Source organism: Cyrtonyx montezumae, unplaced genomic scaffold, assembly GCF_038088225.1.
Source record: "Cyrtonyx montezumae isolate F1298 unplaced genomic scaffold, pur_monq_1.0 scaffold_19, whole genome shotgun sequence".
In the NCBI taxonomy this organism is placed as follows: domain Eukaryota; kingdom Metazoa; phylum Chordata; class Aves; order Galliformes; family Odontophoridae; genus Cyrtonyx; species Cyrtonyx montezumae.
Genome location: NW_027071925.1, coordinates 3,356,691 through 3,426,678, shown reverse-complemented (window position 1 = coordinate 3,426,678; position 69,988 = coordinate 3,356,691). Strand labels below are relative to the sequence as shown.

General features: G+C 52.3%; 1 protein-coding gene across 1 annotated transcript; it reads left to right on the top strand.

Annotated features, from left to right (window-relative positions):
• The first annotated feature begins 11,045 nt into the window (after positions 1–11,045).
• On the top strand, positions 11,046–50,631 carry MGAT5B (alpha-1,6-mannosylglycoprotein 6-beta-N-acetylglucosaminyltransferase B). Its single transcript, XM_065735160.1, has 17 exons — positions 11,046–11,181; positions 14,798–14,910; positions 23,978–24,122; positions 31,947–32,059; positions 32,136–32,209; positions 32,986–33,153; positions 33,592–33,756; positions 34,086–34,255; positions 40,787–40,918; positions 41,495–41,628; positions 41,761–41,891; positions 43,027–43,182; positions 43,748–43,894; positions 45,107–45,223; positions 49,024–49,098; positions 49,212–49,486; positions 50,339–50,631. The coding sequence occupies exons 1-17, from the start codon at positions 11,114–11,116 to the stop codon at positions 50,535–50,537; spliced, it is 2,382 nt and encodes a 793-aa protein (XP_065591232.1). The 5' UTR covers positions 11,046–11,113; the 3' UTR covers positions 50,538–50,631.
• Positions 50,632–69,988: the final 19,357 nt, after the last annotated feature.

The following is a 69,988-nucleotide window of genomic DNA, read 5'->3' as shown; positions in this document are numbered from 1 at the left end:
GGAGGACAGCTGTGAAGGCTCAGCATTTTCCCTTGCTGCTAATTCCTCCATAACTGTAATCTAAAATCTGCAGGCTACATTTATAAATTAACTTCATTCCCACTCTGCATATTCCTATGAAATACTTGTACAGAATATAAATGACCGCTGCTCTGATGTGTTCCTGCACCCAGCAGAAGCAGCCCATGCATCAGGTGGTGCGAGGTGCTTTTTCCCCATGTACTGCTGGCCCAGCTTGTGCTGTAGTTGGGCTTCAAGGAGAGTACACAACGTGAGACTTGAAACGTTGCAGTGCCCGCATTCACATGCTGCCCTTACCTCAACGCGGAGCGAGCTCGAGCTGCAATCACGGCAGAGCTCAGTGACATTTTATGAACGATTAGCCTGATTGTAAGAGCCTAATTCTGCAAATTCTCAGATGTGTCAGAGAGACACAAAGCACTGCCCTTCCCCAGTCGGTGGCAGAGGACAGGGCTGGGCTCCCTGCGGGTGCTCAGCGGTCGGCGTCCGGCCGCGCCGCTGTGATTTGATACACACACAAAAAAATGACTGCAGGGGAAGGAAAGGGCATTGTGCACACTGAGCTTCATTTCATGCAGAAAGCAATTGGATTCGAAAGTTTGCTCGGCAGTAAAAATACTTCTTGTGTTCTGCAGTAAACAAACAGAGCACAGGGGATGTGGAAGGGACGGGGGCCTGAAGCCTGCAGCCCTGGGAGTGCCGTGCTCAGAGCGTGCTTTGTGGGTCACAAAATGAGGTGAGAAAGATGCACATCGTGCTGTCATTGATGGAGGTGCTCGCTGGGCTTCAGGGGAAAGGGGCCAGCAACTGAAGGGAGCAGCAGATGCTCACGGGGACCTCCTTACCCTGCAGGCTTAGGCTGTGCTGGAGCACCCTGCTATGTTCTGAGCAGCTGGAAGTGCAGTTTGATGGTCAATATTCTAATGACAGGCTGTGTTTAGGAAGAACGATGGTGTTCTTGGGTCATCGACGAACTCTCAAATGAAGTTGTTTCATCTCTAGTGGAATTAAAGACTTAAAATATCAATAGTACTTAGATGTAGAGAGTGCTCGGTGCTCCCTACTGCAAAGCATTGCTGTGAAATAGTTGATTTTCTGCTGCCAGTAAACCCCTTCCTGGAAAACTGCAACCAAGTGATGTGCCCACAGTGATGGCATCCCGTGGGGAGATGCAGTTGGAGTCATCGCTCCCAGCTTGGCCACTGTGCACATCTCCAGTGCTGCCATCCCACCCACCCATCCGTATCCCTCTCTGGGATGTCAGTGTACCCTGGGAAGTGCCCTTTTGTGCTCCTTGCTGCCAGCAGCTGCCTTTCAATTCCACGCAGCACAGGTCAGCTCTTTGCCAAGCAGCCTACCTTGTAACTCAGGGTTACCAGCCAGCAGATTCTTGAAATGCATTAAAAATAAAGAAAAAGTTTGGGCTGGGAGCTGACATCATTTCATTATTGGTTGTTTCTTTTTTTTTTTTTTTCCTTCTCTGTAGCAACTGCCGAGCTGAGGGCTCGGCTGCCAGGCTCTGAGCAGTGAGGTGGGGTGGGAGCATGCCACTGCCCTGCCGTGCCCTGCCAGGCCTGGTTGGTATCTGCATTTGCTGCAAGGATATTGCACCACCAGGCATGTCTGGCTGCTGACCGGTGTTTGCCCCCCCCCCACCCCCCTTATCTAGCAGCAAGACAATTCCAGCCTCTGTAATTAATGGGTCTCTCCCTCCAGGGCCGTGGGTGAAGCATCAGCACAGGAAATTGGCTGGGCTAAGCAGGGGCTGTGCTGCATCCTGGCTCTGAGGCGGCACTCAGCCAGCTGAGATGAATTGCTGCTCAGATGCTGAACCATTGATCATCCTCAAGTCTGCAGGCAGACACAGGAGCAGCCCCCAGCACTGTCCTCCCTTGGCTTGGGGCCTTGTTTGTTGCAAATGCCCCACGTGCAGGTGGAGAGGGGAGAACAGGTCCTGCTTCTGCATCCCAGAGGGCAGCTGTGTGACAGTGCTGGGAGCAGGCAGTGCCTGGCACTGTGATGCCGTGTGCTGCTGCTGTTGATTAAGAGGAAAGCTAATTTATTCAGCTTGTAGTGAAGCATGAGATTAAATATGCAGCGTGCTGTTGATTGTTTTAGAGGTGGTGCTTGGAGCTGCTAAGAAAAGCCCTTCCTCTGGAGGATCGTGATGGTGTGGGTCTGTGAAGTGGGCTCAGGAATGTCACCCTGCAGCATCACTCAGTGCAACAGCGTCACCTCATGCCATGGGTGGGGCAGAGGAGGTGCAGTCCAGCTCAGCTCTGAGCTCTGTGCCTCCACCCCGACTCCTTGGCTGGTCTTGGAAGAATGACTTCAAGCAGATCTCAGCTTCCCCAGCTGTGACTTGTGGGCAAGATAACCACTGCATGTGGTTATTTTTGAATCACAGAATCACCAAGATTGGAAAAGAGCTCTCGGATCATCCAGTCCAACTGTCCACCTGTCACCAGTATTTCCCACTAAACCACAACCCTCAGTGCAACATCTGGATTCCCTGGATTTTAAGGTGGCCACCCCAGAGCCCAGAAGAGATGCTGGCCTTTCAGACAGACCCAGCTTTCTAAAGCTCATGGGCACTAGAATAATCCATGACCTTACTGTGGTATTTTTGGGTCCCCCTGCTGCTCCCCACAGTTCCTTCTGCCCTGGGTACCTCGCTTTTAAGGTGCTTACATTTGCCCCTGTTGTCACATAAATGCATTTCAGACATGGCTGGATGGCAGCATCAGTCTAAAGAGAGGGAGTGGGCAAATCTGCTCAAGCCTCCTGCAGGGGAAAGGTGCTGAGTGCATTCAGGCTGGGGGGGCTGTGGAGGGGTGGATTTATTATCTGTGCACACATTTTGCAGAAGCAGCTTTCGCCGGCGTCGTGGTTCATCTTGTTAATAAATCTCTTGTAACACCTCCCCGCAGCGCCCCTCCAGAAATCAGCTAACGAGGAGAAAGTCAAGATCAAAGATGAGCATCCTCATCTATTATCAGCACATGCCATCGGACTCTCCATCTGCTGCTACCAGAGCTGACAGCGCGGAGCTGGCACAGATGCTCGGCCGCCGCTGTGCCTTCACCACCGCTCGTTTTGGGTTGGAGTCAGCTCGGATCAGTGGCACTGTGCTCCTGGAAGAGCCACGTGGAGCAGCGTCAGGCACAGGCTGCCCACAGAGGTGGTGCTGGAGGCACTGTCTGCAGAGGTGTGGTGGTCATGGAGGGGACGTGGGCAGTGCTGGCAGCAGGTGGGTGCTTGGACTGAGCGACTTCAGAGCTCTGTTTCCGACCCTAGCAATTCTATGAAAAGAGGAAAAGTAACAGCAGGTAAAGAGGGGTTTAATTTAGCAGCTCATTTTGCTCAAGTAATTATTTCTTTAAAAGCCCTGGATTTGTTAAAAGTATCACAATTACTTTTTTTTTTTTTTAATTATGTCTACAGAATGAAGCTCTGGTTTAATTAGTAAACATTTGGCACGCCTTTAAATAGGTTTTTAATTACATTAAAGGGGCACCGTCAAGGTGCCTTTCATCATTTTTAATAGATTTGTCGTTTTATCCCCCATCCTTGCATTTGGGTGCAACACATTGGGCTCCAGACAAAACATTAAAAATGACTTTAAAGAAGGAACTGCTTCCTTAGAAATTGTTTAAAGAGACATGGTTTTTTTTTCCTGCCTGGAGGAGCCCCACGTGCAGCTTTGTGGCTGGGACAGGAGGAAGCTGAGGCCTCCCAGTGTGTGGGCAGCATCCTTGCAGCCCTTAACCAAAGGCACTTTCTGAACGTTTTGCTCTGTGTCCTGCGGAAGCTCAGGGAGCACCTGCCAGCCCCGTGGGGCTCAGTGTCCTCATGCAGAGGTGGCAATCCCAGCAGTGGGCATCGTGTCCCGGCTGCAGAGAGGTGCCTCGTCCCTCAGCGCTGCTCGTCACCCTTCATGCTTGGTGGCAGCTCTCAGCAGGAGAACTCATGCCCAGGGAGGTCATGCCCTGTGCTGAAACAACAGCTTTCCCCCCATAAATCACCCCATGCTGTTTGCAGCCCCTCTCTGCTGGAGCAGATGCTGCTCCTACAGCCTTACGGCTCGCAGCTGTCACAGATAGCAGCTCTCCTAATAAATCACCAGCACTGTGCTAACCGATAGTGATGCAAGCTCCCCGAGGAAGCCCAGTGCTGACTCCCCAGACTGATGCTTGCCTCTGCATCCCCAAGCTGCATGATGCTGCTTCATCTTTTAGGTCTAAGCCTGACAAATACCAGTCCACGAGGGGTTATTGCTCACTCCCTGCCTGGAGCTAGTGGGCTCACCGTGCCTGTGTGGTTGGTGAGTGATAAACGAGGCTCTGAGCAGCACACCAGAGCGTGGCTCAGCCCGTGTGTCTCCATGTCCCCGCTGTGCCTCGCTGGAGCTCGAGTTTCAGGCCTCCGTGCTCGGCAAGGCTCTGTAATTAAAACATACGCAATCACTGGAGGCACAGGCAGCCTGGCCTGGGTGAGCCTTTCCTGGCACGCCTCCAAAGGTAAAGAAATAAAAAAGCAAATTGGAGATGGGCGGTGGGGATGCAATGCTGGTGGTCCTCCCGGGGTGTGGGGTGACCCCATGGGGTGCAGGGCATGGGGATGCTGGAACTACGAGGCTCTGCAGAGCCCAGTGTCCTTGCTTGTGCATCCACTCTGCTGGCCAGCAGTGCGTGTCCTCCTCCAGCACAGCCTGAGCACCTCCCCAAGTATTCTCTTCACTCCCCTTATTCCTTGACAGCCTCAGTGATCCCCTGGGAGGAGCACCCCATGTGAGGTGATGGAGGAACAGTGTCCATCTCCATCCCTGGAGCAGGGAGCTGTACTGCTCTTCTTCCCCCTTCTTGCAGAGGGAGCCGTGCTGCTTCCTTCCAGCTCCAGTTTCCAGGGATACAGTGATGGAGACTGCAGCAGGTGAAGGTGCTGCCTCTGCCACCCCAAAATCGGAGTGTGTGGTGCTGGGAAGTTGCATGGTGCAGAGGGAATCCTGTCCACTTGCTGTGCTTGGCATCACTGTGCTGGGCAGAGGGGATGGTGCCGCAGGACCTATGCCATACCTGGCTCCCTGCGTGGGGCTGTGCAGCCTGGTTTTGAAGGATCAGGTGCCCCAGGGACGTGGCTGTCCCACTGCTGCTCTGTGCTGCAGGGAGCTGGGGTCCCCAGGGTGCAGCCTGCACCCTTTGTGTCCCCGCTCTTAGTGCTGGAGATCTTTCTGGAAAGGACTCGTGAGCAAACAGGATCACGGCTTGGCAAGGCTTCCATAAAGTATGAATGCATAATAACATTTGCATAAATTATTCAAGATAATCAGCACGGGGGACATTTCCTCTGCAATTTCACGTGGGCTCCTGCAGCTCGGTTGTCCCCGTGCTGGGCGTGAGCAGCTCCCTGCATTTAGAACAGGAAAATCCTGGGCGTGCTGCATCTCCTGCTCCTCCTCAGCCTGCAAACTGCTCTCCCACCCGCCTTGCTGCTCCTTCCCCAAGCTCCCAGCGCTATTAGCACCTCTAATTAGAGCTGCTTATTGATGTACTGCTGTTTGCCTAAGTGTGGCTGATGAAGGCAAAAAAAAGCGCTGAGCTGAAACAACCTGGGGATTGCTAGGAGAGGGGACTGGTGGCACTATATTCTAGGACAGGACGGGGGTCCCCTCTCTTCCTTCTACAACACCTGGCAGCCTGACAAGAGCCCCTACAGTCCTGCAGAAATCAGGCCTGAGCATGCCAGTTCCCCCAAGGTCCCCCTGCAGTGCACAGTATGGGCCCTGGGACATTTTCCCCAGGCCAGCTGCCCGTTTCTTGGGCATCTTTGGGAGTATTCATTGCAGCACACTCTCTGGTCCAGCACAACAGCAACCAGTTATCTGGGAGGAGGTCCTAACGCCATACTTCTTCTTCCAGGTGCCAGTGACTGCTGCTTTTGTGTAGGTCCTCGCTTATTTGTGTCCAGAGGGTGCTGATGGGTTGATGATTGGATTAGATGAGCTCGGAGATCTTTTCTGACCTTAATGATTCTATGAACTACACCTCAGTGCAGCACGGGAGCGAGAGCTGAGCACTGGGGTGTAGGGTTGGCACTGATCCCAACTGTGTCACTCTTGGGATGGGACCTTGGGGTGCTCTGCCTCTGCAAAGCCACCGAAGGTGACAGAAATGGTGACATTTACACGGTGTGCTGAAGGGTGGGGATGGACGCTGAGCCATGAGGACATGTGTTGAGGCACTGCATCCCACCAGCAGCACTGACACATGGGGATGTCTCTCCTGATCTCACCTTGCTTTGGCTCCTGAGGCTTTCCCCAGCCCATGCATGGTGATGGTGGCCATGGGGAGGTGGCACTGCTGGGCTTGGAGGGGATGGGGAGCCCAGAAAGTGCTGTTGGGAGCGTGATGGAGCTCCATGGAGCACAGCACCCCCAGCATTTCTGTCTGCCTGGGACAAGGCAGAGAGTGACATGCTTCAGGAGAAGCATTTTCCCTCCCCCCTCACCATCAGGTTTTATTAATTCCTCGCGCAGTGAAGTCTCTATTAATAATGGCTATAGGATCTGGCTGGTAAGCTGGGTAATGAGATTCTCTACCTGCTGTTCCTGAGCTGCTGTGATTACGTTCGGAGGGCCAAATTCTATGTGGATTAATTAAAATGAAAACAAAAGTGAAAAAAAACAGAGGAGTTTGCTTGAATTATTTACTAGTATCGAGGAGACAGAGCGCTGATTGCAGGAGTCTTCATTGCAGGTGTTGGGGGGTGAATGGAGGGCTGGCTGCTGCTCCTGCTGCGGATCCATCAGTCCTTGTGGAGCTGCTGCCCCTTCTCTCAATTTTTAACCCAGTGACCTGGAGCCTGGAAGCACTCAGAACGAGGAGCAAAGGGGCACAAAGCATCACACAGACACGGTACGCCACGGCCGAGCACAGTGTGCACAGCAATGGGGCAGCTCTTAAAGCTCAGGTGGGCAGCTGCAAGGCAAAGCCACTTGGAGCTCCCCATCCCACACTGCCTGGTGCATTTTTCTGTCTCTCTGAGTTTTCTATTCATCTGAATATTACTTTATTGTTATTTTTTCCCCCTGGGTCTCTACTAATAGAAATGGCTTTGTTGTTAAACTCAATTTCACTCTTGACTGGATTGAAATATGCTTATTTCCTTTCTAAAATCATCATCATAAAAATCTGGAATGATCTCCACTTTTTGGACGTGAAGAGTGAACGTTTTTCTTCATTCAGGTTTCAGTGTCTCAGGGTTTGTAGGTTTGTTTTTCTCACTGCCCAATTCCAACCTTGTGCCTGGGGCTTCACCGTTGCTGCTCCACAATCCACACTGGTCAGTGGGTGATTTGCTGGGTGATTCTGAATGCCCTGTGCCAGGAGTGGGGTTCCCCATTGCTCTGAATGGCCATTTCTCTGCCAGCCCCTGAGAGGGAGCTCTGCACAGCTCATGGGGTGCAGGAGGGCTCAGGGCAGGGGGAAATGCAGTAGGAGTGCGAGGTGTGCTGCAGTGAGGCCACCCAGGGGCCCCAGCGTGGGTTGGGCTCAGTCTCTTCTGCCAAAAACGGGAGAGCAGAGAGCCCTGCTTGGGGTCTGGTCCTGCTGGGGCTTCATTAGGAGAGGGAAATCATGGAATGGGATGGTTTCTGAGATGGGGAATGGAGATCTGTGGCTCCCATCTGCAGGGTAAACCACTTGGGGTTCCGCTGTGCACCTCCCTCTCTAAATTTAATTGCTGCTTTTGTTTCCTCTTGGGCATCCTGCTTTGCAGCAGAGCAGTCAGGAAATGACTGCTGGTGGGGGTCTTCCTCTCACCTTTTTTTATTTTTCCCTTTGGTCAAGCTGGAGTCAATGCTGTTGGTAATTAACACCATAAGAGAAATGAGCTAATTCCCTTCTCCAAGAGGAATAAGAGAAATTCAGCTTCCCTTCTCTCAAAACACGTAATTCTGTGGGGAGCCAGGGAGCAATCCTTCCCTCTGCTTTTCTAAGCTCTGGGTGCATTAGCAGCTAATGGATGGGGAGGACTGTGCTGAAGAGCTGTCAATGGTGGGAATGTTCCAGGTTCCCCGTGCAGGGTCATACTGAATTTACCTCATACTGATGGGAGCTGTGGGGTGCAGTGCTTTGTTCTCACCGGGCTGTGGGTCCCCAGATGGGTGCTGGGATGGATGTCCCATTGGCATAGTCCCTCCCTGACTCTCGTTCACCTTTCAGTAGCTTTGGGACCTGAGCATGCAGTGGGGCTCCAGGCTTTCCAGGAGCTGGGTTTTCCCCATCCTCAGACTTCAAGCATAGAGCAGTAATTGTGGCTGAGCTGTTAGAGACCAATAAGGAGAGCCTTGTCCTCAGCCACATTGCTTGAGGGGGATGGAGAAGCCACTGAGATAAGTGATCTTATCACCCACAGCATTTGGGCACCGCAGCTCCTGCAATCACATTATATTCCCTATCTCGAGGGTGAAACTGTGCACAGGGAGAACTTGAGACAAGTGTCTTGTCACTGCTCATTACAGCTCGGTGGCTCGCTGCAATCCTCTGCTGCGACCATTCCTTCTCCGTGAAGACCCAACGGGTTGAGGAGAAGAAACGTGGGCAGGGGCAGAGCCCTAGGGCTTGGCAGAGCTGAATCATTGAAGCACGGGATGGTTGGAGGTGGAAGGGACCCCAAAGGCTGTTTGGTGTCACCCCTGCACTGAGCAGGGACACCCACAGCTCCATCAGTGCTCACAGCCCATGCACTGACCATGGCTGTCTGCAGGGATGGGGCACCACCACCTCTCTGGGCAACCAGTTGGAGGGGTGCTGGGTGGGAGCAGAAAGTCCATGGCTGCTGAGCCGGTCCTCTCCTTTCCCTGCTGCTGCCAAACTCGTATAATTCAAAATAATAACAAACCTACACGTGTATGCGTACATAGAACTTCAGCATATTGATTTTTCGGGGCCATTGCTCCTCAGCCTCCACAGAAGATGATTCACTGCATTATTACCATTCTCGGGTTTTAGATTTATCACTCCAAGCAGACAGTGGGCTGTCATTAATTAAGCTTTTGTTTCAGGCAGCAGCAGAGGGAAGGGATCTGCTGCTGCTGCGCTCCCCTCAGGCAAAGGGTGCCACGTTCCCATCATGGGGATGCATCCTGCACTAGCAGCCATTTAACACACTGGCTGGAGCCAGAATAAAAGCTTGGTACACAAGGCTTGCAGGACCAGAGTTCTGCGTTTCATCCAGCTTTGCTTGCAGCCAACCCCCTGCTCTGCACCTTTGGGGTGGGATGCTGCTTTCCTTGCAGCCACTCCTGGCACTCAGGAGGCATTGATGTGGCTGCTCCATTGACCACTTCATGTTGTGCGTCTATGGGCATTAGGAAGGCTTCCAGCAGCAGCACACTGAGCAGGGCTCTGAGCTGAGGGCCCCTCTGGAGCGGTGCTGTCGTGCTGACTGGGGAAAGTGTGGGTTTTGCAGGTGTTTTCACAGCCTGGATTAGAAGCAAAAGCCTCCTTCAGGGGGATAGAGGGAGTGGAAAAGGAGATGGGGCAGCAGGACCCCGTGATGCCCTCATTACTCTGCTCCTTCCCTCCTTTCCCTAAGGCCAGGTTTGGAAAACCAGATGCTTTGCCAGGAGAAAGCAATAAGCACCCAACCACACCTCACTTATATGGATTTGTGCACCCAACAGGAGCTGCAGTGTCTGCTCCCACCGGATGCCCGTGGGAATGGCTTTGGGGTGTCCTTGTTGGGGTGTTGCAGAGCTGCCTTCACTTGGGCAGAGCTGGCTGCTGCCCTGATCCGCTCTGTCTGCAAATATGCATCTGTCCACCTGCCTCACCCTGCTCAGCACTCGTGTGGCTCTTTCCCTGTCCACATAAAAGCGTGGATGAACACAAAAATCCTTTTGCATTCACAAAACTCCATCAGGAAGCCTTGGGTGGATGTTGGTTTTGTTGTTATTTTTTTCTTCTCCTCATTTCTCCTCGGCAGAAAAGTGCTGTTTCATGGAGAATTTCCAGCTGTCTTCTGTCTGCGAGCTCGCCGTGCCGGCTGCTGTTGCAGCATTCACTACCTGGAGCACTGCTGACTTAAATCAACCCCGATGTAGGTCATCAGGTAGGAGTCAGTGCCCGGGGTCCGTGCTGCTGGGGGCTGGAGGAAGGCACCCATGGGCTCTGCGTGCATCCCTTAATCCCAAAGTGCTGGAACGGTTTTTGTGCTTGTCACCTTTGTCCCCTCCCCTCAGCATGAGCTGGGAGGACCTCTGCTGAGCTCAGCAGCTGCTTCTCCTGCCTCAGCTCCCATGGCCCTCCTCTGTCTGCGCAGGATGCTGCCCTGTCTCGACCTGGGTGAGGAGATTGGGAGCAGCATTGTGGGATACCATCGTGAGACCCCAGAAAGAAAACAGCTCGATGGGGCAGCACAGCCCCAGGGTGATGCTGTCAGAGCGTGACTCCAGACAGCCCTCTTCCCTAGGAATGGGGCTCACCTGGTTCCTTGTAATCCCGAAACCAGAGAGCACCCAGCTCCAGCCTGGCTGCGGGGAGACCCTGCTACCTGCACCGCCGTGCTCCCCACCCCTGGGGCTGCCATCTTTCACCTGGAGTGATGCGCATCCCCCTCCCCCATAAATCCGAGCATCCGCAGCCCGCGACCAACCCCTCCGGTGGCCACAGGGCCACCGAAATTCGGGCTAAGGTATCAATAAATAAATAAATACACAAATAAACACAATCCCCCCCACACATACACACATAACAGCCCCTTCCGCCCGAGCAGCCGCTAGATGGCACGCCGTGCCCGCGCACCTTGCGCGGCTCGGGGCGGAGCGGTGCGGGGCGGAGCGCGGAGCTGCCCGCGGGGCTGCGCGGAGCGGAGCGGCCCCGGGATGGGCAGCGGGTAGGGCGGGCACCTGGGAGGGCGGGGGGGAAGGGATGGGGGGGGAGCGGCGGAGGAGGATGCTCCGCGCCCCGCACCGCACCATGCGGCCCCGCTGAGCCCCGCTCGCTGCCGCGGCGCAGGGTGGGGGGGGGCGGTGGGGGTGGGGGGGTTGCGGGGGCCGCCCCCATCCCCGCTGGCCCCGCAACTTTGAACGATGATCACAGTCAACGCGGATGGCAAGATAATGGTCAGGAGATGTCTCGTCACCTTGAGACCCTTTAGGTAAAGTTGAGGTTTTATTCTCCTCTCTGGTTCTGTCCGCGCCTTGCTCGCCCCTCCGGGATGGAGAGCGGATGTGTTTGGGTTTTAATTTATTTATTTATAGCGATTATTATTTTGATTATTAATTTCTTTTTGTCTTGCGTGGGGATTGGCCTCAGGTGGAGGCATCAAGCTCCCGAGCAAGTTTGCCGGCAGGTCATTGCTGGCTGCCCGTCACGGCGATCCCTTCTGGGGGTCCTTAGCAGCGCTGCGTGGGGCTCTGCACACACCTTCCTCGGCGGTGTCGGTGCTGGGGACGTGGGATCCCACACCTGAGCTGTGGGCAGTGCTGGGGCTGATGTCTGTGCCGGAGCGGCTCGGTCCTCGTATTGCTTTTTAATGTATTTATTTATTAAGATGTATTTAGATTATTATTATTTTTTAATTTGATGCCTCTCCGTGCGCCCGCTCTCCCCCTTCATCCTTTGCTCTCCATCCCTATCGCACCGGAGATTCGCTTTGTTGCTCCCAGACCTGAGCCACATGAGAGGCGCCGGTAATTGCTCGGTCTTTCCCTAAGGGAAAAGGATCAAAAAACCCTCGGGAGGGGAAGGGGTGCGTGTGTCGGGGGGGGGGGAGGGGAGCCCGGGGTCGGCCGAGGGATCTGACCGCTGCCTTTTTTGCTCGGCCCCCGCAGCACGTTGTGGGCACGGGGCTGTGCTTGTGCCGTTTGCTCGCGTTGGTCTTTGGAGATGTGTGGCTCTGCTCCGCCGGCACAGAGCCCTTCCCGGGGCTGGATCCCACGGCAGCAGCGTGGGGAGCCCGGGGCTATGGGACACGGCCAAGGTCACGGCGGGGGCGTGGGGGTCCCCGTGGGTCTGAGCTCAGGGTCAGAGAGGGAAAGGGGCAGAGCTTCGAGGCTGTGATTGTGCAAACGTGGGAAGGGGACCGGCAGCGGGAGGTGGGGAGGACACGTGCAGCCCTTTTGCAGCGGCTGTTTGCTTTCCCAGGTGAGACTGAAGTCCCCAGGTGGAGGGGACTTGGCTGAGCATCCCTCTTCCCGTGCTCAGCGCCGTGGGCATGGCTCCTGGGGCAGGGATCCTGGTGCGCAGAGCACAGCACCTGTGTGGTCCCATCTGTGCAGCCCTGGGCTGTCTTCTGCTCTCCAACCAGTGCAGACCAGTAAGACGTGCTTCCACGGGGGCAACTGGGACAGTTCCCGTCATTCGGGTGCTTGTTTCTGGCTGCTCAGCTGTGATCTGTAGCGCGATCCCTGCTCGGCGTGGACTCCTGGCAGCGGTGCCATCAGCAAGCAGCAAACGGGAAACCTGACCCCTTGCACCAAAACACGGCGTTAATCACACTTCAGACCCGCTTAACAAAGCGATGCGAAAAGCCCCGGGCTGTGGAAGTGCCTGCAGCAAGTGAAAAAGGGCAGAGAGCAAGTGAAGGTGTGAGCGGGTGGTGGGGCTGCCCGGGGATGGCTCTTGCTTTGGTCTCAGCAGCGCCGGGTGTTTGCTTCGGGGATTTGGGCACGGATTTCCCATGGGGTGTGCAGAGGGAGCTGGCAACAGAACCCACACGGTCAGAGCACCGTGGTGATGAACTGGAGGTGATGCTGGTGACAGGCAAAGGCAGCGTGTGGGGGAGAGGCTATTTAATAGTCCATGGAGCACTGTGGCATTCAGCAAATGAGACTTAATTTGGGGAATGGAAGTCCCAGCCCATCCGATGGGCAATCTGGTAGATCTGAGCCCCTGTTATTCCTCCTTCATGGCATTCATTCTCTGGACAAAGGAATTTCTACCCATTAAGGTAGAAGGCTGGGCTGCCTGGTGTACTGCTGGTCTGGGTCTGCTTCTGTCCTAGGGATGTTAATTCAGTCAGGATTTGACCCCTTTTCTTGGACCTTCCCTGCTCTCTCTGTAATCCAGTCAAAATCAAGCAAATTTTGTCTCCTAATGAGATGCTGGAGCGCAGATCTCCCAGTCTTTATCTTCCTCTCTTTCTTTCTTCCCAGAGTTTAAGCACCACTCCTTGCCAGGTCATAATTATGAGGATTAAAATGCACAAGCAAGGTCTTGCGTAATGGTGAAGACACAATGGGAGGAGATCATCTGTGAGGATTTAAGCAGCCAACCCTTGGATGATGAATGCTTCCTTGCATGTCCTGGGGAAGGGGCAGTGGGTGGGCTGTGTCCAGGGGGAACCCTCCCTCATGGCCAGGCTTTGCCCCCCTCCATTGTCTCTTTCAGACCCAGTGGGCTTGGACATTGGATAAGATAATGGGAATGGGATGTGCTCAGGGTCCCCAAATTTCCCCTGCCTTAAGTACACTGTGGGATTCCCATATCTTTTGGGGTTGCTCAGCCACATCCCTGACCAAGCTGAGCCAGAAACTCCTTGGAAAAACGCATGTGCAAGGTCTGAATTGGAGGGGTTGGGGCCCACGGTCATCCACACGAGCTCAGCAGCATTTGCCATGGATGAGCTGTTAGGGATGCAGGTCTGGATGAGCCAAGCAATTGGTTAAACTGCTTCCCATCCCCTGGGGCAGGCTCATTCAGGAAGATGAGATTCCTGGAGTTCAGGCAGGATTTCAGGCAGTTCTACCTCAGCTGGAGGGATCAGCTCTCCCTGTGCCTGGCTGCAGGTCTCTGAAGGGGATTGGGAGTGTTGCTGGGGGCACTCAGTATCAAAGGCTGCAGGACCACAGCCTCTGCTCCCCATGGCCACAGAGCAGGGACTGGAGATGGCACACACTGCATGGGGCAGCAGCTGCTCCCCCAGGGCCAGCAGGTGTGTGCTGTAAGTCAGGGAGCTGCGTTACCTCCAAAGACAGATGCAGTGCTGGGTGGCAGTGTGTGTGCCACTCCTGTGCCCTGCAGACGATGTTGTTACCTTGAAGCCAAAGGTGCTGGATCCTGTTCTTGGTGGGCTGCTTCTCTTCGGGCCAGAGGTGCTGAGAGGCAGAAATGCCAGAAGCATCTAGATGGGGCCATCAGCTCCCCGTGGCCGTGGGATGTGGTTGGTTGAAGATGAACCCTTTCAACAAAAACTGATTTTATCTCTTAGAGAAGAGGTTGTACTGCAGCCATGGCTGTTCAGAGGGCTCTCTGATGGGGGGCTTTCCACTCCCATGGTAAGGGACCACCTGGGTCAGGCTCTGGGCTCTTTCCCCTTCTGGCCCTGAACACAGCATGTGGTCATCCTTGCACACTTGTCCCCAGAGGGACAAATTCATGCAGGTCCCCAGAGCTGGATGTAATGGAAACACTGGCAGCCTGGTTATGGGGAGACCAAAAGGATATATATATATTTGTTATTGTTGTTTTTATTTTATATTTTTTTAGCTTCTGAGGAGTGGGAAGGTATGAGGTTTTTGTTTTCCCCAGGTTTTCTCAAAAGGAAAATGAGTATTGTTTGCTGAGTGGTTCCTGCAGCCTGCTCTGGCTGAGCTTTCCCACCCAGACCCTGCGAGCAGTGATTTCAGAAGGTGTTTTGGAGTGAAACCCACCATTTAGCTTCCACGGGTTGGGCAGGAGCATCTCAGGGCTCCTCCCATTCAATAAGGCCATGGCTGGAAGCAAGAGACAGCTCTGCACCCCTCTTTATGGCTTTGCTTTCCTCCCTGCAGGATATTCGTGCTGGGCATTGGATTTTTCACCCTGTGCTTCTTAATGACGTCGCTGGGAGGGCAGTTCTCTGCCAAGCGCCTGGGGGACTCGCCCTTCACCATCCGAACTGAAGGTAAGCATGTCTCCATGGCCTCACAGCCTGCCTGTGGTCCAGCTGAGCTGGGAATGCAGAACATCCCACCCCGAGGGATGTGTCGCTGCATGGCACAGACCGTGCTGTCAGCAGCAGCCAAGGCTTCCAGAAACCTGCAGAAATCCCTGGGTCCACCCCAAAGGACTCTATGAAGCTGGGGCAAAGCAACAGCAAAAGGCCAATGTCACCTTTCTGGATGCTGGAGTGGGAATACTTTTCCCCATCCTTCTATCTATTTGTCTATTTAACCCAAATCTCAGTCTGCTGCCTCCTGCCTTTGGTGTCTGCATTCACCAGCACAGTCCTGGGGCTGGATCTCATTTTTTCTCCCAATTTCTTGAGCCCCTCTGGTTTGTAGCACTGACTAAGGCAAGCACTGCTTTGTTAGTAGGCTCAGAAATTCAGACTAAATCCATTTTTTTAGTCCATCAGATGGATTTTCAGAACAAGTTATTGCTTCCAGATGAATTGCTGCAGGTTTGGCTGCTGCTGTGTCTTTTGCTTGGGAAGATTTGATCTGCTCATTGTCTAACACAGCATCTGGGACAGGAGGGCTCGTGGGGGGTGAGAAACCACAAAAGCAAAGTGGGACCCAGACCTCAGGGCTTGTACAGGACTGACTTTGGGTGGGAGCTGTCTGATGTCCCTGCCAAGCGTTGTCTGAGAGGTGTAGCTCCTGGGGATGGGGAGGAAAACAGAAACTGGGAGGGATGGTGCACACTGTCCAACCTCACCAGTGCTGCTGGGAAAAATGGGGTTTGAAGCCCGGTGAGGTGGGAAGGGTCCACGCAGAGCACATCTGGGTGCCTGGGTTGGAGTTCCAACTGTGCTCTGCTCGGGGCAGACCCCGATCTGCCGTCCCCGTGAAGGGACACTGAGCTGTGCCAGGGGAGCACTGAGTTCCCATTGTATGGGGTGAGGGGAACACGGATGGGTTCGCTTCTTCTTAGGGCTGTGACATCTCAGTAGATCAATTTGAATAACAAATGGGCATTTAATGAACACGTGTTATGGATCCCAAGGAAACCCAAGAAATATCACTGGTTGTTATCGTTGCTGTTAAGTGCACGGTGCTGGTCTGAAGATGAGCTCAAAGGAGCACGTTAATTTGGCTGGACTGATTAGCTGCTGATATCAGTAATTGTGGGGAGAAGGCCAGCATTTACATGGAGCCGGATGGGCTCAGGGCTGCTGGGTGCACGCTCAGATCTGTGTGTCATGGGACAGGCTCTGAGCGTGCAAGGTCCTCTGTGTGCTGCCTGAGCAAGGGGCTCATTGATGCATTGGGTTTAATGGCTCCCTTTGAGCATCGTTCATTATTAACTAATTAATTTTTTAGTGCAAGCTGGCAGCATCCTTTCCCATCTGCTCTGGGTGTGAGCTGCCTCACTAATGTAAGCAGGTGGAGTTTGAGGCCAGCGAGGCTCTGCTTGCGGGGTTCTCCCTGCAGACCTCCTTGTCTTGGAGCTGCAGTGTCCTCCCTTCTGTGCATCCCACCAAGTGCACGTGGGGCTGCCAGCACTGCAGTGTTGGGGTGCCCAGCACCCCCAGGTGATTCACATGGGAGAAATCCTGTTGGCTGTGGGTAAGTGGTGACCGTTCCTTGCGGTGCTGGTTTCAAAGCCACACTGGGGCTATTCCTGCTTCTTCTGACCCTCGGGTGCTGCAATCCCAACTCTGCTTTTGGCCCAATGTGCATTTACCCAAAGTGTGCTCTGAGGAGAGCTTATGGAAATGCCACAGCCTTGCCCAGAGCTTTCTCAGCATCTGAGCCGTGCAAGCAGCCAATCAGAACCAAAATGAAGATGGATAGAAGGCAGGAGCATGAAAAGGAGAAATGGATAATGTCACAGCCTGGAAGTTAATCCCAGTTTTAATTTTATTTTTATATGTGAATCTCCTCCTAGGAGACTTTCCCGAGCCCAATCTCTCAGCGTGTGCCAGAAATCGTTCCTCAGATGGGTCCTCTGCTTGGTGATTTGATGCAGCGGAGGCTTTGTTTCTTAAAGATAAATAAAAACCTCGAGGAATGCGTGGTATTTTATCCTAATCCTGCTGCCAAATAAACACAGACAGAGATTCCTTTGTTTTGGTATGGTCATTGGGAGAGTTTGTTCTACAAGCAAAAATCCGGACTGGCAAAAGGGAGCAGGGAGGACTGTGGGTTCTCCATGTGGAAGATGTGTTGGGAGCAGCTCTACACATGAGAGGTTCAGCTGTCTGTGCCCTCACATCACCTCCTCTTTCGGACTTAAAATGTTTTTATCCCTCCCAGACATCTTTGATTTGTTTTAGTGCCAGGGTAGGGCTGGTTTGGGGCAGGGCTCTGATCTTAGAAAAGCACTGAGATCTTTCATGGGGGACAGCAAACAGTGAGCGTCCCTGCGAGGCTGCTGCCCCCATCCCAGGTTGCTGAGAGATGTTTTGGGGTCTGATCTCCTTGGGGGCTGCAGGGGATGGGTCAGTGGGGCTCTGATGCACGCAGGTGCATGACAGTGCTGCTGTCTGAGGCTGCCAGATGGCTCTGGTTTATTGTGCTGGGGCACAAGAGGGAGAAATCCAGCAGCCACCACAAATTGTGTTGGCCATGGCACTGACCATCACCTGGCAGAAATCCTTCCCTGCTCTGCCCAGAGCAATTCTCTTTGTGTTTTGCTGTGCTTCTCCTGTGGCTGTTCCTTGCTGCGTTCCTAGAATCTCACCTGCTTAAAGCAATTTCTTCCACTGATGAGCGCAGAAGTGCAGAGAGGGATTGTCTGGGGCTGTGCAGCACAGCTGAGTCCTTTGGTGTATGTGGTTTCTGTCTCTCAGGAGGAGGAATTCTCATGGAGGGGGCAGAGGAGGAGGGGCAGAGGAGCTGCAGAAGGCAATGCTGAAGGTTGTTCGGGGCTTTGTAGGATATCTTTGCTGTTCCAGAGTCGCAGTGCCGTGAAACGCCAGGATCTCGTGTTAGTTCAGTGCCTTCAATGGCTCCCCGAGGAGTGGAGCAAAGAGGCCAAACAGAAATGTTAGAGCTGCCACGATCCCCTCAGAGGGCTCCTTTGCTCTCGCTCCCACTTCTGCTGGCTTTCCGTCTGCTGTGGTGCATCCCAGCTGGGTTAGCATGGCCAGATAGCGTCGTTTGTTCTCACAGCAGATACAGAAAGGTCAAACTCAGCATCACTAATGATCAGAGAGAGCTCGAGTACCTGCGCTGTGCTGTCCTGCAGTTGGCTGTGCTCGGAGGGAGGAGGAGGAGGTGGGGGGAAGGTCTGCGTGTGGCCCTGACCCTCTGCACATAGCTACAGCGGGGGAGGACAGCCAGGAGGGGACAGCTTGGCTCTGTTAAGAGGTAGAGGAACACAGATGTGTCTGTCCTGGCATCCTGCTGTCTGACGTGTTATCCCTCTGTCTTGGGAAGGGTAACTTCTGCTCTCACTCCTTCAAGCAGAAATGGAATTCATTTGGCAGGAGCTTGGCTCAGGACCAGCAGAATATCCCGGTGCATCTTGGCCAGCATGTTGTATCCCACCTGTCCAGGTCTCTGATTGCAGAACACCCTGGGAGTAAATGCCTGGGCTGCACCCTGAGGGTGTGACACACAGATGTGTGGTTCAAGGGGGCTCAGGTCCCCTTTGCCTTCAGGAAACCATGCAAGCCATGCATCTGTCTCACTGCCTTAATGCACATGGAAGGCATTGTGCAAACCAGTTGCAAAGCCCTGTGTAACCCCATAGCGATGGAGCGGGGGACGGAGCTGGGCGGGTTGTGCAGTGCAAACAAATTACTGTCTGCTCCTTTCCGAGCCAGCTGCTATTCTCTCCAGGGCTGCTGCTGTTGTGTTGGATGTTGTTGATGCCGTTTGCTGAGCAGTGCCATGGTGTGTAAGCTCCTTGTCAGGATGTGCTACTGGAGCACCCGCGTCTCGCCCCGGCGGCACCGGGTGACAGGGACAGCACTGCTGTCACAGCACCGTGACCTGCATTCAGATGTTTCCTATGCAGAGCTCCCTCAAAAGGCAGCAGAAGACTTTTCCATCCGACATCCCCCAGAGCTGTGTGGCTGTGGCTGGCCAGCCCCCCGTGGTGGGTGCTGTTGGCACCAAGGCTGCTGCATGGCACATGTCCCCAGCAGGTTCTGCATGTCCCCTCGGCTTGGTTTTTCTGTCTGGGCTTTGTGTCCCCCCAGCCTTGCTCCCTACTGCTCCAAACAGATGCTCGGATGCCCCAGGGGCTCTTTGAAGCAGCTGCATGAGGCAGCAGTAATCACTTACGCTGCTCGTGCTGCTGAGTACAGGGAGGCTTCATTAGTTATTGGTTAAAGTGGTGCTGGTGGGTGTGGGTGCTGCTGGCTGTGCTGCTGTGGGCACTGGGATCGGGTGAAGTGGTGCTGGGTTAAAAGCATCTCCTCTGCTTGTGATGCCCTGTGGGTGCTGCTCAGTGCTGTTCTCCCGTGGCCACAACCAGCTGGTTGCTTCGGTCTTGGAGCAGTCCTGTCCTTCCAATGAGTGCATGCACTGCACAGGTCCCCACATCACTTCTGCAAAGGGTTTTAAAGTGGAGGTGTAAAACTTTATAGCTCCTGACTAAATTGCTCTTCCAGGCAAGGAAATGTATGCCGTGGAAAAGGGAAACGAGGACATCCATCCGCTTGGGAAGGGGTGGGAGCGATGGTGTGAGTGGAGCACCACAGCCCCTTCTGCCCCATCCTCATGATGTCAGGGTGCAGCGTCCTGCTGACCCCCAGCGCTCTGTTATCTCCATCAGCAGTGGCTCCCAGAGAATGATTAAATCAATTCATTGATTTTCCATAGCTCTCTAGGAACTCAAACGGCATTTCCATCAACCTCTGATGAGCAAACAGCCTGCCACGGCCAGGAGGAATGCTAATGGCTCTCGGGGCTTTTATTACCCCTTTCATACCTAAATCAAAATTCACCATGAGCATGGGAGGCAGCAGGTACCTGGGAAAATAAAGCACAGTGGGAAGCAGAGCAGCCTCTGAAAGTGATTTTTCCCCACTGGGGTCCCAGCTGCAAAGCTTGGGTCTGGCTTTGCTCCCCACATCCTCACTTTCCCTGTGGTGTGCCACTTGGGGCAGCACTTCTGGATTGTCTCTGTTGCCCCCAGATCTCTGTCGCTTGGGATAGATAGAGATGTGTGTGGGGAAAAGGTAATAAAAACTGGGTGGTGGTGTGGGGGGTGGCTCTGCACACTGTTGCAGCAACGTCTCCTGTCTATAAATGTTTGTTGGTTTTGCTTGGATTTCTGCCCTTCCTTATTTGTTTAGAAATATGGAGCAAGGAGATGCACACAACCCTGTGCAGTGGTGCTGGGGTGCAGGAGTGAGCAGGTGGCAGTACCTGGACTTCCCCTGCTCTTTGTCAGGGTACGTGTTACCAGCACTGTGCAGTTAGTGCTGATTGCACTTCAGTGGGCAAAGGGATGGATGAATCCAGGGGGGTAAATTGTGTGCAGCCCAGCCAATATCATCTCCTTCATCAGCTCTCCCCCGCTGACTTCAGGCTGCTTAATTCGCTGATTGTGGGGCAGCCAGCTCCCTGCTGAATGTTGGCTGGAGCAGGGCTGCTGAACTCTCTGTGGTTGGCACAAACGTTGTTGTGTGGCTCCTTGTGCTTTTTGCACTGGCTGAACTGGTCTATGGTTTCCTCTGCATAGCTTAGATGATGTTAGTGGGTTTGCAGATGGCGATGATTGCTCAGGGTGCCCATGCTGGCAACTCGAGGGGTCTGGCCAGGGTGGGTGAAGAAGGGATTGCAGAATGGTTAGGTCGAAAGGGACCTTACAGCCCACCCAGATCCAACCCCTGCTGCAGGCAGGGCTGCTGCCCATAGACCAGGTTGTCCAAAGTCCATCCAACCTGGCCTTGGGCACCTCCAGGGATGGGGCACCCACAGCTTCTCTGGGCTGTAATCTGAAATTCCTCTCCTTTACTTTAAAGTCGTTACCCCTCGTTGTGTTACTACACTCCCTGCTGAAGATTCTCTCAACACCAGACTAGATGATCTATAAGTTCCCTTCCAACCTAAGCTGCTCTGTGACAACGTCCCTCCCCAGGGCTGCAGACGCGGGGTGGCCATCCCCGCAGGCTCAGGTCTGCCCTGGGGCTCACTTGGTGCCAATTAGCGCAGAATTTCAGTGCTTCAATCTGTCATGGATTACGTGCCAGGGCTCTTAGGCACCAAAATTAATAGCGACAGTAAATAGAAGTGTGTGGGATGGCTTCGGTGGGCTCGGGCTTACAGATCAGCACCAGGGTCAGTGCCCATCCCAGGGCAGCGCAGATCGCCCCAGCGCATCTCCATCCCTGCGGTCCTCGGGATGATGCGAAGCTGAAGGTTGGGCTCGGCTGAGCAGCCTGGGGAGCAGCTGCTCCTTCCACCTTGTCCTTTTGAGGAGTTTAAGTAGCCTCCAGTTGTCCTTTAAAGGAGCGAAACAAAGCTGAGCAAATGATGCTTTAGATTGAAATTAATTCCGCTGGTATTTTCAGTGGATGTAAGTAATATCTCAGCATCGCTGAGCAAATTCCCTGCTTGTAACAGAGCGTTCAGCTGTAGTGAGACAGCCAGGCAGGGATGTGACTTATGTCTGAGAAGGAGGGAAAAAATCCACAACAAATCAGCCGTGCCACAAACAGCAAGGATATATTGTCCAACAGCATTCTCAGTACCAGGGGGATGCCTTCCCAGCAGGGAGATGGGCTGGGGCTGGGCCTTAATTTCCCCAGCACGGCTGGGATGGGACCCATCCACATCTCAACACATCAGCTGTTCCATCAGGTCTCCAGAGACATGCTTTTTTCTTCCATCCACATCCCAGCTCGTCGACTGTTGACTGTTCCACCGCTTCTGCGGAGAAACTCTTTTTTCTTCCAATAGTCGCTGCCCTGAGGGGATGCTTTCTTTTTCTCCCCTGATTTCATCCAATTACTTAGCTGTATGCTCTTCTGAAGCACCATAAATAATTCTCCTCCCTTCGCTGTGTTTACCAGCATGTCTCACGAAATCCAGTACGATATGATTGATTGCAATCATTATTTCATAGTGCTGCTATGAAAACCTCTGTCAGGTTTGGTGATTGCCTTTAAAGAGTGCCTGCCGCTCAGAACGCTGTCAGGAGCTGTCATACTTTGGCAAACTCCAATTAATCCGTTGAGCAGTTTTCCTTGTGTTTTCTTTCCCATCACAGCTGATTATCAGGGGTAATTAGAATATTTCTCCTTTTGTATTTTGCTTTTTTGTTTTGTTTTGTTTTGTTTTGCAAGAAAAGTTGCTTGCAAGGCTTGTTCTGCCATGTTTTGTGCTGCTGAGATGAGTTTTAGCTTCTCCTGCCTCCTGCCATGCTCTTCATCATGGTTTAAAGGCTGCAGATCCCCTTCTGGGGCTGCACATCTCCCCCTAGATGCAGCACTCTGCCACAGGTTAACGAATCCATCCCAGCTCCTGCTCGTTTAAAAGAGTTGCTTCAGCACTTTTCCTCTTTTCTTTTGGGTTTTAATGAGGCACACTTTCCAAGAGATGTAATAATCGTTGCCAAAAATGTCAGATTGTTCTTGTTATCCTCCTTAAGCTCCTGGAACAACAACAACAAAAAGGCCAACAGCGGAAAAAGAGAGGGGTTGGTGAGGAAAAGCTTCGGCTCCATCCCTGAGAGCCAGGGGAGGGTGTGGGTGGGGGGACATGCACTGGGACCACTGCTTTTGGGCAGGGGATGTGCTGCCTGGAAGGAGAACTCCACTCCCCAGCAGCAGCACTGGGATGCCAGGGAAGGAGAGCTGGGATGTGGAAGAAGGGGTGTTGGGATGTGGAGGAAGGATGTGGGAATTCTCCATGGGGAGCACCTGAGGACGTGAGTGCCCCTTGGGAAGGGCTTTTCCAGGTTCTGTGCTTTAATAAGGGGCAGAGCTGCTTCTGTGCCAGGGCTTTTCGAGCAGCTATTTGAATTTCAAATGAGCAGAGCCACTAAACAAGCATCCTTAATTAAACGGATGCAGTCTGGCTGCAAACTGGGGCAGGAGCCCGGCTCGGTGGCTGTAAATCATCTTCACTCCCTTTCCAGGCTCTGTCCTCACCCCTTCCCAGCAGCATAGTGTGGCTGTAGGTTCCTGATATATTTTCTGGCTTAAGCTCTTCTCACAGCTGTTACGTTTTTGTTGGCTCTGTGTTTGGAGATGCCCTTGGCCAGTGCAAATTGAACTCCAGCATTCAAATTTCTGCTTTTGTCCCCTGCAGCACCTTTTAATTGCACCTTTGATAGCAGTTCTGCTCCTTAATGGGAAAGGCTGGAGCTCATGTCCTGCCCAGAGGGCTGCGCCCCAGCTTGGGTGCTGGGATAGACAAATGGGGCTCCTGTGTCCTGGTCAGCACCTCAGGCATCCAAAGATTCAAGCAGAAGTCCCTGACTTCTTGCCATGAACATAGTTTGTGCTGCCCCAGAGGTGCCCCATACCCAGTGACGTGGGGTGTCCGTGTGTCCCTGTGCTGCTTGCTCATCCCCTGCTGCTTTGTAACTGCAATGTGTGCTGCCCTTTGCAAAGCACATCTGAGTGGAATGGCAGAGATAAGCAAAATGAGAGAAGTTTGGGGGATTATGTACTGATTAAGTTATTACTAACATGAAATGAATGGTGCTGAGATGAATCAGGAGCTTTATTTTCCATTACTTGGCTCCGGGCTGCTTGGCATAGGGCTGAAGATCAAACCAGGGGCCTGCATGCTGCAGGTATGGGGCTCAGGAAACTCAGCTGCCAGTACAACAACCCATGCTGTGCCAGCAGTGTGAAATGGGGCTGGTATCCTGGGCTGCCCTGCTGGGAGCTGGCTGAGCAGCAGTAAACAAACAGGGATCTACTGCCCACAGCCAAATCCGCTCTGAGCTCTGCACCTTGGGCAGGATGGTGGGTATGGGGCTGCAAAGCCATGAGGGGACAGCAGGGCTCTGTGCGGCCCCTGAAGCACCGTGCCCAGGGCTGGGGAGTGCAGTGAGGGCAGCTCAGGGGCTAAGCTGCCTGGCTGTGACCGTGTCCCACCTGCTCTCTATGCCCACAGTGATGGGTGCGCTGGAGTCCCGAGGAGTGCTGCGGCGGATGAGCGACATGCTGGAGCTGCTGATGAAGAGGATGGACATCCTGGCCAGGCTGGAGAACGGCACTGATTTCCACAAAGGGGATGAGGCACGCTTCCCTCTGGACAGGTCAGTTGGAAGCATCAGTGCTCCCACGCAACGCTGCTGTCCCCAAAATTATGAACCTGGGGGGCTTGCAGGGGGGTTGCCGTGCTCAGAACCTTGGAGTGGGGCTGAGAAATCCCAGCCCTGTTGGTCCTCATCTTCCACCTGGTGCTGTTGATTTTACTGATAGAGTTGTAGGTGACCCAGTGGGTGTACCCAATGTGTGTCCCCACTGCCTTGTCACCACTGAGGGTTTCTGCACCATCCTGTCCCCGCGATCACTTCCATCCCTCTCCCCAGTGCTTCTCTTATGAGCCTCTTCTGTGCCTACAATGGAAAATACAGTAAGAGAGCCTGTAATTAAAGGCTGCGCTGCGCCGAACTGAGTGCACACACGAATTAAAGCTGTGCAGGAAGCCTGGGAGTGCGTGGCTTTGCCTTTTAAGTAATGTAATTTTAACCACTGAAAAATATAATTTGCTTCTGTAATGGCAGGTGCTGGGGATTTTATTGTTGTGAGGCTGTGTGTTAGCCGCACGCACCAGCAGTAATCCTGGAGAGGAAGGGATGTGGCTGCTAGACTGCAAGGCGCTCGCTCTCATTTGGTGATGTTCTGGGCCAATTTCTCATTAAAAGAACCATTAATTCCAGGTTGCAATGATTTCTGTACATCAGTGATGAACTTAAAAGCATTTATGTGAGCTGGCAGCAGTCGCCTTGCATGGAAAACTCACACTGGGAAGCAGCAGCCCCAAGGAGCTGCTTGTCCCACGGGGGTCTTGGGCTTCTCAAAGGAACTCGTGGCCCTTGGTGCCCTGTCTGTGGCTCTGAACTTTCAACAGTTGGACTGAGAGAGTCTGATCCTGCTGAGCCTGACAGGGACTGCAGAGCACGGAGCACATGGAAGCAGCCTCTGGATTTTGTAGCTGTGCTGAGATGGCATTGAGTGGCTGAAATTACAGATCCCTTGATTTTCAGGAGCAGCGTATTCCTTGGCAGGATCATCTTCTTCCAGCTCATCACCTTCTGCTCCTTACACATTTCCCCTTGAGAGCATCCCAAACAGCAAAAGCAGCGAGATGAACCCGAGAGCAAACGAGTGAGGCTGTGTGATGCTGCAAACACCACTTGGAAGCAATCCCATGCCCTGAGTGTCTCCAGCATGCTGTGGGCTGCGTGGACCCATTGGTATCATACAGTCATTTGCCTGTGTTGTCATCCAGCGATGTTAAGGCTGAATTTTGGGTTCAGTATCTGTGGAGATGAAGGCATCACATTGGGGCTGATAGTCCCAGCAGCACTTGCAAACACCCCCCTTTGATCTCCAGTGACTGACTTGAAGCTGTCAGCAAACGATAATACAATTAAAGGGTGATAATTTCAAAAGGATTTTATTCTTTAAAGCCTCTCTGGCTAGCACGGCTGTCACAGTCGTGTCCTTCCCTGCTCAGCACAGCCAGGAGTACGGCACCTGCAGCTCTCCCTGAGCAGCAGAGGGGTCTGTCCTGCTTTACCAGGGGCTCTCCTGCCCTGCGTTGGATCTCCACCAAAATAGCAGGGGTGGGGGCACCTCCTGCATAGGAATGAGCCAAACCCCCTCTGTGTTTTATGGAGTCACAGAATCACTGATGTTGGAATAGACCCTCAAATCTGTAGAATCATAGGATCACTGAGCCTGGAGAAGATCCTCAAATGGGATCATAGAATCATTAAGGTTGGAAAAGACCTTAAGATCTTCAACCAACAGCACAGCCCCAGCATGCTCCGTGCTCCCTCTGTCCCCATGTCAGTATTAAAGGGGTGGCTTTTTACCCAGAAAGTGCATGGAGAAATTCAAATAAGCAAGATATAATTAATTAGCAGCATCAGAAAGCTACTCAGCTATCAGGAGCAACACAGCTGGAGGTGACTCCAGGGCTTGTCATGGCTAAAATCACCTGAAGCTTTGCTTCTTGCTCCATAGGTGCTGTCTATAAGCTCTCACGTGCATAAAATTCACCTCCTGCAATGCTTCAGGGACAGCTTTGGATAGACTCAGGTGTCTAACATCCTCCTTAGATGAGGTGACTGAGGCTTTTTTGGGAAGGCCCCTGGTTTGTCGCTCTTGGGGAGGGGGCACAAGCAGCAGTCTGTTGGATTTTGCTGAATGCCTTTTTCCAGCCCTTCCTGCTCCCTGCCCATGCAGGAGGGTAAGCGATGAATTTCCCAATGAGCACGAGCAGGCTGCCAGTCAGCTGCAGGAAAATCAATACCACTGTTAATTGAATGCAACGCTCATAAATCATCAGAGGGCAGGAAATGAGAAGTACTTATGGAAGCCTCCTGGAGAGCTGTTTGCTGGGCAGGGGAAATATTAGCATGCCGTGAAAGTACTAATGCTCAGCTGGAAGGCACCTGGCAGGGGATAGAGGGGCCAAAAAATGGACTCACAGGAGCTGGGAGCTCACAGGAGCCCAAGTCTGGGTGCTGGGGCTGTCCCCAGGTGGGAGGTGACAATGGGGTCCTGGGCTGGGGTCTGCTCTGCTGCCTCTCTTGTCCACTGGCCCTGGGTAACGTGTTACACTGGGTAACACGTGTAGGCAGTTATTTACTAATGGCTGATTAATCTTCAGGCTTAATTACTGCCGAGGCTCAGTTAATTTCCACGCACTTCAAGTATTTGTTCTTATAATTGTTACACGACTCCATATTCCCCTGGAAGTTAGAAGCCTCAGTATGACACACAGCGTCCGATGCTCCCTCATCCTGCCAACCTGGCTCCTGCAATTCTCGAATTGGTGCCATTAAGGAGCAGCTTTGGTGACACCAGTGCTGACGGTGGGGACCCCCAGCAGCACCCAGGTCCTCGCTCTTATCACTCCTGTGCTTGCATTTCCCCAGCACCTCCAGGTTTGCTGCAGTCGCTTCGTCGGCAGCCTTTGCTATCTGCTGGTTTTGGGCCTTTCCACCCCAAAGCAGTGATGTTCTGGGGGCTGCCTCCTCGCTTTGAAGAAGTTTGATGACTTAACACATGAAGGGCAAGTGCTTTTCTGGTGGCTTTGAGCTGTGCTTGGGTGGCTGGCGAGCCCTCAGCACCCATGGGAATAAGGGCTCATCCTGCATTATTGCCCACAGCGCAGATCTCGGAGAGCAGTGTGTGGACAAAACTGGGTGTTTTGGGGCTGACTTGAGGACAGCTTCTCCAGAGGAATGGTGAAGCCTCCTGGGTTCACCAAAGGCTCTTCCAGACAACCTGCAGGCATCAGACTGCCCAGGCATAGAGGCACACATAGCTGATTTATGCCCTGATCACATAAAAATTAATGGACACTGAAATGACTGAGCCATAGCCCTTCATGTTCCCAGGAATAGAAGTCACTGCTGCCTGTGCTTAGGGCTCTGTTCTGTCTGGGAGTCAGGGATGACCTCTCCTTGGAGGTGCCCAAGGCTGGGTTGGATGGGGCCGTGGGTAACCTGATCTGGTGCCTGGTCTGGCAGCTGGGACTGGTTGCTCTTTGAGGTCTCTTCCAACCCAAGCTGTTCTGTGATTGGAAGAAAACAAAGCTTACAGCTGCAGCCCGGTGCTCTGCTTGGGAAGGATGTCTCAGCATCTTACAGCATTCTTAGAATATTGTAATCAATAATTTTGATTGCAGGTGAGTTCTGCTTGTGTCGGAGCGTGTGCAAGCTGTGTGTGTGTGATACTGGAACTGGTTGATGTGTTGGAGCATGTGTGAGTTGCTCCAAGCAGGTCTGTGATTCTGGCTGTGGCTTGCTCAGTGCTCTCAACGAGGGATCTTATTTTTCATGCAATTCGTTGCAGAAGTGACGGGGGCTTCTCAAGGGCTGCAGCTCACTCAGGGTCTGGCCCTTTAAATGCATTTTTGTGAGAAACATCAACCGCCATAAATGGAAGATAAAATAAATTGAAATACTTCAGTGTGTAAAATGCCCCGGTGTTTATTACTCGATCTGTCATTTGGACAGCCATGCGCATGGTTTCCTTTCTGCAGTTTGCTGGACGTAGCTCAGCTCTGCTCCTGCAACATCCAATATTTGCTTTGTGTGAGCTCCCACGGAGTGCTGCACTGACACGTGTTCCCCAGCTTGTTTGCCCCATATGAATTCACAAAGGGTGAAGGGTTGTTGTCTCACGTCTTGGGGCAACAAAATCTTGTATGTCTTTGTGAAAGAGCAGTGATGCATCAGCATGGTCTGCCCATGGGGGTGGTGGAGCCACCATCCCTGGAGATATTCAGGAACTGTGGAGATGTGGCACTGAGGGACGTGGGCAGCATTGGCAGTAGGTGGACGACTGGGCTGGGTGTTCCTAAAAGTCATTTCCAACCTTAATGATTCCAATCAAGATGCAAATGGCAGAGCAGACATCATCATGAGCAAGCAAAGCCCTCTGGTGAGGGGCCCTGTATGAGTGCTGGGATGTGGATGTGTTATCTCCCAAACATCTGCCTGCCTTCACCCGCGTCAGTCTCTCCAACTCAGGCACTTTCAACAGCGATCAGAAGAAATATAAGATGAGCAAACAAATATGCTTAGGGTTTGTATTAAGGAATCGTTGCACAAATAGAAGGAGATTTCTCTTTTCCTAATGCTGCTTTTTGTAAAAGGCAATAAAAGCGTGGTGCTTTGTAAAGGGATAACCAGGCTGAGGCTGAGTCGGTGCAGCAGGGCTAAGGGCGAGAGGCAAAGCGAAGGGAACAAATTAACGTATGAAAAAGGAAAGGAAAACTCAACCTCTGGCTGTTTTATATGGCAAATGATCCGCCTGTGGGGAAAGATACGTCTTAATAGTGGTTTTTGGAATGAGATGAATACTGTATACGGTGCATTATAAGCTGCAGTGTGATCTGAATCGTAATCAACGTGGGGAAGTATAAATCTGAAAATAATAAAGATGAAATCAATATTGATGGTTAGGAGTAAAAGTACTGTATTCGCTGTAGTAAATGGTTTTAAGTTCCCAGGGAAAAATTTGTTCTAGAAAACCTATAGTAATTTACTATAGTTTCAATGCTGGCATAGTCCCTGTGTATTTTGGTGGCATTTATATTGTCGCTATAGGAACAGTTGAAAAGCAGTAAGGAGAGAGGGCCCTGTGCAGGGGGGTGGCTGGGGGCAAGCTCCGGGTCCTGCTGTGCTTTGCTGTGATGTTCTTGGATGATGAACAATCTCCCCATCCTGCTTAGCTGTCCTTTAGCAGAATGAGCCCCTCACCTTGTCCTTCTCCAGTTCCTGGGAGTATGGCATCAGATTCTGATGAGCTCCAGGAAAACCTTCTTGCATTTGAGCTTTTGCTTTTAACTGTCTTATTTCCTTGTCAAAAGAGAAGTGACAAATCACTTTAATGATAGTTGGTACAACTTCTACTTAACCTCCTTGTTGTCTCATTAATGTGTCCAGTGACATGTGCTGCTTGAGCTGCAGCCCTGTAGCACTGGTGCAGCTTTCACCTCGCACGTGGGACCCCTTGCTCAAAGTGCTGGAGAAAGCTGGTTTGGGGAATGAAGGTGGTCAGCATGCAAGGGGTGCAAGATGGAGCGTGGCTCTATTTTGGGCCTTTCCTACAATTATTTCTTCCTTTTAACATAATAAAGATGCCAAGAACCATGCTGGATGTTTCAGCTCCAAAGCTGCCGAAGGGAATGAAATATTCCCTTTGTTTCTTGATCCAGACTGTTCCAGCTCTCGTTTCCTCTTAGGTAAACCTTCTGCACTTTGTGTGAAGCTGAACGCGACGTGGCTGTCTTGTTCCAGAGAACTAGAAGTGCTGCTTGCACGCCATGATCAAACACCCATTTAATATCAAAGGGCTCTGCCTTGAAGCCTTTGTGTTCGGGGAACAGCTGTAGCGTACAGGAGCCGGGCGGGCTGACATAAATGCTGGGATAAATCTTGGGAGCCAGCAAGATGCAGGCTGGCTGTGAGGATGAGCCTGGAGAAAGCCTTTGCTTTGGAGTGACCATCTTGATTTAACGTGAATGCGTTTGTCAACGCCAACACTCAATGCAGGGTGATCCCACGATTCGAGATAGGATGGAGACCTTCAACCTTTTGTAGAATCATTCGTGTGGGAAGGGACCATCTAGTTCAGCTCCTCTGCAGTGACAGGGACCTTTGGGATTGACTGAATTCTTGGCTGTTCCCATCCTCTTGCATTGCTGTGAGTGCTGGAGAAACATGGGGAACATCTACACGAAGCCAACGTCCCCGTCGTGTTTGAGCAGAAGGTTGGCCTCGTTGGCTCTAGATTCATTAATTCTTGAGTTTGTTCCTATCCTGCCCATCCCAACCTTTTCTTGGTCCCTGAAGACATGTACAGTGGTCTGACTGCTGCTTCCTGAAGGATTAAGACCTGTAGAAAGGAGGGATTTAGGAGCTTTCAGAGCTGGCTCAGCCCTCAGATTGAAGCTGTGCTCACAAGCCAAGCTTGTCTTGGGTCATTTCTGTGTCTGTGTTTTATCGGGGTCTCACAAGGGATCCTCCTGTTACAGCAGCTGGCAGGAGACCTGGGCTTTCTTCTCTGCAAAAGGTTGAAAGTTACTTGGGGGCAATGGTGTCCTCTGCATTTATTATTTCTTAAAAGCCTCAGATATGTTGTTCCCTGTGGAGGTATGCAGGTTGAGTATAGATGGTCATAAACCATGCCAGGAGGAAAAATGTGGGCTGCTTGCTGCTGGAGAATGGACCTTAAATCAACAGCCGGAGCAGTATCGGTTCATAAACCCAGGATTTTTTTAGCCTTGAGGACAGAGGTACTTTCAATCGCAGCCTTCAGGTTCAGTGATCTGCTGGAGAACAAACATAAAACTTCAGAGGGAAGGACCTGATATCAGCACATATTTTTGTGCCAGCAGTATTCAAGGTAGCCCTTTTGGTTCTGCTCACCGCTTATGACATCTTCTTGTATTATAATGATCCCAGCAGCAGCAAGAAAAATCCATGACCCAGCTGCTGCAGAAGGGGAAATTATTTGCTGTGATAACGGCGCTCATCAAGGCATCGTTTGCAGTGGAAATGGCAAGCCGAGCATTGGAAGTGGAAATCACTCTTTGTTGAGTGTGGCACCGCTGCTCACGGATTGAATTCTTCGCTCTTTTAGACCTGACACCAGGTTTTAATTGACATCAGGCATCTTTGCTGTGCTGTCACTCGTGCTGCTCTGCCTGTGCCATGAGCTGTGTGGAGGGTAATGGTGCTGTTTACCCAGCTGGGATTGATGGCGAGTGGTGGTTTGATACCTGCCACGTGCAGCCAGTGGCGTTGGGTCATTGACCATGCTGAAATGGTGCCCGTGAGCTCTGTGGGGCCATGACAGGGAGCTCAGTGCCAATTTGGGCTCGGCTGCTGGTGTCCCTGTCCCTGTTATCTCTCCCTGCCCTGTAGCCCTCACTGCTGGGTGCAGAAGTCTGCTCGTTGTCAGTGGGGTCGGACTTCAGGCCGTCCATGCATCGTTATTTTGTGGCTCACAGGGCTCTCTTTGCCTGTCTCTATTTTTGCCATCCTTTTTTCTGGATTTTTGTGTTGTTTTTTTTCTCCTTTTTTTAACTCCCCGTGTCTTCCTGCGTGCACTGCAAGGCCAATAATCACAGCAGAGGATTTTCAAGCATAGCACGTCTGAAATAACACAAACAGATTTCTCCAGCATATTTAGCAGTTCCCGATGTAAAATGCAGAGATGTATTGCTGTTTTTGAGCACACTGCAAAAAATAGCAGGAAACTGTTTTATGCCGTTTTAAAGTCAGAACTCTTTGATGCTCTCTGCTGGACGATGCACTCCTGTGTTACAGCCCAGCTCTGCAAGCCTGGATTTTCGAGATGTTTGCAGGGTCTCTCTGCTTTCTCCCCAGGTTCCAGCCAGCAGCCGGTTTGATGGAGAGGATCCAAGCTATAGCTCAAAATGTCTCAGACATTGCAATAAAAGTAGACCAGATTCTCCGGAACAGCCTCATGAATGCAAAAAGTGAGTGTTGTCCTCAGGTGCCCAGGTCTTCCAGCCCCTTGCGTTGGCACCCACTACCTGCATCATCTCTCTGCAGTGGGGGACGGCAGGAGGGACCAGTGCGAGGTGCCCAGGGACCCCAAGTACCCTGACTGCGCTGGGAAGGTGGAGGTGAGTTGGAGCTCCCCGTGTGCCCAGAATGCCATGAAGCCATGGGGAGGCACGGGGCTGGGCTGGGTACCCGCAGCTTCACCATCTCCACGAGGCTGCCTCTCCCCGCCCGTCCTCTCTGTGTTTACTGACAGAAGCACTGTGAGGAGAAAGCGCTGTCAAATCTTCTTTAAATACCTGGAGCACGGCTGTGTGTCTGGGGAATAATCTCAGCGTGGCACAGGAGCGCATCTCGTTACGGTGATGAGGACCTCCGCCGCTGACGCCATGTCCTGGCTGACACCGTGTGCTCCCCACACCTGCACGCAGCCTGGCGCCTGGCCTGCAGCGTGATCTCTTTGTCAGAGAGCATATTTACATGGGCTAATTAAAAGCATTTCCCCTCTCCCCTCCCTTCCCAGACTCCTGCTTCGAGCTCCTTGCTGGTTCTCCCTGAAAGGATGCTGAAGGGTATATGGAAGCAGCGCTGGGGCACTGGATTTCCCTCGTCCCCTAGCGCCGGGCATCCTTTCCATTCACAATTGGAGTAAATTTGGAATGTAATTTAATTGTCGAAGGCTATAATTCGATCTCCTGTCTGGGTGATTGGTGTGTTTTACACAGCAGGCGCAGCGACCTGTCTCCGAGTGGATTTGTTGAATTAACTGCAGGCTGGTCGTGGGGTGAGGGATGGGGGCTGTGGTCAGCAGCTGTTCTGCACCTGGAACCACCTTCAGGGACGGCTCTGGATGTGGGTGCTGCCTGTGTGGATGAGCCCCATTTGTGCTCCTTTGCAGTGGATGAGGGCCAGGTGGACTTCCGACCCCTGCTATGCATTTTTTGGCGTGGATGGCACCGAGTGCTCCTTCCTCATCTACCTCAGTGAAGTCGAGTGGTTCTGCCCTCCCCTGCCCTGGAGGAACCAGACGGCCGCACCGTCCCCTCCGCCGCCGCCCCACGCCCAGGTAGGGTCCATGGAATAACAACGGGGTTGGGGCTGTAATGTCCATGAGGCAGTGGTGCCAGCAGACCTCCAGTGCCCATTCTGATGCCATGTGTGGGTGTTCTCCCACCTGGGGTGCCATGAGAGGCATCAGTTTGGAAAACTCCCAAGTGAAACCACCCCACTTCCAATGGATCCTCATCAATTTTCTTACAAGTGCCCGGATTGGATGTTAGGAGAAGTTTCTGCACCAGAGGGCATGGAGCAGCTCCCCAGGGCAGTGCATGTTGCCCCAAGCTGCTGGAGTTTAGGGAGCATTGCTCTCAGACTTAGAGCTGGGTTTTGAGTGGTCATTGTGTTGGACTCAACGCTCCTCATGGGTGCTTTCCAACTTGGGATATCTCATGGCTGTGTGATTCTGCGATGCCTGAGAGCAATCCGCATTGCTTCATTCCCGCAGGCAGCTTTCCGCAGCGACCTGGCCCCCTTGCTGGAGCTGGTGGGCACGGGCAAGGAGTCCCTCAGCTTCATGAAGAAGAGGATCAGGCACCTGGCCCAGCAGTGGCTGCGGGCGGCCCGACGCCTCGAGCAGAAGTTGAAAGGGCGGCAAGGGGACCAAAAACACGTAGGAGACAATTGGATGCTGGGGTTGGTGTGGGGAGGGGGACATGGGGAAATGGGAGCAGCAGGTCTGTGAGGTTGGGGCTGTGTTACCAGTGGGGTGGCCATGGCCATGCCTTGGGGCACAGCTGGACAGGACCCCAGAGTGCATGGGGAAAATGGACCATGTCTGAAGATAGCTCCAACCTCTGAATATTGGATCTTTGCTAATTGGACATAGACCGCTTGTCCGTACACCCGAGTGGTTTTCCTGAGTAATTTCAGCTTGCAGAAGTGGAAAGGGACCAGCAGTCACTTTTGGCTGTCAGCAGCTTGTTGTCCCTCTCTCTGCAGATCCTGATTCACATCGGCTTCCTGACAGAGGAGTCAGGGGACGTCTTCAGCCCGCGGGTGCTGAAGGGGGGGCCCCTGGGTGAGATGGTGCAGTGGGCCGACATCCTGGCTGCCCTTTTCCTGCTGGGACACAGCCTGAAGGTGACGGTCTCGCTGAAGGAGCTGCAGAGGTGGGTGCTGCAGGTCCCTCCCAGCCCTAGGGTTCTGTGAAACCAAGGCTTTGCGTGGTGCACATGCCCAGGGCAAGGCTTTGTTCCTTAGTCCTGGCTCTAGATCTGAGCAGCACTGGTGCATCACTGGCAGGATGCAGCATCCCCCATGTCCCCTCTGCCCCCTGCTCCCCAGTTATGCTCTCTACAGGAACACATGGCCTCAGGACACAGGTGTCCCATGGGTCAGTGCCATAGCGGGTGCTCAGCCCTCATCTCCTCCCTGGTGTTGTTTGAGCGGTGGCTGTGCTCTTTCCTTCCTTCCTTCCCTCCCACCCTTCCTGCTTGGCAGCTGAGTAAGGCTGTCAGAGTCAGGCTGCCAGAAATAACCCTCATTCCCTTGCAGGGGGGTGGATGCAGGGTGACCTAGGTGACCTGGGTGGGAATCCCAATTGCTGGGATGCTTCTGCAGTGTGGCATGGGGAGATGCAAAGTGATTGCGAGCAGATGGCTGCACCCAGCCACCCTAAGCACCTGTGTGGGCTCCGAGAGAGACCAATATTCAGTGGTAAAGGTACAGAGGAGTTGGTAACTATGTTTGAGACACCAGGACTCTGCTGCATGCTTCTTGCTGCAGCTGAGTTATGGTGGGGCTGGGGCTGTTGACACCAGCAGAGCTGTCCTCAGCTGCTGCTGGGGATGTGAGCTGGAGGGCAGGTGCCAATGAAAGAGCTGGTGAGGGTGGGCTGGGAATGGAGAGCAGCCCAAAGTCACCCTGTGGACCACTGAGATTTTGGGTGATGCTTAAGCCAGCTCTGCCGCATAATGAGCCGTGCTGGAAAGGGAGTGAGAGAAATAAACAGTGATCCTGGAGAGAAAGAAAAAAAAAACACAATGAAAATATCCAACCCAGCCCCTGCAGCATTCAGAAATAACGAACAGAATTAGCTCCCGACTAATTAACTCAAAACAAAAATAATCCTGGTCCTAGTGCAGCTTCTCAGAGAGGAGCAGGCATGCATCACGGCCATCCCCGTGCTGTGCTCCGTGCTGGGTTGAGCTGACATGCTGAATAATGTCCCTGTGCTCGAGGATGGGTGAAGTTAATGGCTGGCAGGGTGTTGCTGTTGTTGTTGCTGCGTGGCTCTCATTTGTGTTTTTTGATGGAGAGCCTTACGGCGGTCATTTAATGAGAGGAAGGAGCCCCTGTGTTGCCCTGGGATGGAGCTCCTGATCCTCCCTGGGTCTGGAGGAAGGCCTGTCCCCCTGGCGGATGAAGGGTCCCTTTCTGGGGGGGCTGAGCAGTGCTTGTGCATCCTTCTCCTTATTGCTGACCTTTCAGAAATGTCCCTGCTGTCAGGCAGCGCGGCTCGGAGCAGAGCAGAGATAAGCCCTCATGCTATGGGAGCAAGCAGGAGACTTAGCTGAACAAGCGTGGTTAATAACGAGCTGTGCTACCAGTTAATCTCATATGCTTAGCCAAAGCCGACGGGGGCTTCGCTGCTGCGGGTGTGCAGAGAGCTGAGGATGCAATCAGCAGCTCAGCCTGCAGCCAGCAGCATGATCTGGAGACGTTCTGCTCCAGAAATGTGAAATGTTGATTCTGCATTTTGTGCATTTCTCTTTGGCAACCCTTGCTCGCTTTGCAGCTCCGAGTTGTAAATGCTCCTGCCCAGCATGGCCTTGCACCGCTACCCATGAATTATTCAGCACGAAATAACCTCTCTCCTGGTTTGTCTCTTCGCATTTCTGAGCTGATTTTTGTACACGTATTGATCATTGGCAGGGGATTGCTAAAAGGTTTGCGTGTGCATGCTTCAGCCAGTAGTTACCTACGAGCAGCCGTTCATTATTAGTGTGTATATTGATTGCAATGCAGCAGTGCACGGAGGCAGTGGTCAGGATTGGGCCTGTAGTGCTGGGGATCAGGAAAGAAGGAGGAAGAGGGAATCCCAGCACAGGAAAATCGTCGGTTGGAGGGCTGGGTCTGAAGGTGGATGCACTGCCCCAGTCCAGTGCATTGCTGCCTTCCTCGATGGGCAGTGCCCCAGTGAGACCCTGGCTGCTGTGTGTCCCCGTCATGTCCCTTAACCCCTCTGTTCCCATCTCATTCCCTGTCTGTCTGTCCTCCTGGGCTGTGGTGCTTTTGGGTCAGGCAGATCACGTAGTTCAGCAGTTCCCGGGGAGCTAAATTGCACAGCACCTCCTGCTTCAGCTTTTAGCCACTCATTCGAGACCTGTGAATGACACTGCGGTGACCTACCAGAGCTGTTGAACAACATGCAGGTGTTTATCCTCTTCTGTGAATTTGTTAGCTGCCTCCTGATGTGAGGCAAGAGGCAACATGTGGGATTACCCAGTAATGGGCATTGCTGGGCACTTGTTATCTGTGCTGGAACACGGTTGTATCCCAGCTCCCAGCAAAGGGAGCCCATGGGTGCAGGGAGCAGAGCCTCTGCCTCCCTGGATCCCCTCCAGACATGGCATGGCAGGCTCCCACCCCATCCTAAATGCAGCTGGTGATGGGATGGGATGTGATGATGGTGGCTGTGGTCATGTAGCATCGCTGGCTGCATTTAGGGACTGCTGGGGAAGAGGCTGGGAGTGACGGGGAGCATCGATCTCGGAGGCGCTGAAAGGTGTTTTTGAAATTGCCCCCTTGAAATTAACTGCTCATAAGGCAGGACAGAAAGTCGAAGAAAACGGGATTTGATGCCTCGTGGGGTCAGCGCTTTACAAAGTGTTCTCGGAGCTTAATTGCTTTGGTGTCAAGTCCTGGACTCATAATATGGGCCTCAGCAAGGCATTTAATTCCAGCCATGCACTCACCTACTGTGAGCTCCGGGGTGCAGGCGAGGGGTGTCCCACATGGGGCACAGCATGGCACGAGGCCTTGCTCAGCCCCAGAACCACATCCCACAGCTGGAGCTGCTGCTCCCTTCTTGCTGCCTGCCATACACATAATTAGAGCTGCTATTTTCCTGCGCTTTCCTCTGCTGCTGAGGTGTACTCAGGCTGCAAAAAGGGCCATTCGAATGGAAACGCGATGTCCAGCTGAAGGCATTTCTAACTATTTTCTGGCAGATAAAAGCCATCTTTCTGTCTTGCATCTGTTCTCATGAAAGCCAGCGCGGAGCCTGGGCTCCAGGCGTCACCATCTCTCTCCAGTTGGCAGACACAGTGCTGGCATGGCACAGATGGTCAGCAGTGGCCTTGGTGTGGGTACTGTGGTTGAGCTGGGGCAGCAGGAGACACCGGGCTCTGCCCAGGCGCTGCCAGCACCAGAGCTCCTGCTGCTCCCTGGCCCAGGCAGTTCTTCACCTTTCCTGGGACCTTTCTTTGTTCTTTGCTGAATTTCCAACCAGAACGAGCCATTCTCATTGGCAGCATGTCTCCAACTGCAGGTCATTCCCATGGTTTGTTTAGCTTGGCACTGCACCTTCAGTGCATCTCGGCCTCAGCTCTGCCCACCTCTGTCACTATGTCCCCCCAGGCTCCCTCTCCCAGCCAGGAAGTCAATTCCAGTCAACTCCAGTCTACTCCAGCTAACCCCTTTTAATTCCAGCAGCTCCAAGAGGCAGCTCGGAGATGTGCCAGGCGAGGAGTGGGGATGAGGGTGAGGAGAGATGGGGAGGGATCTCCACCACCTCGGAGGGCTTCATCTTGCAGGGGAGGAAGGTGCATAATTTAGCGCGAATTACTGAGCTGTTAAATTGCACTCCTTTGTGAAATATGTTTATTTTGTAGCCAAATGAGGACTGGCTGGCTGGCTTCGGTGCCACTGCTGAAAGTTCTGCTTTAATCATGGAGAGGTTATGATAACCTTATTAACCACTGCAGAATTTAGACGGGTTTTGTTGAATTTTGAATCATAGAATCATTAAGGTTGGAAAGACTAAGAACATCATCCAGTCCAACCATCAACTCAACCCCATTGTGCCCACTGACCACGTCCACCAGTGCCACATCTCCATGGCTCTCAAACATCTCCGGGGATGCTGACTCCCCCACCAACCTGGGCAGTCTGTGCCTGTGCATCACCACTTTTTCAGAGGGGAAATCATTCCTAATATCCAACCTGAACCTCCCCGGGCACAGGTTAAGGCCATTCCCTCCTGAAGGAAAGTTTGGGTTAATTTGAAAATAGGTCAATGGGATGTAAGGATAAGCCTGCAATCATCTGAATTCAGAGAGCCTGCCCCACGCTCAGGAAGGGAATGCATCCCCTTGGTGGATTCAAGTATTTACAAGGGGAAAATAGCAGGACAAGAAGCTGCTCTAGATTTATCCTGGAGTGGGCACAGCTGGTGGAGGCAGCTGGCAGAGAGGAGCTGGGCTCATATCTGCTGGCACCGGGGGAGAGCTGGGTGGGGGGAGCGGGGCTGAGATGTGGGGATGGGATGGGGGCAGCACTGTGGGCTGCAGGCAGGTCCCACCCGGGGGGGCTTCCTCCAGGTGTGGTGCTAGGGTCGAGCATCTCTCAGAAGTGCTCAGTGAGAAAGAGGCGTTTGCGCTCGTCAGTTTGATTTGCGTAATTTCAAGCGTCGTTAATAGGACACGGTGCGGGGAAAAATCACGGAAATCTCACTCCAACCATGAGTGAAATTGGGCTTAGGAGAAAATTAGTTGGCTTAACTGGCAAATGATGAAAGCTTGAATAAAGAGTGTTTAAATAAGGAGGAAAGGGGAAAAAAATCCCACTACCCAGGAGCTGCAAACTGGATTTGCATGATTAGAATATTAAAATCAGCGGTTAAAAAGTGTTTAAGAAGGATAAGTAAACAGGAGAGAAGCTCTGCTTGGAAAACACTGCTCCTGCCTCAATGCTGGGAGCATGAGGGATGCAGCCAGCAGGGGAGACATGGCGTGTGGTAGGGCTGAGCATGTTGCTGGTGCCTGAGGAAAAAAACAGAGAGTATGTGAGCAAATGTGCTGTTTATTAGTGTATCTCTATAACATCCTGGGCATCTTCAGTGGCTTAAATTCTCCCCTTCTCCCACTCGCTGCCATTGGGAGCAGCCACCTCCGTCCCCTAGAGAACTGGGTCTCCTCGCTGCCCTGTTTATCTCATTGAGGCAGCCCTCGGAGGTGAGAGCCTTTCTATTCCTGCCATCTTCTCAATCTGCTGTGTCATGTAAAATTGCCCATAAAAGTGATAAAACTGCAGCCTGTTTCCCCTGCAGCTGACCCGGCTGCTCTGCCCGGAGCTGATGCTGATATTCCTCGTGACAGGAGCACTGAAGCAGCTGCAGACACAGCTCTTTGCCTTAAACTGAAAAGCTGTGCTTACCCCGGCTTTGGTCAGCACTGTGGCTTGTTCTGGAGTCAGGGTCACACCTGGGAGGTTGGAATCACCTTTGGTCTGCAGGTCCCAGGGAGGGATGGGGCTGGAGGAGGGTTCTTCCCTCTGCACCAACCTCAGGTCCTTGTCCCCGAGGTCTTTTATTCCTAAGAAATGAGGAAATATCTATAAGGATAGTTGGGCAGAGCCCCACCAAATGGGGCCAACAACTTGAGGCCAACAACCCGAGGCCAGCATCTGGGTTCTCTGTGCTGCTGTTGTGCAATAATTGAGGAGCTCACATCTAGAAGGAGAAAGATGCAGGAATACTGAAACGGAGCGATGGACCATTTGTATTTCTGAGCAAACTGCTGTGCTGTAATCACAAGTACATGTAGCAAGGATTTTTGAGAAACCTGCTGGAGTTGGAAGGTGTCACTTTTTTTTTTTTCCTGAGAAGGAGGAAATGTGGTCCAGACAAGCAGATGGGCTGTCAGGCTGACATCAGTAGTACACTTAATGGAACAGCTTTGGGGAGAGCGATCCATCAGTTCACAGAGGTAATTGAAAAGGGAAGGAGACATGCTGCTGGTTTACCAGCCGTGCATCATGCCAGATTAATCACACCGTGCGTTGGGGCAAGGTAACTGATGATCTTGATAAAGAGATTGTGGTCAATCCAGTTTATCTGGATTTTCATAATGCACTTTATCTGCTGCAGAAGAGTAAATGGGCTGAGAAAGGATATTTGAAGGAACTGAGAACCCCAGGTAAAGGCAATGAATGAGCCCCACAATCTGACTGTCTTGGCTTTATTGTGTTAATGGGACAAAATCACAGAATCATCATAGAAATACAGGATGACTTGGGTTGGAAGGGACCTCAAAGATTACCCAGTTCCAACCCTCGAGCCATGGACAGGGCTGCCAGCCACAGGATGAGGCACCAGGCCAGGCTGCCCCATCCGATCTGGCTGTGAGTACCTTCAGGAATGGGGCATCCACAGCTTCCCTGGGACAAAATCAGAAACGTGAGTAAATATGCTCAACATCCACGGGCAGGTGGAATGGAGAGCTGTTCTCCGTGCCCCACAAGCACCACAGGAGGAACCCCAGCTCATGTGGGAGTTCTTCCTGTGGACAGATGTTTGGAGCAAGGATGTCCTCGTGTCCTCAAGGCCATGGGGCTTCCTGATGACCCCTCCTGGGCACCTGTCAGGGACATGAGCATGTGTTGGTAAGAGCTGATCGGTGCCTCCTGCTTCTCTCCAGCAATTTAGGGGTGCCTCCAGGACGAGGAAACTGCCCCTTGACGAACCCTTTGCCTTTTGACCTGATCTACACTGACTACCACGGCCTCCAGCAGATGAAGCAGCACATGGGGCTCTCCTTTAAGAAATACAGGTGAGCACACCACTTCTTTCTCATGCTCTCCTCTTCCTTAATTAGCAAGCCAAGACAGATCCTGATGACCTCCAAGGACAATGGATCAGCAGAGGTTGCCACCCTGCTGTGGCAGGAGGAGTCTTTCGTGCCTGCAAGAGGCAGAGCCCCAGCGTTGGCTCCTTCAGCACCGTGACAAATGTCAGCGTCCCGTGGTATATCAGCAGCCAGGAAAATATGCGATTTAATTTAGTGCTGATAGTCCTGCTATTTATTACGTTTTCTCCCATCTCTTCCACTATCCTGCACAATTTTATTAGAGAGAAAAATGACAGGCAATGTTATTGCTTTTATTATAAATGCATTTGCTCTCGCATTCTGCTTGTTTTTTTTCCCTCTCTGGTTTGATGTTCCCCTTTTCTCCTTGCTCTCGTGCTGGTAATGCCTGCCTCAGCAGTCCTGGGATACTGGGAAAAGCATTAGCAAGTCTTCAGGAGATGCGTTGTTCTGGAAACCATGGGGAGGGATGAAAGCCCTGCAGTGGGAATCTACTCATTTAGGGCACGGGGATGTGATGGGGTCCTGTCCCCCTCCCAGGTGTCGTGTTCGTGTCATTGATACCTTCGGGACAGAGCCAGCCTACAACCACGAGGAGTACGCCACGCTGCGCGGCTTCCGCACCAACTGGGGCTACTGGAACCTGCACCCCTCCCAGTTCATGACCATGTTCCGTAAGCACTGGGACGGGGACGCAGTGGGACCACCACGGGGGGTTGGGCACCTTGCTGGTGTTTCACATTGCTTCTCCTCCAAGCTCTGGAGCCATGGTCCCAGCCGTGTCCGTGTGTTCTTGGTGTCCGCAGCGCACACCCCGGACAATTCCTTCATGGGCTTCGTGTCGGAGGAGCTCAACCAGACCGAGCGGCAGCGCATCAAGTCCAACAAAGTGGGCAGCATGGCGGTGGTGTATGGGAAGGAGGCCAGCATCTGGAAGGTGCGTGACTGCGGGCACCAGAGCTCCCAGCACGTCCTGGTCCCATTCACAGACGGCTCTGGGTGCTGGCTCTCATTCTCCTGTTCTCATTCAAAGCCCTTCCAGGACACAAAAGGAAACAGCTAACACTTCCTTTTCTTTTTTTCCCCTTGGTGCTCCACGGCGATGCTCCAGCTGCAGGTATGGTGCTGTGCCTATCACATTAAAGCCTCAGGTTTGCCTCTTTGGACGGCTCAGCACCCCAAGAGAACAGGGTCTGCCTGTCCTGCCTGTGCTGTGCTTGCCAGATGTTTAGGCCAGGATGCACTCCAGCTTGGTTAGGTCAATCTGGGGAGGTACTCAGGACATTGAAATGAATATTCACATACATTAGTGCTGCAACTGCTTGCACCTTTTAGCTAGAAGTCATGAATTAGATCCATTTCCCCACACTGTGCATCAGGGTTTCTCTTAGGGTTGGTTCTCCCCACCAGCAATGCTCAGCAGAGTTTTATTTTCATCTCCCCAAGTCCTTTGCATGAGGGAACTGCTGTCAGAACAGTGCCCATTTGGGTGTTAGCATGCCCTTGGCCGCGATGGCACCCTGCAGCTCCACTTGACCAGAGAATGCTGCTTGATTTCTTTCTCCTGAAAGCAGATCTGGCTGTTAGCCTTAGAGAAGTCAGGGATATGTGGCTGAGTGCAGAAATGTGACATTCAGAGACACTTTAAGGCAACGTGTGCAGTTCTCCCAAGTTCCTCATTTATACCTCCTCCTTCCCTCCCAGTCTGCTCTATAGGGGCCAGAATAAATGGAAAATACAGCATCCAAAGCGTGGCCCCTTTGTGTTTTTCCAAGCAAAACAATAATAATAATTAAAAAGTGCAATAGAGAAATTGTTAAAATGGAAGGCTGCTTTGGAGAGCAAAGGCCTCCATAGGAAAAAAACAAAAAACAAAAAAACATCCCCTTGATTTTCCAGGTAATAAAACAGGCAGAAGGATTGAACGTGAGTAAGAGCATCCTAGGGACCTGTTAGGTGGGATGTGGGGCTGTTAACAAGCCCTGGCTTTGCAAACCCCTTGCACTCAGCCTGCTGCAATCCAGCAATCTGCAGCCCTGGTGCTGGCATCACGGTGCTGCTTCCTTCTGCAGGGCAAGGAGAAATTCCTGGCCATCCTCAACAAGTACATGGAAATCCACGGCACCGTGTACTACGAGACACAGCGACCACCAGAAGTTCCAGCCTTCGTCAAGAACCACGGGCTGCTGCCACAGCACGAGTTCCAGCAGCTGCTGAGGAAGGCGAAGGTGGGCTGCTCCCCTCGCTGTGGGGGCACAGGAGCTCCTTTGTGCAGGGTGGGTGTGATGCTGGTAGCTATGGGTGAGCAGCACAGCTTCCATGGCTGTGAACACCCCGCTGGGCTGTGAGCTGCAGAGCATCCCTCTGTTGTGGGGTCGTTCTGAACACATTTAGGTTATGGGATGTTGAACTGCATGGAGCTGCTGCTGCGGCTCGCTGCACAGGGCAGCACAAGAAATGCTGTTGGGTCATTGGGAGCCTTTCCAGTAGGGCTGGGGGATGCTGGTGGGTGATCTGGGTCATTGAGAGCCTTTCCTATAGGGCTGGGGGATGCTGGTGGGTGATCTGGGTCATTGAGAGCCTTTCCTATAGGGCTGGGGGATGCTGGTGGGTGATCTGGGTCATTGGGAGCCTTTCCTATAGGGCTGGGGGATGCTGGTGGGTGATTTGGGTCATTGGGAGCCTTTCCTATAGGGATGGGGAATGCTGGTGGGTGATTTGGAGCCTCTCCTATGGGGCTGAGGATCGATGCATCTCCAGCTCACATCACCAGCCCGGGTTTGCTCCCCACAGCTCTTCATCGGCTTTGGGTTCCCCTACGAGGGTCCAGCCCCACTGGAGGCCATCGCCAACGGCTGTGTGTTCCTGCAGGCACGCTTCAACCCCCCCCACAGCTCCCTCAACCACGAGTTCTTCCGCGGGAAGCCCACCTCCAGAGAGGCAAGTGCTCAGCGGGGGGAAAAAGCACCCAACTGAGATTTGTGGAGAGATTTTCTCCAAATCCCAGCATGCGAATGTATCATCCCAACACACATCTGCTGGATGCGAGGGGCACTGCCGTGGGTTGTGGAGGAGAGCGGTGCTGGGATGTCCATAGACCAGACCAGAATCCAGTGCCCATTCCCTTCCCACTGTCCAGATCCGTGCACATCTCTCCTGGAATAGGGGCTGGTGTTCTGCTGAGCCCCCTCAGCCCATTGCATTTTTGTAAAATGAAGAGGATATGGGGCCTCAGCAGTGCTGCAGGAGTACAACACCCCTCCCAGGCTTGCCAGTTGCTGGGAATTCAATCTAAGTGAAGCAGGAACTCTTTAAAAGTTAAAGGGTTGAGAAAATTGCCTCTTTTATTATTAATGAAGTGGATAATGCAGCACAGTGCTGGTTCCCTGAGCTCAGCTGGGCTGTGCCACACTGTCCCTGATGGCTCCCAGGGTTCTGGAGTGCCATGGGGTGTTCGTGTGGAGGATGGGAGGAGGTGGTCACTGCTGGCTACAAAGGAGAGCGAGCAGGGGATAAAAGGAAAAGCATGCATGGCTCCTAGCAGGCTCTCCTGCTTTGCTGTGTCTTCCAAGACAACTCAGCACCCTCTCTCCTCCTGCCCCAAACCAGGTCCCCAGGGCTCTATCTGCCTTTTAGCAGTGTGAGACTAGAAAAACAGTATCAAAGGTTTACCAAAAAGGAGTGATTTCCCCCCAAACTGCCCAGTGAGGGGTGGGTGGTGGGGTACTGATACAGTGCTGGGGCGATGCACCTTCCAGCACTGCCTTCTCCTCTGTCCAACCCTTCTGTGCCCTCAGCAGCAATGGATTTTCTGTCATTTCTGGAACTGGCACCTGGGAGACGTGGTACTTCCACAGAGCTTTGCTGTTTCGGGTGGTTTGCCATGTGTGTTTCAGGTCATGGTTACCTGAATTACAGAGGTGGGGATGGAGCTGGGAGCAGAGCATCCCAACCTGCAGGAGTTTCACAGCCCCGTCTGGAGGCTGCAGCTGGGCTTGGAGGGGTGATCCTTTTTGGGCACATGTTGGTGTGCAGTGGTTCAGTACCAAATGTGTCTGCAGTTGAGCTGCTGCAGTCTGCTCCCCTCTGCTGCTGGGGATGGGGTGCCAGACAGTAGTGACTGCAAACCAACAGCTCCGTGCTGCCTTGTAGGTGTCCTCCCAGCACCCGTATGCTGAGGACTTCATTGGGAAGCCACACGTGTGGACTGTTGACTACAACAACTCTGAGGAGTTTGAAGCTGCTATCAAAACAATCCTGAGGACCCAGGTGAGAAGGGCTCCCCAAAATGAGCCTCTGCACTGGGCCAAGGTGAGAGCAGTGCTCATCTCTGCTTTGCTGCGCTTGGGATGAACCATCCCCTGGACGTGACAGCTGCAGAGATGGGGCTGTGTGTTGACTTTGGGGAGGAATGTGGAGGTGACACTGCTTTGGCTGTCCCCTGCTTGCTGAGGTCACCTCCACCATTGCTGAGCCCACAAAGAGCGAACACATCCAGCCTGTGAAGACACCTGTTGTTATGTACCCACATGATGGGGTCTCGGTTAAAATTCAATGACAGCTCATGTCATCCTGCTGCCGTGCTGCTGGGCCAGCTGACAGCGTGTAGCTGTGACAGTGACCAATGCCATCTGGCCCTGGGAGATGCTCTGGCATCGAGCAGGCTGCTGCTGCAGAGCAGGGGCAGTGATGTTGGGATTTGCCCAATGAAACAAAGAAACCCAGTGCTGCCCTGCTGCTAAAAGCACTAAAGAGGAAAATGGAGAACTGAGCAGTGGGAAAGTGCAGGTTTTTTGGGGTGATAATGTTGGCTGTTGGGGTGGAGATGTGGATCCAGCATGGATGAGGTCAGGTCGGTGCCTGGCTGTGATCGCTGTTGTTAAAAAAGGAAAGGTAAAAAAAAAAAAAGGGTTGAGGAAGTTGTGCTGCAGTCTGATGAGCTCCGTCATCTCCGGATTTCTCCCCGTTCCCACGTCAGCTGCTCATACAAATGCAGCTGTGGTGCAGTCACAACACATCCTTCCTCCCTTCTTTAATTAACATCTCTTACGTCGCCGAGCCATGGCAGGAGGGGGGGAGTGGGGATGAGGAAGCAGCAGCACGGAGAACGTGGCACCAGCCCGGGGGTGCGTGGCTGGGGGGGTTTCTGGGCATTTTGCATTGCAGTGTGGCACCTACGCTGGAAATATGGCTTCGTGGTTTATTGAATGATGTCTCAATGGAGCAGGGAAGCCCCCCCAGACCCCTTGTTTTGGAGGATCCCCGTGGCCTTGCTGCTGCTGGCCGTGCCCCTGTCATGGGCACCGGGACATGTGAGCCTAAACTCACCCCAAATGAATTCAACCCAGAGCAGTGTGCTGTAACAGCTCTGCAGGGAGTTGCTGCTGTGCACCAAGAGGTGCACTGGGGCAAGCCCTCTGCTCCCCTCTGCTCTTTGCTTTTTTAATGTCGATCTATATATCCTCTACAAGCAGAGCAGGGAGTGAGTGGGGCAAGTGTCAGCAACTGCCTTTTGTTTGTTTTTGTTTTTGTTTTTAGCATAGATAACTCTATTAGAGATGCTGTCAAGGCAATTAAGTCTAAAAATTGACCTACCTTACAGCTTTAAAAGCCCCATTATGGGCTTTGGCTTCAGGAATCCCTCTCTATATCGTCTTTAAAATACTGTTGGTTACAGCAGGAAACAAGAACGGCTGATGGGCGGTGGGAACGGCTGCAGTGCTCAGCCAGGTGGGAGGAACTGCTTTCTGCCTCCTTTTTTTCCTAAAGCAAAACAGGGCGTTGTGTTTTCAGACTGTTTGGCAAATCTCTCCTTCGGAATAATCACCATCCATTTATTTCTTTCGCTCCAAACATTGCATTTTGCCATTACTGAAATGAAATAATGTGTTTTTGTTTCCCATCTGCGTGTCTTTGTTTGGAAATGCCCTGCTAGGGAAACTTCTATCTGAAATGATGCATTTCCCTTTGCTTCACCAAACAAAACAGATTGTCTGACCTGAAACAAAGCATTTTTTTCTCCTTGCTGAGAAACACTGGGAATTGAAAACTGACCTAAAGCTGGGCTTGCTCTTTTCCTCTTCCTTTCTTTTCTTCCTTTTCATTTTTCCATTTTTTCCCTTTTCCCTCTTTTTTTTCCCTTTTCCTCTCCTCACCCCCTTTTCCTCACCCCCTTTCTCCTCTCCCCTTTCTTCCTCCCCCCTCTCCCCTCTCCCCTTTTTCCTCACGCCACTGAAAGTCCCTCACCACGCACCTTTGCCTTTGCACCTTCAAGGCAAATCTCAGCTAGACATTTTCAGGAGCGTGGAATGCCACCCCCTGGTGTTGTGCCAGTGATGAATTGCAGCTCTTTGCCAGAGGTCAGAGTGAGAGGGGCAGAGAGGTTTCCAGGCACAGCCATTTCTCAGCCTTCAGCTCTTTCCATTTGTCCCAGCACAAGCCATTTAACAGACCCAATATTCTGGTGTAGCGAAGGGAGAAGGCATCATTATATTAAAGTCAAACATACAGGAATATAATGGAAAATTATACATTTCAGCCTATGCTTGAAAGAGTGGCGTATTAAACATCACAGCGAAAATAGCTGGTTCAAGTGCTCCCAGCCTGCTGCCAGGGGGTGGCTGACAATTGCATTATTTTTCTGCCTATTACTTAGGGATTTTTTTTCTCCCTTTTCCTTTAAAACAAGGGAGGCAGTTCTGGCATGCTCACTGGGGTCTGAAAAAAGCCCAAAGCACCTTCACGCTTTGCTCTGTCCCTGCATTCCCAACTGATGTGTGCAGGAGAAGGTTGCAAAATCCCTGTGTGAGAAAATGGCAGAGCTTCGCCCCGTGCAAAGCTCCCCAGCACTGCTGCTGTGAGCACAGGGGTGCAAGGCTGAGCACTGCAGCCCCAAATCTGCAAGACCTGGCCCCGGTTAACTGAGCAGCATCAGTGCCTGTCATGGTGTCAGCGCCGATTACGCTGCACACCTGTAATGAGATAGAGCAGCTGTAATTTCCAGCCTTGCTGAGATCTCAGGTGGGATATTTATGGTGGAGAGATGCTTAGAGGGATCTTGTTGGCAGGCTGAGCCTTTGCAGCTTGGCTCTGACAGGTACTTCAAAGGAGACAGCTATTTTGGAGGTGCAGAAAATAGAAGCAGCAGTGTTTTCCGGATGAACTACCTTTGGGGTATTTTTTACTTATCATCCATCCTTTGCATAAAGCTCTGCAGAGATGCGGAGGGGAAGGACCATGCCAGCCCATCCCTGCACCAAAGTCCCACAGGGGATAGAAGAGATGTGGGGCTGAGGATGCTGTGGGGTTGGGGATGCTTTGGAGGAGCTGATTTTGACACCAGGACACGAGGGCAGCTCTCAGGAGGGAGGTGCAATGTGGAAGAGCAGATGAGGAGCAGCAGTGTTTCGTAATCCACACTATAAATACACTGGTTGTTGGAGTGCTGCTGGCTCTGCATAAATAGCAGGTGGGAACGTGGGGCTGTGGGGGACACGTTTGCTTCGTGGCCCCTGCAGCCCTGTGTTGGCCACCAGCACCTTCACGGGGGTGGGCAAATGCCCCCAGAAATGACTTGCTTGGGAAACTGGGGTGTGAAGCAAGGTGACTTCATTTTAACCAGTAGGTGAGTTGAACCCCATTTAACCCTTCACTTTCTTTCTCTCAAAAACGTTGTTCATCACAGAGCTTTTGCACTCCTAGTTTTCTTCCGAAGTGGAATGAAGAATTCCCTGCTGAGTTCCCGGCCCCACAGGGGTCCGATTCCCGCAGTGCCCTCGTATGGTGCTTGCTATTTTTGGGGAAGGGAGATGAACTCATTCAGGAGCAGAATGACTTCGCCCTACACCTCTCTGCCTGATGGTGGATGAAGGGCAGGAGCATCACCCACTTGGCCAGGGATGGGAAACACACTGATAGCGGGAAATGCATCTCATCTCTGGGTTTGTGTTTTGGGAGCACAGGTGCTGGGGAACCTGTGATGGAGAACAGCTTCGGTGCCTCAAGGTGCTGTGGGCAGGGCAAGGCTTTGCCTGCTTCTCACTGCAGTGCTGTGCTCTTTCCCTGCACAGGTGGACCCTTACCTGCCTTACGAGTACACCTGCGAGGGGATGCTGGAGCGGATCCACGCCTACATTCAGCACCAGGTCGGGATCCGTCCCTATTACCCTTGGGGAGGAATGCTGGGGAGGAACCGCCTGCCCCACACCTACGCATCACCCTTCCCCTTTGAGCTCTGACCTGTTCCCTTCCCTTCCAGGATTTCTGCGCCATGCCATCCCCTCCTCCTCCTGCCAAGGCCCAGAGCCCCGCTATGCAAAGCCCTCCGAGCCCTCTGGCCCTGTCTCCCAATGCCACCCACCTGGTGTGGTCCCCCAGCGTGCGCCGGGACCCCCACTCGTGGCCGCCAACGGACTCGCTGCAGGTGTGGCTGTCGGAGGGACGGCATGCCTGCACCGAGACGTGCCGCCAGCACGGGCTGGTGTGCGAGCCCACCTTCTTCAGGTTCCTCAACAAGAAGGAGGTGTTCCTGCAGTGAGTGTGTCCTCAGCGGGGCGGTGGGTGGCACCTCGGGGGGAGGGGGGCTGCTGGAGGGGGCTCCTGGTCCCCAGGGCTGGGTGCTTGGCCCTGTGTCCCCCGCACCCCTTGTCCTCGTGTGCTTTGTCCCTAAAGCCCCTTGCACCCATGGCAGCCCCGTGCTTACTCCAGCAGCTCCGTGCTTCCACAAGCAGTGATGGTTTGCCACCATCCCTCCCCCAACCCGCTTCTCTCCACCTCCCGCTCGCTCTCTCCCTTTCTGTCTTTTTTACATCTTTCTCTCTAAAAAACTGCATTTTGAACACACAGCGGTGAAGTTTTAATAGAGTATAAATCTGCCACCAGGCTCCTTGCTGCTCTGTGGACAATTAAGATGCCAACATTACCATTTTCATCATGCTGGCCAGGCAGGCGATTGGAGCCCTGGTGACAGCTTTATAGGATGAATTAGGGCTGGGGCTTGTGTTCCCTGTGTGCTCCCCATCCCTGGAGCCAGGGCAGCTATGGATGGGCTGAGGGGGCTGCGGAGGCACAGAGCAGATGCAGCTCCTGCTTCTCCGGGGGGCTTTTGTGGGTGTGTGTCCCCATTTTGCTGATCCGGGGGACACTGGGATGCTCACTGAAGTTGGGTGCACTTCCATGGGATGGTATCATCACGTGTAAGTTCGTGCAGGGCAGGTGGACCTCTAGGTCTGGACAGGGTATAACATTTTAGTGGAGCTGTCCACGTTCCTCTCAAGGCTCGGGTGATCTTTGGGTTGATTGCAACATCAAAAACCCTTTAGCAAAGCACCTGGCAGCCTCCTCGCCCTGGAACCACAGCCTCCCCACCTTTCTCTTTGTTCCCAGGCTCAGCATCACCTGCGACAGCACCGAGTACGAGATGAACCATCTCTACCCGGCGGTGGCAGAGAACGTTCACGAGTGCTACCTCCAGAAGGAGCCGCTGCTCTTCAGCTGCGCGGGGCACAACACCAAGTACCGGCGCCTCTGCCCCTGCCGCGACTACCGCCAGGGCCAGGTGGCCCTGTGCAGGGACTGCTTGTGACTCGGGCCCCGTGGCAGTGACACTCCGTGTGCCGCCGGTGGCTTTATCTCAAAGCTCGTGCAATAGCTGAGGAGGCAGGACGGGACGGGACCCAGGGGGTCCCGATGGTCGGTTCCATTTCCCTCTTTGAGGCGCATCGTCCGTCCGCATCCAAACCCACCTGGACCGCGTTGGCGCTGGGACGGGGGTGGTGGGGAGGGGGGAGCTGGATGGGGTCACCCTTTCCCCTCTTCTGTCAGTGGGACGAGCCACCAGCAGACTGCAGTTTCAGGGTTTTCATTCTCTCGAAGCATCCGAGGTTGTTTTATTTATTTATTTTCTATCCTCCTTTCCTTCCCCCTCCCTTCCCTACCCCCAACCCCAAATGAGTGGTGAATTAAAGGGGGAAAAAAAAACACCCAGCCCTTCTTGTGAGGAGTTATTGGGTTGTGCTGAGAGACCTTTCCTCAGCCAGGGAGGGCAAAACCTGAGGGCAGTGGCTGCGGTGGCTGTGTGCAGCAGAGGCTCTGCCCGCAGTGCAAGGCTGGGGCTGAGCAGCACTGTGTGAGGCTCCGGTGGGATGCTGGGCTCAGGGCTGTGCAGGGTGCTGTGCTCCAGTGTGTCGGTGGTGGCATGCTGCTGCTCCCTGTTTGAGGCAGGAGGAGGTGCATGTTATTGGCATGGAGTGAAGGTGGGGACAGTTGTAAGGCAGAGCAGCTGCAAAAGCAGCACTGTGCCTGCATCCCCCCAGCGCTGCAGCCCCAGCTTTCCCGAGCAGCTGCGAGAACTGTGGGCCAAGAGCTCCATGCAGCATCTTTGCTTCTTTCTTTCGTTTCTCTTTAAGCTCATCACCTCCTTTTAGGGAAGTGTTTGGTGCTGCTTGTGTTCCCTCTCGTGGCATGCAGTCTTGGTGGCTCAGTGGGTCCCGTGGTGAGCCAGCTGTTTGGGTTTGGGGGGCTCCAGGTGACCGAGCAGGGGCTCAGCAGATGAGCACAGCCCCATTTGGGCACCACACTGCTCTCACCGTCCCCCAGCCCGGAGTTGGTGCTGTTATCCTGGAGCCATTTGTCACCTTCAGTGCAATGTCACACAGGCAGCCTTTGAGCAGCCGGTGACGCCGACAAGGGAAAGGATTGATTAAGTAATTTGTGTGTCTTGCAGCAGGCGTGTGTGTAAATAAAAGCTGTGAAAGCCTCTCTTTGCAGAGCCGAACACCAATCCTTCGTGCCTTTCCCTGGCACCTTTCATCTGGTGATGCACTGGCACCAGGGAGGTCACCGTCGCTGGATGTGTTCGCAGTGCATCAGCCCTTGCTGCGGGTTCTGCTGGGATGTTTTAAGCCAGCCTTTCCCTCCTGGCAGCTAGGTGCCATCAGCCCCAGTTGCTGCTGTCAGAGCCTTTCTCTCCATGCTGAAATGGGAGCTGGCTTTCTCACCTTGGCTGCTGTCACAGTGCTGTGATGGGAAGCTGGTGGGATCCAGGGGTCCCCGTTTGAGTGATGGTCACAGCAGTGCTCTGGGTTATCCAGCAGCCTGGGCAGCACACCTTTCCATCAGGTTGGGAGACCGGAGCATGACACAGGCATTAATTTCATGTTTTATCACATAGGAGAGTGGAAGAGATGTAAAGGGAAGGCGAAGTGCTGCCGTGTGAAAGAGATTCTAATTACCACAGCTAATTACTAAGAATAAACCCTCAGCGGGAGGGGCATGTAGGGGGAAAGAAAAACCATCAGGACTAAGAATAAAATCAAACAGTTGGAAATGCCATGGGGAGATGTCAGCGCAGACCTGGCTCCTCAGGATGGGTCTGCTCACCCTAAATGCAGTGCAGGAGCAGCGGGGCAGCTTTGGGGTGCTGTGATTTTCATGAGGACCTTATTTCCCACCAGCTGCAGGCACCTCTCCCCCGTGCAACAGACATCGAGGAGAACTTTGGGTTTTGCCCAGATTGCCCATGTTTTTGCCAACATGACTGCCAGGGACAATTCTGCGGATGAGGTGTCCCCAGGCAGAGTCCCATTGGTGGCCCAGCACCACGTCCTGCTGATGCCCAGCTACCTGGAGCAGCCATCTGGGCTGTCGGTCACCCCGGGATGGAGGGAACAGGGTCATTCTGCTTATCTGGGGCGTTACTAGGAAATCGTTAAGCAGCTTTTGCCTCCCAATCCCCCGCTTATCAGCAGCCAGGTGAAACAGCAAATTGCATCCCGATGTGGACAGTCTGGGGAGGAGAAGCCCATTTATTTCCCCTTACGGGTTTATCGCCAGATCAAGGAGCTGCTGAAGATGTAAGCAGCGTTGTTTATTTCCCCAGGTGATGGATCTAGCTGCCACACAGCTCCGTTAAGCACGGCACGCTGCCTGACAGCGATGCCTAATGGACCCATGCTCTGCACTACTGGCTCGTGTATTTCAAGGTCTTGCTTTAATTGAGTCCTGTCTCCTCTGTGTCATGCCTGTTTTCTTTTCTTTTTTGGGGGCCTTTACGATTTTGTTTCCCCCCTTTGGAAAGACTTCCCAAAATACACTGGTGTACTGAACCTCCTGTTTCCTTGCCTCATCCCTTGCTCCCTTCAGCAAAGCGGAGCCTTGAGGGAAGTTAACAAATTGGAAATCTGTCCCCAGACCAACTGAGTGAAAAGAGCAGTGAAATCTTTTGCCTTTTCTTCCCTTCTTTCTTATTCATTTTCTTTTTTTTTTTTTTTCTGGCAGAGTTTGTGGAGGGGGTGAAAGCCCCTTTTGAAGCTGAGCGTTCTCTTTCTTATCAGACGGAGCCATCCTTCCCAATGACACCCGTTGTGGCTCGTTAATGGAAAGCCATTAAAACTCTGGATCAATATTTTCTCATGAGAGATAGGGGCCTATTCAACACCATTCCCCAGGAAAGTAAAGAAATACCAATGACCCACGGGCAAAGCAGAGCAGAACTGCTGAGGATGCAGATTGCCTCAGCACCTACTGGGGGGAGAATGGAGCGGGACCAAATCCTTTGGAAAGGGGGAAAAAAAAGAGGGAGGTCCTTATTTTTGAAGAGAGAGCAACCAGACCTCTCAGCCTCTCCATAAATACAAGCCAGAAAGCAGGAAACTGCAATCTGCCCTAATTCAGTTCCTTTTATCTGAGGATCCAAGGCATCCGACAGCATCTTTAAGAAGTGAGCAGGGGCTTTGCAGCTTGCATGGAGGTGCAGCCAGTCGGGGTTTTGCTTTGCTGAGTGTTGAGCTGCAGCTCTTGCCCACCTGATCTTCTCCTGACCTCCCCCTGTCCCACGTCCTCGCTCCCTCCCGAAGGCACTGTCCATGCACTTTGTCACAAGTGCAGCTGGGGGTTGATTTAATCCATTAATTGCCAGAATTAATTTTCATGAGATGCTGAGGAAAATAATAGGTAGGGCTGCAGGCTTCTTGCTGGACGCAGGGTGGAGGGAGGGGTGCCTGGTTGCCACTGGGGCATTGTTTATACAGACAGCCACCAAAAGCAGTGCTAAAGGAGAAGCCCAGCAGTGATGTCCTCATCCAAAGTGCCCCTTGCCCTCCTGGCAGAGCGAGGGCTGGGGAGCAACAAGTGGGTAAGAGAAATCCGGGAGGCAACAGATTTCCACGCTTAATTAACTTCTCAAATTAATCCCAATTAGAAACTCTTAATTGGGATGATGGCTGTTAATCATCTTTACACCCCGAGCAACAGCCTCACTATCTTAACTTCATCATGAAGAGCGAGGGCACGGGGCTACACGGCCTGAGCACAGGCACAGCCCCATAGGAGCAGGGGTCCCATCACGGGGTCTGACCCCATTCACAGCAGGGGATGGGCGTGGGGCGTGGGGCACAGCCCCCGTGGCCCTGGTATCACCACTGCTTTGGCTGTGGTATCCCAGAAGAGAGAGGTTCTGCCCTGGGAAAGCACGCACTGTGCCCCTGGGCAGGCACCAAGGGCTGTTTGGTGTAAGCACTGCTGAGTGGGAGAATAAAATCTCGAGGAGCCCGGCGGTGCTGGTAGTGCCCTGATGGGGGCTGGCTCAGAATCCTCAGCAGGATGGTAGAATAAAATTCATCTTCATCTGCTGTGCATCATTTTTACAAAGCTTGTGTCTTTCTCTGAGCAGAGGGATGCTGTGCAACCCAGCTTGGAGACAGAGCCGAGTGCCGCTGGGCTCTGCATCCACGCACCTGTCAGCAGCAGGAAGGCAGTGGGGAGGGGGTGAGGGGGTGGCAGCAGAAAGTAAGATTGGTGTTGTATCCTGATGGGTTAGGAGAGCAACCACCCCCTGTGTGAGCAGCAGGCTCGTGCCCATGTCCAACTGCTCGGCCACATGCGGGAGTTGTGCTGTTTGCTGCTGGAGGAGCTGGGGGGATGCTTTTCCTGGGGAGCTGCCATGGGAGCCCCTGTGAACACCCCAGTGCTGCAGATGGAGAGGGGGAAGTCTCGTTGCTATGGTAATGGGTGAGCCAGTGGAGAGCCTGCTGCCATGGGAACCAGTGGGGGACTCTGTGGGACCATCCTGCGGGGCTGTCCCCGTGGTGGGGACAGTGTGGGTCCTCACAGTGGGGACAGGCGGGGTGCAGGGATGCTGAGCCCTGCTGTGTCCCCCAAATGGGCTCCGGAGGGGGGAGCACAAACCCCAAACTGGGAAACCCAGCATCCCAACCTGTAACAACGTGGGCTGGTGGGGAGCAGAGCTGAGGGACATCTCTGTGCTGTCAGCCATGCTGTGTGCTGGAGCTCAGCACTGCACATTGCACAGAACAATAAACTGAAGACAGAAACGTGGCATGAGCTGCCACCGGGGGACATCCAGCAGGGCATATCCATCCGCAAATAGCTGTCTTCAGTTTTCCTCCCCACCCAGAGCCATAGTGCACCTCCTGTTTGGGCTTCGTGGCTGTCTGCCTTCCCAGAATATCTCTGGGGGATGCAGGAAGTCATCCACTGGGACATCGACCCCATCAAGATGTCCTCACACTGCCACGTCCCCATTTCAGCAGGACTGGGAATGCTTTCAGACACAGATCCTGAGCTTGAGCATCTCTGCTTGTGATGGGATAAAGCAGCAGGGGAGGGAGGGCTGGGAGCACACAGGACCTCGTGGGGAGGGGAGGAGGATCCCATGTAACAGCGACAACCTTGGCATGCCCTTTAATTTTTAATGTTCCAATAACACAGTAATTACAAACACTGCAATTCGAGTTTTCAAGTAGAAAGTATTAACATCCCAGGGTTTAATTATTCAAGAGAAATTAATGAAAGGAGGGCTGGATGCTCCTTGCTGTCTCAGCTGTTCCTCGTGGGACTGTCATCAATCCCATTGCAGGGAACAGAGCTGGGACTGATGGAGCCCACCCCCATGCCCGGGGCTGCAGGTTGGGGGCAGTGATGTGTTGCTGTCTCTTAGGTATACACGGGTAAACTGAGGCAGGGTGATGCTGCAGAATGTTTTATGGGGTCACAGAGGAAGCTGGAATTGGGGCTTTCTCTAAGTGCATTTAGGTCCATTACACCTGCAGCCTCAGCTGTGTTCTGAATTCCCTGGGAAGGTTTTGGGCTCACTTTTAATTACTCTGGTGCAGCGCAGTGTGGTTCAGAAGTACCTTTACAGAGGAATGGGGCTGCTGAGGTTGAAAGTGCTTTCAGAGCTGTTTAAATATAGCAAAAAAACGTTGGTGTCTTGGCAAAGCACATGGACCAGGGCTGGCCGCTGTTCAGTACATCATCTCCTCCCCTGGCATTACCCCATGGCCATGGGTCTCAGTGGGACAGCAACATGAGGGCTCGCTCCTGCCCCACGCTATGGGGTGGCAATGTGGGCCTTCAGCAACTTGCATCCCATAAAGGCTATGGGGAGAGCAAGTTGTGTTGGAAAAGCAAGCTGCTGCTGCTTCTTGCAGCTGATTTGAACAGCTTCATTAAGAGGCAAGCTGCCTGCAGCAAGACAGTAAGCAAAGAGCAGCAGCCAGAGCTCCTTACGAGGTGGGAAAAGGGAACTATCAGTGTGGTGGGGCTGCGAGGGCAGTGGGATGGTGCTGGGCCCTGCGGGGATGAGTGCACACATTTCTCCTTCACATATCTTATGCAGAGCATCAGCAGCTCCCTGGATGGGACTGGCTCTCCTCACAGTTCTGTCAGCTGAGCTGGAAGTATCTTACACGTGGCTTAAATGAGGAGCATGGATGAGACAAGGGATGATGTAAAGGTCTTGGTTCATCCGTTATGACAGTGCTGGCATGGGAGAGACCTCACCGGCTGCACAGGGGGAGCACGTGGATCTCCAGCACAAATCATTCGGGGTATTCTTTTCAGGGCTTAGCTTTGATTTCACTTCAGTAGATTATAAAGACAAAAAGTCATTGCACGGCTCCTTATTCCAGAAACCTGCCCAAGTGGGGTAGTTGGGAGCTGTCAAGATGATTTTCCACTTTTGCAAAATAATTCCTCAGAAGTGACCTAGATTTTATGAGGCTTGCGGAGAGCGGGGTGTCTGAGCAGGAGATGGGGCTGAGAAATCTACTTTTGTTGCTTTTAGATTTATACCTCTGCACCTTGCAGAGCTCCGAGCTCACCCATTACAGAAACACGTCCTTTGCTTGATGCTCTGTGCATAACAGCACGGCTTTACCTGGGAGCACTGAGCCCGGGAGTGCATGGCAGAAAAAAGCACAGCTGTAAGTATTTGTTAAGCAACTCCGAGGAAGGTGTTGCAGTGTGCAGTGATGCCATGCACTGTGTCATGCTGGTGCCCACCTGAGCACGGCCAGGTTGTGCTCTGTGGGCAGGAGATGGAGCTCTGCCTCCAGCCAGACATACCCAGCGTGCAGTCAGGGGTTTGCTCCATGCTGCTGCGATGCAAGCGGTCACCTTGCACAGACAGGGAAGGGAAGAGAGAAAGCAGGCGGGTGAAAGCACGGCCTTTGCCAGCACTGCTTCTATTTATGGTTCCACCAGGTCAACAATAATCCCCCCACAGCTACAAGCACATAAAAATTGATTATTTTGTGAAGAGGTTGATGGATTCGTGGTCAGGGCGCTCGCTCTGATCCCGCTGCCCTCTGGACAGTGCCAAAATTTATGGAGACGCCGTGCATTCCTCTGCACAGGGCTGAAGAGCTTCTGGAAAAGAGAGCAAATGCTTCCAGCTCAGGTCCCAGGTTTAGGCCAGACCTCAGGTCCCGGGGTGCTTGTAGTGAAAAGGATAAGTCATGGCTTGAAGCAGTGACTGAGCACCAGGTGGGAAGGCAGGGCCAGCCCAGGGATGCTCAGGTGTATGCAATGCTAGGATCCACCCCTTCCCAGACCTCATTTAAGGGTTGGCAATGGAGGCAGGGGTATCTTGCTGGAGATCCCTGCCTATCTGAGACCTTCTGAAAGTAAGCAGCTTCTTTCCTTTATTTCTGTGCCCCTGGCTGTTGTGTTTGAGCAAATCCTCACTTGCTGCAGCCTAGGACCTTGCTGCTCTGCTGTTGTTGCTGTGCTTTCCATCATCAGTGCTGCTGTAAATAAAGGCAGAGCTCCCTCCTGTGAAGCTGCTGGACTCTCTGGCCAAAGGATAGCAAGTTTTGCTTTGCAGCATGCTGTGCAGCTCCTGGTCTTTTCAGAGTCCTCACGGTGCTCAGAACCACTTTGTCTTCTGCAAGTGGCAGGAAGCTGCCCAGAAAAGCCCACATATTTTTTCACAGCTTTATCCTTACTGCAATTAAATCCTTAATGCTGTAGGATTCAGAGCAGCAGCAGTGCAGGTGAGGCAGTGCAAAAGCCATTGTATCCCACAGAGTAGTCTGTGCCCTTTGCATCTTCCTTCTGGCTAAGGAAGCAGCTTAGGTATTCACCAGAGCCACTTCTGTGTCCAGCTGCATATCCCCATCGCATCAAGTACACTATATGAAGTGCTGATGTACAAAGGGATGCAGGTTTGGGAGGTTGGGGAGGGATGGGATGTGGAGATGTGCCAGTAGAGCCAACCTGGGCTTCTTGACAATGCTGTTCGCACCGAACAAAGGCTTTTAAAAGCCTTTCAGAAAGCAGCAGGCTCCTTCTGTGTAATGTGGATTTTATCACGGAACAGGGATGTGCATGATTGCTGGCTGCGGTGCTCAGGAAGCGCTCGGGGCTCAATCTCTCCAGATTTCTCTGAATTCTCTCAGTACTTCTCCAAATTGCAGAGTGAGATGGGAAACCAGTGAGCCTGGGCACGGGTAGCGTTGTTTCTCACGTGTGGAAGTGTGGCTGGCAAATACCAATGCTGTCACGATGGAGATGTTGCTGCTTGGCATGGGTGCAGCCCTGTGATGCCTCTGGCTTGGGGCAGGGTCCTTCCCCATCCACTCTGACCCCATGTGCTGGTGAATAAAGGTGGTTCTCTCCTTCTCTCCATCCCTTCCTTGGCCCAGATCAGAAGGCCCCCAGATGGGCCCCTTCCTGCAGCTCTGCATGGCCAAGCAGAAATCCCACACAAATCCTGGGGAATAAAACCTCTTCCCAGTTGGGTTTGGTCAATGTCAGGCCCAAGCTGGTGGTGTCCTCTCTGCTTCCTAGTGCACCCCAACACCAAAAGCCCAACGTGTCTGTTTGCTGCTGTGATGCAATGCCATGCTCTCTGCCAGCTGGCTCTTGATGGCACTCTAACCTCTTCCTCCTCCCTCCAAGTGGGCACACAGATGGGCTGTGCTCTCCTTCACCTCCTGCCCTGGCTCCCCATGCTCTGGCTGCCAGATGGCAGTGAGCAGAGGCTGCTGTGCCCAGTGCTGTTGCCAGCATGTCATGACTGCTCAGCCACACATGGAAGAAAGGCTACTTCCCATCCATCTCAAGTGCTCGGTGCTGTCTGGCACAGGAGCCTACAGTGCTGGGTGGGTTGCTTGAGATGCTGCCTGGATTGACTCTGCCCTTTATCATCAGAAAATTAATCATTAAAATAAAAAGGGAGAAGTTCCAAACCAAAAGCAGTGAGGATGTGTAAGTGCATAGCCAGGGCGTTTCTGTGCAGGGTGGATTCTTTTACTTCTTCCCTTTTGCTCTTCTGTGTCTTGGATGGGTGTTGAAAGCAAGCTGGTAGATTTGGGCATTGGGTTTTCAACTAGGAAAGTGTCACCAGGAGCAGTGGTGCCAGAGCTGTTTCTTCACTCAGTGCCACTTCCGTGCTGTTTTCCCAGTTCTCAAGGAAAGCCAAAGGGGGCTGTGGGAGATGCCCACAGCTGTGCAGGTGGTGCTGCCTGGGACAAGCCACAGGACATTGAAAGCCATATCCTTGGGATCTGCTTGAACACCCTGAGCAGCTGGAAGAGCTCCACAAGGAGCATTGAGTCCAACCCCTGTTCCCACACACCACCATTCAAACCCTATGTCAGAGAGCAATGCCCCAGTACTCTGGCAGCTTGGGGCTGTGCCCACCGCCCTGTGGGGCAGCACCCCTCCCTCTTCCCCACCTGACCCTCTGTGGGGTAAATAACTCCCAAGGATGGTACTTCACCACAAAATAGTATAGATGATAGCATATTTTGAGTAGTTTTATATAGATGGGATACAAATAATACAAAAGAGAAGATAGCTCACCTTCAGGATGTCAAGGCTTGCAGAGGACTCCACATAGAAGGGATCTCCGAGAAGAGATCCTTCCCTGGTGGTGGTCAGCCCTTAAATGGGGTTTGGGAGAGGTGCAGCCAGGCTCCACCCCTTCCACTCACACAGGTGTATCACCTCCACCTGTGCCCCCATGGCTGACTCGGTGCTCAGCTCGGGTGACCAATCAGTGGTTCAGGCCGTGATTCAGCAGTTCCCATACACCCTCCCCTGACACAGCTCTGTGCCATTCCCTTATTCTCTTATTGTTGTTAGTTTTGTACCTCGAGGAGCTGCAGCACAGAGCAATGATGGGATGGCAGAGCTTATTGCTTGCTTGCAGTTTAGTTCTCGCTGCTTCAACACAGAGGAAGGAGCCTGGGGGGGGGAACCCACGGTGGGAGAGAAAACAAAATAGTGGTGGTGTCAAGAGCAAGAGTCGAGCCTGCTGCACTGATTTCCCAGGTGAGATCTCTGCCAACATTTGGAAAGGATAAATGGGGTGACTGCAGTAATTACAGGTCCGCCAGCTCCTGCTGGATCCTGGGTGAACTGATGGAGGGGCTGAAGTTGGAATTGAGTAATGAAGGATTAAAAAGGAATAAGATCAGTAAATAAAAGCAAAGGCATGAACCTCTATCAACAGGTCTGAAGGCAGTAGATCTTACAAGAGGAGATATTTGCTGGCTGGTTTGGAGAGTTATGTGTACTTGTAGCTCTAGCCACGTCCTGCTACCTGTGGTGATGTTGCTGGCTCGATCCAAACCCACCTTCAAGGAAAAGCCAGGAAGCTCAGCCATAAGTCAGCAGGCAACCAGCAGACTCCATGCAGGTGTGGTTCTGCCCCATCCATCCCACTGTCAGCTGTCCCCTGGAGTCTTCTGGGCTCCTGCAGCTGGGCAGAGGTGTAATGTCCATGCAGGATCCGGCCCTGAGCTGGCTGCCGTGCTGCTGCTTTTTCCAGTTGCCATAGGAACAGACGAAGGCCTCTAAAGCATCACGGTGGGGTGCACGTCTAGGTCATGCTGTGGAGCAGGCAACCATTTTATAGTGATAATAAATTCAGGGAATTGGGAATTTGGCCGAAGTGGTGTGCGAGAAAAGGACTTGAAAAGGCAGAATGGAGATAAATGAACAAAAATAATTTTATGACAAATGGCCATGCTATGTGCCAGACCTAGATGAAATCCCTCTCTGGAGTCCAGGTGAGAGAGAATGGGAACACAGGTCATAAGGAATGATTTGTCCTCGAAGCATGAAGATAGAAAGGCCGAGGCAGCACCTGGAAGTGTTTAGGGACTGTTGGATTTCAAAACTCTCATTACCTTCAGTCCCTGTGACACTGGGATGAGAACTGCTGCTGGCCAAAGATTTACCATCCTGCTGATTGTGTGCCAGGGTTGGCCAAGAGGGGCAGTCCACTGCAGGTCACCAGCAATATGCTGGGAGTGTGCACATGGGGCATGGAGCTGCCAATGCAGGGGAGCAGCCACCAAGAGCTCTGTAGGGCTGCATCATTGTGAGATACCTGAAGGTCTCCAGGATAGGGGTGAGGGTATGAGTGCTCCCCATGGATTCTAGGGATATTCTGGGTGGGTTGGTGCTGGCTGGGGCTGGCAGAAGGCTGCTTTCAGGAGCACCCACTCCTGTGTTCATGTTTTCCTGCAGCATGGTATGGAGATGCTCCTCACCAGCACAAGTGGCCTTCATTCACTGCCAAACCTATGCACCATGCAGCAACTTTCCTGCTTGTTTTCCAACACCTGGTGAAGCAGAAGCACATCTGCTGAAGTGCTCTTCACCACCAGCCCAGAGCTCAACCTTCTGGGCTCCTTCTGCTCCAACAGCAGCTTCCATGCACTGGGTTTCTTCAGCAAGAGTTTGCAAGCAGGAGAGTATGCTGTTGGCAGGTAGCTCTCCAGCACTGGCATCCCTTGCTGCAGTGTCCTTGCATGCCCTAATGTCTTTGCAGGGCATGGAAAACCATGCACATGAGGTAATCTTTGTGCTTTCCCAGTGCCTGGGAGTGCTAATGAAGGTGGTTGGGCTGTGAATCCATCCAGCTTTGCTGCTGGCATGGCACAGTGTGATTAACAAAGCCGGTGTGGATGACTCCCTCCCCAAACCCCATTCTGTCCTTCCTCTAATTGCAGTGGGGGTTTGCAGTGCGATTTAAATCACCGTGTCCTGTTGGCTCCAAGAAGCAGAATTTCTCATGCTGATTTAATCACCTCATTATGTCAAACAAGTTAGAGTTATTTTGAGGCTGGCTAATAGGTGCCAATTTATACCCCTTGGCAGCATGGGGCTGCACTTAGCCTTAGCACTTGTTTATTGTTGAGACAAAGAAAGCTTGAAGCTGGCTGCTTTCTAGTGTAGACAAAGCTCACCCGGGACCCAGGACATCTGTTGCTGGTGCTTTGCAAACACTTTTCTGCCATGGCTTTCTTTTCAGTCTCTCCTCACTCGGTTTAACAAGGAGATGGTAGGACTCAGCAATTGCTGAGCACTGAGAACAGGCACTGCACACTGCTGGGCTTGGGCCATCGCCTCTGCTGGGGGCAGGAGGATGGTGGTGTTCAGTGAGGAGGATGAAGGGCTGACTCGCAGGAGGCTGGAGTCATCTCCTTGCTGCTGGCTTGTGTAATGCCTTCTAGGCTGAGCCATCTTCTAAGGCTTTGTGCCCATAGGAAAGAAGGATTTTAGCTCAGCATCGCTGGTTTTGCCCACTTTCCCCCTGAGGTATCACTCTGCAGGCTGCTGAGGTTGGTTGAGTTTGATTCCATGACTTTCCCATTGCCCCCCTGCTTCTTCCAGTTCAGCCTTGGGCATTTTGCTCCAGCAACAAACTGGAAAGGGTAAACAAGGCAACCCCCTAGCGGGACTGCTTTCCTCCAACTATCTGTGCAATGGTCTCAGTTACAAGCAACTCAGACCCAGCAATTGCTTCTGAGCTAATCACACCCTGGGAATTCCCTCTGTGGGAGCTGCAGGCCCCCAGGCATTATCCTGCTTCATGCAGAAGGGCAATTGCTGGGGGCAGCTCAAGAGATGAAGGAAGAACTCGAGGTGCTGCAGCTTGGAGCTGGGTGAGATGCTGTTGCAGTGCAGTGTCCATCACTGCACTGAGGGACACGGTTTGGAGGGCATGATGGGGATGGATGGGTTGACAGCTGGGCTAGATATTCTTAGAGGTCTCTTCCAACCTTAATGATTCTATGATTCTGATTCCATCCTGAGCTGGTGCTTTGTTTTTCTGCCGTGGTCTGAATGGGAGGGAATGCTTTGATGTTTGCTGGCCACAATAAGGTTGTGGGGATGAAACTGCGGGGCACCAAGGCAGAGCTGTGACAGTAGCAGGGATGTACCCTCCCCTCAGCTGCCAAACAGAGCATCAGCAGTGGCCTGACCTGCCAGCCACCAGCAGCAGACGTTCCCCTCCTGCAGCCTGGCTAATGATTGGCAGATGTTGCTCCCAGACGAAATGAGGATATTTTCAGCCTCAGTCTCTAACAAGGGCTTGGATGGAGCCCCTGGGCAGTAGGGATGGCCTCTCATTCAGACCCAGTGCTCTGCAAATTCCCTTTCCATCTCACTCCATCAGCTCCAGGAGGGTTTAAAGCCACCGGGGCCTTGCACAAAGTTCCCAGCCCTGCGGCGCTCCCTTCCCGTGGGACAGGGATGGGGAAGGGATGTGTCTGCTCTGCTCCAGGTTTTGCTTTGTTCTTGACAGCATTTCCAGCTGCACACAAAGTCCGCTGCTATTCTGAGGTCCCTCTCCTTCCCCTCCATCCCCAGGGGCTTCTAGCTGAGCAGCGGAATAGAAAACGACAGATTATTGCTGCATCTCACTGAGCCTCTCTTGCACATAAAGGAAAGACGATCCATTTTGCTCACAAGCATTTTGTAAGAGAGTCAGCACAGGAAACACCAGGAAGGAACTGCACTTTTTTTTTTCTGACCCTTTGTGTTTTCTGCCACCCTGGTATCTCCCCAGGATGCCACCTTGGCTGCAGTGCCCCAGGCCCCACTGAAATCCCACACCGTCCCCTTGGACGTTTCCTACCTATTCCCCAAAGTCTGAGAGCAGCATGAAGCACCACGAGCCCTGGGAGCATCCTGCTTGGTCTACATACCCACTCTAATCTTGCTTCTCATTTGTACATCTTATTTACTCCTCTTGGGTGACAGCCATTAATCTGCAGCTTTACTTCTTTTACCTTTACACTTGGACACCTCCTTTTGGGTGCAGGGTTACTGAAGCAACATGATGCAGCTGGATGTGTATTTACAGGGGTTCTTCAGTTTCACATTTTATTACATTGTGTTATAGGGAATGATGCTTTTTTTTCATGCATTTATTAATTTTAGACTTGCAGCTTGTGTCGTGGCCTATTTGGGTGGAAATTGGTTTTCAATTTAAAAAACCTAAAAACCAGCATCAAAGATGGCTTTTATTAGTTAGATAAAACCATTTAAAATGTGCTAACTGATAAGGGAAATGTAACCTTATCTGAGCATACATTTAAGGCTGATTTCCTAAACAAGATGAGTGCTCTCTGCAATGAGGGAGCTGAGTTCATTGTACCAAATTTTCATATTCTGTGTGGTCTTAAAATGAATGTGTTACTGAGGTTTTATCCATGGGTGGGGAAAGGAGAATGAGGTTTTGCTTTTCTTCACTGTGTGTTGGTTGGTGGGGCTGAGATGGGCGGGAGTGCTGGTGCAGGTTTTGCATCCAAACATCCCGTTTGCAGGGAGGATCCTGGTGGGGGGGAGAGGGGGACCCCTGGAGAGCTGCATGCTTAGCACAGGTGCTCTTTGCTTTGCCCAGGGGGTTTTCCCTTCCAACCACACAAGCAGAAACCCAACATTACGGTGCAATAGCTACAGCTGGCAGGCAGTCCATCATATCTCCAAGCGCAGAAATTGTTATTATTTGCCTTGCCACAGTGTCGAATCCAGTCCATAACTTGTCTCTCTCCTTCCTAGCAAGGGTAATTTTTTCCTATTTGCAGGTCCTATCTGACAGTAATTGGCCACCGCTGCCTGGCTGCTGTTTTCACTTTAACAATAGCACGCCAAATAAATGGCCCCGTGTCGCTATCAGCGGTTTTCTGCACGCTGAGTCCGGCGTGGGTCATGTTACCTCGTGGAAATGAATTCTGCAGATTGCACATAAAAAGGGACAGTGCTACCCTAATAAAAAAATGGGAATTATTAGCACCACACTAATGAAAACGTCCTGCTGGTGGGGAAGCTCTCAGCCTTTTTGGAGAGCTTGGGCATGTTGAGCTTCGTGCCTAAAAGACAGCAATGCTGGAGCAGAGCAGGGGTGTTATTTGGGTTTTCCAGGGGCTGTGGCTCCTCTGAGCTTGTGGACCAAAGTCCCCAACACCACGCACTTCCACGCTCTCAATTCTCCAGCAATTGGTGACAGTTTAATGCGTGTATTTCACCAGTGCAGTTTTATGAGCTTTGGTCCCACCAGCATTGTTGGTTTTTTTTTTAAATCCCTTTTCCAGTGTAATTGCTGTTTGTTTTGTCATTTCTCAGTGGACAATTACAGTTCAAAAACAAGAGAGCTTTTGAAGATTGCGAGCAGAGGCTGTGGGCTTCATTAATGTGCTTTTAATACACTATGGAGACACACTTGAACTTACCTGCCCGAGGCCTTAGACACAGGAATCCAGCTTTGCAAAGCACTGATTATTTGATCTATTTAAAATACTTCCAGTATTAGCCCAGTCTCCTGGATACATTTCAACATCTGCAGTTTGGGAGGCTGAAATATCTCCTCCAGGACGTTCTGCCGTTCTCTAATTCCTGGGAAACGGAGCCTCAGTGGTGGAAATGCCACTGTTTGTGCCACCTGGCCTCTTTCTTCTTGTGACTGATTTGGGAATAAAGCTATAGAAAGAATAGTAAGTGGTCCTGATTCAAGCTGCTTCCTCAGGCGAATGGTTGGGGCTGCACCACTGAGCCTGCCAGGCATGTTTCAAATACTAAATTTGTTACCAAAGACAAAAAGCAAGAAAAAGAGAAAGGGGTAAAAAAAAAAAAAAGCAAATTTCCTGGATAGTACAGTTTTACTGTTTCTAATGTAAGAAAGCATTTGCCCAGGTAAACTCAGGGGATGTGGTGCTCACCACGTGGCCAGCCAGCCATCAGCGCATCCATCCATCCTTACACTCATCAACTCCTCCATCCATGCACTCCTCCCTGAGGAGTGGAGGTGCCTCCTATCTTACAGCCCTTCTCTTTTATTTGTCTTTGGACTTTGGGCAGAGGATATCCAGTGGACAGTCATGGCTGAGCATCAAGGCTGCCAGAAAGGACAATACTTCTCTTTCTATCTCTTATTAGGACAAATACACACACCTGAGGCACGGTTATGTGTTTCATTGATCATCAAGATGTTGCTTGAGTTCATCATTAATGAGTATGTGTTATTTACTCAGGGCTGGGAAGCACCTGTGGGTAGCTGGCCTCTGCTGCATCTTATTGCCTTGATCCTACTCTGCTGCATTCCATCCCACCCCTCTGTGCTGGCTGCTGGGCCTAGTGCGGATGCTCTGAGGCTCAGAGAGAGATGAGATGTCTGGAGCTGGAGCTGAGCGGGCAGTGGAAGCTCCATAGGGCATTGGATCATCTTGGTTTTTCGTTCCTTCAGGCTGAAACCTTTAAAAATGCAGGAGATGCCCCAGGCAAGCTGAACTCTGCATCAACTGTTTTAGCCCTGAATTTTCCACTTGTTGTTGCTGTTTTCTTTAATAAAGAAGCAATAGACTGTTGGAGAGTAAATCTCCCACAGTGATTGCACAGATTTGGGAGCAGAGGAGCTGCAGGTGCTCATTAACAGGGAGATACCTCCAGGTCCACCCCAGTACCTCCAGGTGAGCCGTCTCCCCTTGGCCTCTCATCTCTGCATTTGGAGATGTTGGGAGTTCCAGATCCTTTTGAAAAATTTAGGTGTTTTTCCTTAGATTTTACAGCAGTGATTTCTCATTTCTACAGTGTTTCCCTTGAACCCTTTCTCACAGATGAGACTGTTGCTCAGAAGCCCTCGAGCCCTGTGGGGCAGACACTGGCTTTGGGCAATTTGTGTTCAGGGCTTGGGCAGAGTTTAATTGCTCCCAGGGCTCAGAGCAGCTTTCCAAGAAAGGCAGCAGTGGCTGTGTTCATGTTGAATGAGCACCTTGTGCTTTTGTAATGCCGTTTTTAAAAGAGGTAATTGAGCATAATTTGGGAACCTTTTCTTCAAGCAGCTCCAAACGTGGCCTCCAGTATCAGCCACCACTCCTCTGAGACCTTGGAAATGCCAGGATGCTCTAAATACTCCAATAAGACTGAAAAGAAACCTACTCACTTTGCCACACTGACCTCCAGCCCCAGTGGAGAATTTGGAGGATAAAAATCTGTGTTAATGCTGTGAGCGTGGCTCTTGAACTCTGTCCCAAGGCAAAGGGCTTTTTTTCCAAAGAAGAGAGGACTTTCTTCCTGCTCTGCAAAAAGAGGTGATGCCCTGGAGCTGCAAAGAGTGTGCCCAAGACCTGAGACCAACAGGGACCAGGGGACAACGTGCCCAGGATTGCCTGGGAAGGAGCTGCTGTATCACTAAACCTAAAACCTCCAGTCAACCTGGTGAGGCTCGAGAGTCTGTGTCTAACAGGGAGGCAAGCAGCCCTGGAATTACAGCGCAGTAATTGCTTGGTACTTAAAGTCCAGGTCTAGAAGATCTCCAAGTAATAACTCATTGGAAAGATATTGAGCTCTCATCACAAAGAGGAAATATGGTCTCTAAACAGGCAGCTAATGGCATGCCATTTATCTGATGGCAAATCAGCCACATTCATTACTCTCTGCAGCACAGCCAGAAAGAGAAATACAGAATTAGCTGCACTGGAGGGAAGTGGGATGGGGGAAGGACACTGCTTCTTACGGCACTGCTCCAAGGGCACCTCCTGCAGCCTGTGCCAGGGGCAATGGCAGCTTCCTTCCTGCCTGCAGGCACAGAAACACCACCCATTGTCATTTTCACACTGTTCAGGGCTCTTCCTGAGCAAATCCCTGATGTTATTCAAGGAAAAGCTAAGACCGGTGGAATTTTTATTGTCTTCACTCACCTTTGCCAGAACAGCAGCTCTGGGAGCCAACAAAGCCTCAATATGCTTTTATTCCTTTCCAACCTCTGTATTGAGGCTTTGAACACTGAGTGCTTCCTCTGCTTTATAGCTTCCTTCCTCCCTGCTCCTTTTGCCCTCTTCCAGGTATTCCTGGTAGGGAAATGCCTTCCTGGCTGTACACGATGGGCAGCAAAGGGGACTCGGGGATGGGCAGACTGTGGGCACACCTCTTATTGCCTCATGGTGATGCTCAGAGTTCAGCACAGCAGATTTGGAACATCCTCCATTCGTGCACAGTTACTGCTGGAGCATCTGAAGGGCTGAACTCGCTCCCCCTGCCCACACACCCCCAGTGCAGCCTCCCAAAGGCTTCTGAGTGTTTTCAGGTTGCGTGCACCCAAAGAAAAAAAAACATTGCTAATTGTAGACTGCATTTCTGTGCAAAGTGGAGTGAGTGCTTTCAGGGAAAGAAGCTCCTTCATCAATTAATAATCCTCCATCCTGGAGTTTTGGAGGAGGGTTTCTTTTGAGCATTACAGAAAACAATATGGAAATAAAGCGAATTAGTCGCAGAATCACAGATTTGTAGGGACTGGAAGGGGCCTCCAGAGATCATCAAGTCCAATCCCCATTCCTCTTTGTCACCTACCCACTGTGTCTGAGTCAGCAGTTGGTGTTGGCTGTGGCTGGAAATATTCCTCATTTTAAAGGGATTTGGGATCTGAGCTGCCACCACCATGGCCGAGGTTGGTTCATCCCCCTGTCCATGTTTTACCCCAAGCTCAGGGCTCCCCAGGGCAGGTGTGCCATGCTCACCCCAGGAGCAGCCCTTTGCACAACGTGTACCAAGACAGGAGCATCACAGATAAATCATTCATCGCTGGGAAGATGGTAATAACAGAGGCCTCCGGGGAAATCTGAAGTACTGAATAGTGGATTCTTTTTTTTTCTTCCTTTTCACTTGAAGTCACTTAACGAACCCTCATGCTGAAATCTTCAGAAAGACTCACCTTAGGGGGTATTGGAAAATATTGATAAATAGCACTTGGCACTTCTGAGGCTCTCAGCAAGTGGTACAGATGCTGTTGCAGCAGTAGAACTGGATGCCTCCACCCGTGGAGGTGCAGGAATAGAGCAGAGGAGTTCAGCATCCCCTGAGCATCCTCTGCTCATCTCCTGCCTCTCCCTACAGCCTGACCCCAGGGAAGGCACTGTCGTCCCCACAGAACCATGTCTTTAATCCTGAACTTTCTTAAGAAGCAATCTATTAGCCGTAAAGCAGTTTCCTCACTTTATTTGCTGGTAATTTACAGCCCACACTGTGAGACTGTGTAATATTTGCAAGCAATTAAACAGAGGATGACTCAACAACAGCCACCTCGGGTCAAATTTTCAAGTGTTCATCGTTCATAATTAAGATGGAGCTTTTGACAGCAGTGGGGCTCAGGGCTGCCATGCCACCTTCCCCTGCCCCAGCAGTGGATTCGGTGCTGGAGGAAAAGGAGACTCTCTGGAGGGAGGGAAGGTTCCCAGGAGCTGTGCACAGCACTGGGAGCTGCTGCAGAGTTCTGCCCCTGCCCTCCTGCTAGGTATGGGTTTGCTGTCAGCCCTAATTAGTGTCTGATCCTCCCAGGAGAGGGAAAGAAGAAGTGTTTGACTTGGATTTACACCCCTCTGCAGACAGCCTCGCTGTACTGTGGATGTCTGACACGGAACTGCCAATGCTGCTGGAAAATTAGGTTAGATATGGAATGTGAGTGGGGAAGCCAAGGCACAGCACGTAGCCAGCCTAGAG

Excerpts from the sequence above, each read along its gene's own strand:
- MGAT5B (XM_065735160.1), top strand. The coding sequence starts at position 11,114 with ATGATCACAGTCAACGCGGATGGCAAGATAATGGTCAGGAGATGTCTC. Across the intron at positions 32,210-32,985 it reads ACTGCGCTGGGAAGGTGGAG|TGGATGAGGGCCAGGTGGAC; the intron begins GTGAGTTGGAGC and ends GCTCCTTTGCAG. Across the intron at positions 49,099-49,211 it reads ACGCCTACATTCAGCACCAG|GATTTCTGCGCCATGCCATC; the intron begins GTCGGGATCCGT and ends CTTCCCTTCCAG.